General features: G+C 43.9%; 2 protein-coding genes across 4 annotated transcripts in view; one reads left to right on the top strand and one right to left on the bottom strand.

Moving 5' to 3' along the window:
• The first annotated feature begins 20,250 nt into the window (after nt 1-20,250).
• nr1d2b (nuclear receptor subfamily 1, group D, member 2b) lies at nt 20,251-49,427 on the top strand. Its single transcript, XM_084312562.1, has 8 exons — nt 20,251-20,515; nt 35,455-35,685; nt 35,910-35,998; nt 38,829-38,973; nt 44,402-45,138; nt 45,388-45,573; nt 46,157-46,367; nt 46,634-49,427. The coding sequence occupies exons 1-8, from the start codon at nt 20,497-20,499 to the stop codon at nt 46,828-46,830; spliced, it is 1,815 nt and encodes a 604-aa protein (XP_084168688.1). The 5' UTR covers nt 20,251-20,496; the 3' UTR covers nt 46,831-49,427.
• Nucleotides 49,428-67,234: 17,807 nt separating this feature from the next.
• Nucleotides 67,235-72,089, bottom strand: part of thrb (thyroid hormone receptor beta) — a 132,318-nt gene continuing 127,463 nt past the window's right edge. For all 3 annotated transcript variants that reach the window (XM_084312564.1, XM_084312563.1, XM_084312565.1), the window contains one exon: nt 67,235-67,495. In XM_084312564.1, the coding sequence (XP_084168690.1) occupies nt 67,254-67,495 (242 nt within the window). In that variant the 3' untranslated portion in view covers nt 67,235-67,253. The remainder of the gene's footprint in view (nt 67,496-72,089) is intronic.

The raw sequence follows: 72,089 nt of genomic DNA, 5'->3' as shown, positions 1-72,089 counted from the left end.
AACGTCCTCGCGAACACAGGGAATGCAAAGAATTAGCGTTAGACACATTGAATAATAGTCAGTCATTTTCAGGTGTCTACAAGTGGTACTGTGTGTCTTTTGTGTCTGTGTGTCCTAGCTTAACACAAATGAATGAGATAAGATAAGATAAGATAAGATATTCCTTTATTGATCCCCTTGGGGAAATTCAAGTGTCATAGCAGCATGGGGGAGAGAAGGTACAGGTACAGGCAGGGTAATAGTAGAAGACATAAATATAGGCAATACAACTATAGTAAAGATAAAAAAATAAGCAGTGTAAACAATATAATTAACTCTGAATATGAGCAAGTAAACAGTGTAGATTCTGTAGAAGAAATAGAAGCGGATACGGAACACTAGCGTAGCTTAAAACTCTTCTTTTTTTTGTTGGTCCACTTTTCCTCCTTATTTTTAAATTTTTTCTCCCATCCCATTTTCGCTGTTACCAATTCTCCCCTCCCCTGTCTTGAATGTTGCTCGCATATGCCCCCCACAGGTCGTCGTAGGGAGGATAGAAGCCTTGCATGACGTGTTCCCTCCAGTACAAAAGGAGGCAGCCTGTCACATCTTTTCACCTGCCAGTGCGGACTCTCATTGGCGAGGTGTAACGTGTGGGAGGCTCACACTACCCCCGCTATTTCCTGTCTCTGCTGTGCAGGCGTCACCCAACCGACCTGTAGGAGTCGCTGTCCACAACGTCCAGATGACCACCCATCGACTTCCACCCGCTGACTCTGCCAATTGAGCCAGTATGACGGCCGGCCCAAGCCGGAGGCAACGCCGACAGCCGGATTTGAACCCGGTGTCTCTTGCGCTGCGCCACCCAGCCAGCTTTCTCTAACTTTCATAACTCAAAACACTGATACATTTTTAGCTGTTTCAGTTTCAGTTTCAGTTTATTTAAAAAAGGACAGTACACATTAATCAACATTTCTCTAAATGTGTCAGTTTTAGCCAGTTTACAAGCGTTACAAATGTAAAGCAAACAAACTGCATGAGAAACTTGGGTTTAGTTGGCTCACACAGTCTATTCTTACAATTAAAAATAAACTCTCCTATCCCATGGTTTGGTTTCCATTTTCTTCCCATTTAAATTACAGATTGCACCTTTAAATTGAAAAGATTGCACTGTTCCCGTATTTCCCCAAGGGGATCAATAAAGGAATATCTTATCTTATCTTGTCTTAAAGGAAGGCTCAACCCCAAATAAGCACAAGACACATTATATAATAGTTCTATTGGTTTTGCTGATGTACCCTGTAGCAACTTCTATCTAGGCCAGTGGTTCTCAAACTTTTTACACCAAGTACCACCTGAGAACGTAGATAAGATAACTCTCCAAGTACCACCATATAACCGGCGTTAAAATACAGTCTATTCAGCTATGCACAGTTCACGCAGGAGCCAGGCAAATGTATTCCTAATACCATTATTTATTGTTAACTTTTATCAGACACAGCCACAATGTACAAAGGGTTAGCACTAGAACTAGCAAACGCTTCCACACAACTCATACAATGCAAGGGGCATTGAGAACATAATAACTAACATTCTCACATAGCAAGTGAGAAAATTAAGAACAACTGTATTTCAGCAAATGTACTTAATTCTCTCTCTCTCTATCTCTCTCTCTCTCTCTCTCTCACACACAGCAAGCAATTGTCCGTCATTCTCTTTCTCTCACACTCACACTTTACCCTTTAAATGCCAGTGTTTGTGATGGGCATCACAAATTATTGTAAAAAAGAAAAGAAAACACATATTCAATACATTTTTGAATGTTTACCCTTTAAATGCCAGTTTGTGTGATGGCATCACAAATTATTGTTAAAAAAACACACAAAAAGTAAAATATTTTCAATATATCAAATGCAAAGTACATTTTTCTGGGGGAGATTATTACAGGCTAGGCATGTGTCAATGATTAGCAGCAACACAGATTTTGATGGATTTTTTGTAATGTCAGATTCAACACCAACTCTTTTCAGAAAAGTGGGAGTATTTCATTTTTTATCTGACATTACAAAAAAAATAAAAAAAAATTGTTATGATCAGGGCTGAAGTTGAATTAAAGATTTATGACTGTTTAGACTGCATTACGCTCTGTCACAGTGATCTCCTGGTTGTTCCCCACTTAGGTTATCTAACTATCGTGCCGCCGCAACCAGAAACACTGGCCTGGCCTGCTTCTAAGTTCAGTGGCCTGACTGCAAATTTTTTTTTTTTTTTTTTTTTTTTGTAAATGTTTTCAAGTACCACCAGCAGTACCACCAAGTACCACTAATAGAGAGCAGGTAGAAGTGAACTGCTGCGGTCAGGCAAGCGATACCGGAGTCTCAGGGCAAGCACAGAGAGACTCAGAAGGAGCTTCTATCCCCAGGCCATCAGGATGCTCAATGACAATAACACTATGTAACAAACCATCAAATACACTCACAGCACACACATCCACACGCACACACTCACTTTAAATAAACAACTCACTGCAGCACCCACTTTACCCACTTTAGACACTTTAACACACTTTATATTTATTGGTAAAGAGATTTGCACTACAACTCATACCTCATTACACCTTACCCTAAATTGTACCTCATCCCATTTCTGCATTGTACTGTATATTGTATTGTAACTCAGTTACTTTTTCTACTCGGCATTGTATATTGTATATATGTATATTGAACACTTTTGTTTACGTACTTTTGACTTCTATTTTATACTTATTTTATACTTATCTATTTGTATCTAGCACACTCTCAGGAGCAAAACAGAAAGAAGCATTTCATATAAAAGTATTCTGTATTTTTGTATGACAACTAATAAAGAAACTTGAAACTTGAGTACAGAAAAACAAAACCCTTGAGAGCTACAGCCTGTTCTCTCAGCAGAACCGTGGCAATAAGCCAGAACAATGAGAACTATCTTTTTTATTTTATTGTACCATAATGTGTACACTGCCCTTCATACAACAATGTGACACAATCTAATATGTTATATTCCATTTTATATGGGTCATTGGGCCTTCATGTGGTACAACCTTAGAATAGAATATAATATTATTAACTAGTTAGGAGCAGTGGACGGCCACTGTGCAGTGCCCAGTTGTAATGCCAAAGCCCTGGTCTAAGGGCAGAGGTGGAAGAAGTAAACAGTTCCTTTACTTAAGTAAAAGTAGAAATACCCAGATAAAATAGTACTCTGGTAAAAGTAAAGGTCCTCCATTAAAAATGCTACTTAAGTAAAAGTAGAGAAGTATTTGATATCGAATGTACTTCAGTATCAAAAGTAAAGGTACACATTCTACATGATGTTTGTGTATTCCAGTGCTTGGGGGCGTTATTACCTCGCACCATTGACCTCTAAAGGTCATGTTAATGTGTCCAGTTATGCTGCTCTGGTTACATCCTCTTTGATGTTGTCAGGCTTCAAATTTAAAAAAAACATTATCCTCGTACATCTTTGCCATGTTTTCTATGCTAAACCTTTTTCTTCAAAGTAACTAGTAACTGATGGATTCAGATGAATGTAGTGGAGTAAAAAGTACAATATATCCTTTGAAATGTAGTGGAGTAAAAGTACAACATTCCCTAAAATGAAAATATACAAGTACCTCTAAATTGTACTTAAGTACAGGACTTAAATACTTTCAGTGCAGAAATACTTTGTTTACTTTCCACCACTGTTCGAAAGGGCTAAGACTGTACTAGTCGGCACAATCTACAGACCACCAGAACAGAGTGGCTTTTATGATACACTGGATGGGTGTTTAGCTGGGGTTGACGATGTAGAAACAATTGTGATTGGGGACTGGAACACTGATATGCGACAAAAAGAAGCACCCGTTTCCAAGTCCTTCAGCAGGTTTTGTGATCTGCACTGTGTCAGCCAGCTAATCACAAACTACCATTGATCTCATTCTGACTTCTGACAAGTCCAGGATCTCCAATAAAGGGGTTATAGCATGCAGGCCTCTTAACAGGCGCCTCCAAAATTGGCCATTTTCGTTTTCGTTTTTGAGGACTGCATACTTCTTTTGCAAACCAAAACAACATACTTTATACGTATAGCACATGCATGAGCCTGGTCTCTTTTGAAAGATGACATTCTGAAGTTTCTGATTCCAGAAAAAAGATTCACTTTTAGTGCTAACGTAATAGAGTACCATAGGTCTGAAAAACTGTTGTTACTAAAGTTTTTCTGTAGTAGTTAGTAGTCCAGAGGTAGTATTTCCCCAGAAGGTGGTATGGCTTACAAATCCAGACGGAGCCATAGCCCGAAGCCTTATGTAGTACATATCCAAATTTCATAAAGATCCATTCAGAAATGAGTGATTAGGAGTGATTTTGGTAAACTGTGTACAAAAAAAACTCAGTTTTCTCATAGACTTCAATTCATTCGGCTGTTTTGCGCTTTTTCGTGTTTTTTGTTTTTTTTATGTAGATCCCCATGTGGGGTATCATTGGAAAGCCGCACTCATTGGCTACAACGATCCACAATCATTTTCGAGATCGGATCTAGATTGACGGAACTACTGCAGCCTGAGTCGGGAGTGGTATTTTGCGCAATACCGTGTACTTTGCACAAGCCTCAAATACCGGCATGTAACTCGAGAACCGCTGAACGGATTTTGTCGGATTTTGTCGCTATCGACAGGCAACAAATAAGCCTTCAATTCGATATATATATTGTTTTTTTTCTCCACTTTTTCTCCCCATTTTCTATTTTTCTCCCATCCCAATTTCGTATTTCCAATTCTTCCCTCCCCTGTCTTGAACGTTGCTAGACTATGCCTCCCACTGGTCGGCTGTAGTGAGGATAGAAGCCCACAGTCCCCTCCGGTACACGAGGAGGCAGCCTGTCGCATCTTTTCACCGCAGCAGCTCAAACTCTCAGTGGCGAGGAGTAATGCGTGGGAGGCTCACGCTGCCCCCGATACTTCCTGTTTTCCGCCGCACTGGCGTCACCCAACCGACCTGTAGGAGTCGCTGTCCACAACGTCCAATCCCCACCCACCGGCTTTCCCACCCTCTAACACTGCCAATTGTGTTAGTATGACGGCCAGCCAAGCCGGTAGCAATGCAGAGAGCTGGGCTCGATACCAGCATCTCCTGCGTTCGTGGCAAGCGCCTTGCCCACTGCGCCACTCAGCCGCCCTCGATATATATATTGTATTACAAAATATGCACACTCGAGCCACTAGGGGTCGCCAAAGTGCCGGTTGCAAAAAGTCCGAAAAACGTCCCATATGAGGTACGTTGCAGCTTAAAAGGTGCCATCATTATATGATATTCTGTACTCGCAAAAAGCTAAAACAAAAGGCCGGCTGTCACAAAACAGTCACATCTAGGGACCTCAAAACCTACTCTAGTGAGGCCTTTAACCAAGAACTGGAGAGCCTAGACTGGTCCGATGAGCTCAGTGGTACTAGTTGAAGAAACATGGCTTGGATTCCAAACCAAATTCTCAACAATACTAAACAACATGGCCCCCCTAAGAACCACCAGGGTTAAAAACCGCACTGAGCCATGGATGCACTCAGAGATACTGACCGCTATGAAAACCAGAGACAAGAAAATGCTCTGAAAGCTTGCCAAAAGCTCAAACAGTGACCTCCAAGCCCACGTGGTTGAACTCAAACAACAAAGGAACAGGCTAAGAAACGATGTAAACACCATGATCAAATCGGCAAAAAAATTATTCATTAATGATAAAACTGAGGAAAACAAAAACAAACCCTGTGAACTTTGGAAATTACTCAACAACCAACTAGGCTGCAGTAAAAAACTAAAAAACAGATATTCAAATATCAGACAGAAAACACCCTCAAGTTTCAAGTTTCTTTAATAGTTGTCATACAGAAGTACAGAATACTTTCATACAAAATGCTTCTTACTGTTACGCTCCAGAGACTGTGCTAGACAAGATAGTATCAAATAACATAGTATAGCATGTAATTTAGAAGAAGAAAATGAGGTCACAGTGTTCGGTATAGACATATGTACAATGTTCTGAGTTACCATATAATATACAATACTATGCAGTGTACTAATGTACAGTACTATATAGTGCAAAGCAGAAATGGGATGAGGTACAATTTAGGTACAATTTACAGTAAGGTGTACGAGTTGTAGTGCAATCCTTCATCAATAAATATAAAGTGTGGGGAGTGGGTGCTACAGTGTGTTTGTTTAAAGTGGGTGTGTGCTATAAAGTGTGTGGAGTGGGTGCTACAGTGTGTTTGTTTAAAGTGAGTGTGTGCGTGTGGATGTGTGTGCTATGTGCGTTTGGTGGTTGTTGTTGTGTAGTGTTCATTGTTCGTTTAGCAGCCTGATGGCCTGGGGATAGAAGCTTCTTCTGAGTCTTTCTGTGCTCGCCTTGAGACTCCGGTATCGCTTGCCTGACCGCAGCAGTTCAAAGAGGCAGTTGTTCGGGTGACTGGAGTCTTTAATGATTATCTTAGCCTTGCCCTTGCAACGCTTGTTGTAAATGTTCTGGAGGGTGGGGAGCCCCCCTCCAATTGTGCGTTCGGCTGAACGTGTCACTCTTTGTAGTCTGCTTCGGTCTTGTGCAGTGCTATTCCCAAACCAGGAGGTGATGTTGCCAGTCAAGATGCTCTCTATTGTACATGAGTAGAAGTTCTTAAGGATCTTCTGACTGACTTGGAACTTCCTTAGGCGCCTGAGGAAGTAGAGGCGTTGTCGTGCCTTCTTCACAACACTGTCAATGTGTGTGGTCCATGTCAAGTCCTCGGATATGTAGGCTCCGAGGTACTTAAAGCTGTTGACTCTCTCAACCGGTGCCCCGTCGATGCTGAGGGGGCTGTAGTCCTTGACCCCCGACCTCCTGAAGTCCACAATCATCTCCTTTGTTTTGCTGACGTTCAGGGAGAGGCTGTTTTCCTGGCACCATCCCGCCAGGACCTTGACCTCTTCCAGGTAGGCCCTCTCGTCGTTGGCAGAGATCAGGCCCACCACCACTGTGTCGTCAGCTAATTTGATGATTGTATTGCTACTCCGCTGAGCCACACAGTCGTGTGTGTACAGGGAGTAGAGGAGGGGACTCAGAACACAGCCCTGGGGGGCCCCTATGTTGAGGGTGATGGATGAGGAGGTGCAGTTGCCTGCTCTCACCACCTGGGGTCTGCCAGTCAGGAAGTCCAAGACCCACTGGCAGAGGTCATAGTTCAAGCCCAGGTCCCTGAGCTTGGCTATGAGTATGGAGGGGACTATGGTATTGAATGCCGAGCTGTAGTCGATGAATAGCATTCTCACATAGTTCCCCTGCCTCTTGTCCAGGTGTGATGCTGCTGTGTGCAGCACATGGGCTATGGCGTCCTCCGTGGACCTGTTGGGGCGGTATGCAAATTGCAGGGGGTCCATGTTGATGGGGAGGGAGGAGCAGATGTAGCCCTTTACTAGCTTCTCAAAGCACTTCATGGCTATGGAGGTGAGAGCTACAGGGCGGTAGTCGTTGCAAGGTAGTCATAGGGCTGAGCCCAAACGTTTGAACGTTCGGACCTTCGTTCGTTACGTTAACATTTGAATTTTTTATTTTTAATACTTTTTTTTTATTAAATTTGTTTTATGTGTCTATTCATTCTGTTTAAACCAATGGGGTTTTTCTTCACAGTTGCAGATAAAGATTAGGCTACACTAATATTATAGTATTAAAAAAAACTGTTATATTCCACCCCACGGGGACGGTACCGACCCCTTTTGACATTATTATCATATATTAATATTTTTATGAGTGATGCAATAAATTAACGTTTTTAAAATCAAACGTTTTCAAGTATTATTATCACTACTATGTCACAAATACATGTAGAATGTAAAACGTTAGGTTGGCAATAGTTTAGCAATAGGTTAAAATTTTCCACTCGTGTTTTGACCCGGAAGCGGAAATGGAAATGTTGAACCATGGGAATTGGAATCTTTTTGCGGCCATTTTGAAGAGGAGATCGCTGGCTATCGTGCGTCTCTACAAATAGTAGCTCTAGTTCTGCAGACCCCTCTCTGATTGGTTGAGCTCCATTTCTGCAGACCTCTCTCTGATTGGCCGAGCGCGCGCATGCGCATGAGCCGCGACAAGCTCCTCTAGCCAGGAGTCGAAACTCCGTTAAAGTGGAAATGAAGCAGTGCGATAAATACATATTCATAGCATCACATTAGTATTTAGATAAGCCACAGAAGAAGTCACGTTATAAAAATAAGCAGTTTCTAAGAAAAAACGATTTGTTGTGTACATTTCTGAAGCATTTAGCATTATGGGCGCGGCCATTTTGTTGCTGACGTCATACCGGGGGTTGGGTGTATACACTCTGGTTAGCTGCCTATATTGAATGGGTCAGTCAGCAAATAAAATGTTGCCTACAAAACAACGGGACCGCGGTGGTTCTGTTTGTATTGCTCCTGGCTGTTCAAACTAATTTTACCATGTGAGAGAGAGGAAAGTTGGTTAATTTCCACAAACTACCAGTGAAAAAAACAGTGTTGTTGACATGTTGGCTCGGGCTGCCTGCACCCAGACGGCGCGACCAGCCTGTTGGACAGGGAAGGAGGATCTGCAGCGAACACTTCATTGCCTCGGATTATGTTGTTGGGGTGGGATGTTTGTCCAGAAGACCACTAATCAGCTGAAGCCGGACGCGGTTCCCTCGGTCTTCGACAGACAGACCGGCGTTAGCTCTCGGGAGCGATCGCTAGCTAGTTGGCACCAGCCGGGGCCCGGCGTTAGCTCTCGCTAGCTAGCGTTAGCAACCGGAGCGTCGCGGAGCATTCAGCCTGCTGGCTACACAGCTTGTGTAGCCAGCAGGCTGAATGCTCCGCGACGCTGGTTGAAGTGGGTCTAGGTAGCCAGCAGGCTGAATGCTCCGCGACGCTGGTTGAAGTGGGTCTAGGTAGCCAGCAGGCTGAATGCTCCGCGACGCTCCGGTTGCTAACGCTAGCTAGCGAGAGCTAACGCCGGGCCCCGGCTGGTGCCAACTAGCTAGCGATCGCTCCCGAGAGCTAACGCCGGTCTGTCTGTCGAAGACCGAGGGAACCGCGTCCGGCTTCAGCTGATTAGTGGTCTTCTGGACAAACATCCCACCCCAACAACATAATCCGAGGCAATGAAGTGTTCGCTGCAGATCCTCCTTCCCTGTCCAACAGGCTGGTCGCGCCGTCTGGGTGCAGGCAGCCCGAGCCAACATGTCAACAACACTGTTTTTTTCACTGGTAGTTTGTGGAAATTAACCAACTTTCCTCTCTCTCACATGGTAAAATTAGTTTGAACAGCCAGGAGCAATACAAACAGAACCACCGCGGTCCCGTTGTTTTGTAGGCAACATTTTATTTGCTGACTGACCCATTCAATATAGGCAGCTAACCAGAGTGTATACACCCAACCCCCGGTATGACGTCAGCCATGACGTCAGCAACAAAATGGCGGCGCCCATGTTGAAAACAGGGATATTATATTATATTTTTCAGACAAATAAGATAGATTTCACATTTGATTATAGAACCCTGTCTTACACAAGGTACACAACAAACAAACTAGGATCACATTGCTCACTGCTTCATCTCCACTTTAAGCTCCAGAGAGAGAGGCTGAAAACCCACAGTTGTTGCCCGCCGGATGGGAGCCGAATCTCGGATCCGAGTTTTCTGATGAATAGCCCCAAAACATGGAGGTTGCGAACGCAATTTATACGCATGGAAGTATTGATTACGCCATAACGAATCATTAAAAAAATAAACCGTTAACTGGAATATGTTGTGTGTGCCTTTACACATATGTTGGATAGGATTATGTACTTGGTTTGTCATTAAAAACCAATAATAATTGCTCGCCGGCTTCGCTGACCAGAAACAAGTAAACAGAGTAGGGCATATCGGTATATGTACATAAGTTATTGTACATTGTAACGTTATGTTATTTCGCGGCCTGCCCATTTGATGTTCCCAAATCATATTCAGAAAGTATCACAGAGACTTCTATTGACCAAGGAATTAGTTATTATTAGTAAGACACAACATTTCCGTAGCAATTGACCACCAGACTCTTTCTCTTAAGGCATTAACTGGGTTAATTAATATAAATGTTATATTGTAACTGTCTAGTTACACATTGGTTCCGAAACATGTATGTTCCAGCCAGGCTGCAATTAAAACTTTGAATCTGAGAGAGCTCTTGTCAGCGAAGCCGGCGAGCAATTATTATTGGTTTTTAATGACAAACCAAGTACATAATCCTATCCAACATATGTGTAAAGGCACACACAACATATTCCAGTTAACGGTATATTTTTTTAATGATTCGTTATGGCGTAATCAATACTTCCATGCGTATAAATTGCGTTTTCGACCTCCATGTTTTGGGGCTATTCATCAGAAAACTCGGATCCGAGATTCGGCTCCCATCCGGCGGGCAACAACTGTGGGTTTTCAGCCTCTCTCTCTGGAGGAGCTTGTCGCGGCTCATGCGCATGCGCGCGCTCGGCCAATCAGAGAGAGGTCTGCAGAAATGGAGCTCAACCAATCAGAGAGGGGTCTGCAGAACTGGAGCTACTATTTGTAGAGACGCGGCTAGCGTTCAGTGTCAGAATTTCTCCGTTCTACACTTCCTGTGGTCCAATATGGTGTTTCAAAGTTCAGCGTTCTGAATGAATCATATCAATAATTGTTATGATTCGCGATAATAAGCTACAAAAGGTAACGTTTTTGACAAATATTGAAACGCAGTCAGTTTCTCCACACTATTGTAATCATGTAGGAATAATTAGATCTGAAATTAGTTACAAAATGATTACACTGTGGGAGAAATAAAAAAGTACAGTCGATTACATTAAATATCAGTATATGTTATTATGCACGCCTGGTGATACTATATCCAAATTGAACTCGGCCATTTGAAAGATACTATATGTATATATATATAAATGTGCGAATTGGCTATAATAAGGTAATGTATAAGTATATATTCTATATTCTATAATAATATTTCAAATTGCATTGGTCCGGATGGGAGAATTCAGTACTGTATATACAAAACCTTCAATTTGATCATCTTCCCTTTATTAATTTCCTTATATCTTTTGTACACATGATCTCAAGAGGGTACTGAATGAGCTCAGTGGCAGTTTTTTAAGTTTGGTCATTATTATCATGGTTTTATTCACTGTCAAAGATGAAAAGAAAAATCATAATTCATATTTTCCTTTGTTTCATCAGAATTTAAGCAAGCCTAGTAATAGACACAATATTTCTGACACTGAGAATACATTCATTGAGGTCCATAGATGTTCCTAGATACCAAGAATATGCAAATAGCCCTTGTAGAAGTGGAGCAATATTCCATTTACCTAGGTATACATTTTATGCAGATTTTCACCTGGGGTGGAACAGGTTAAAGAAGGTTGATTTAATAAAAAATTATAAAAAATATTTAATCAGATTCACACAGATCACTTTATTCAAATTGGGGATTTAGTTTGAGGAAACTTTATTTAGAAAACATTTTTTAAATTATTTTTTAAGGTTCGAACGTCCGTTTGAAAAACCCTGACGAAGTTCGAATCCCAAAAACAGGCTTCGGGGACAGTCTTTTCACAGACAAGCTGGAGGTGGCCAATTAGTTAAACATTTTCTTTACAAACATAGCCACAACACTGGTTAATAAACTACCCTCCCACTCAGGGCATTTTAATGTAGAACACATCCTAGCCTTCTACAAAAACCTAGGGGTCCGCAAAGACGACTTCAAACTCAAAATGGTAACAACACATGAGGTGCTAAAAAAACTGACCACCCTTCAACCTAACAAGGGCACTGGCCATGACAATATCCCCTCCAAATTCCTCAGAGACTCAGCAGCCGCCATCACCCCAGTCTTCACCCACATAATAAACCTCTCCATAAAACAGGGATACGTCCCCAAAGACTTCAAAATTGCGAGAGTGACCCCCCCCCCCCCCCCCCCCCCCCCCTGCACAAAAAAGGCAGCAAATTAGACCCAGGCAACTACCGCCCTGTTTCTATTCTTACCTCCATCTTGAAAGTCATGGAAAAAATTGTCTACAAACAGGTCGAAAAGTACCTAGCGGAAAAAAGCTAATCTACGAATTCCAATCTGGCTTCAGAACATCCCACTCCACTGACACATGCCTTCTCTATTTGAATGACTACATCAAACAAGAGGTGGATGCGGGTATGGTCATGGTGGACCTCCAAAAGACTTTCGACACTGTCAATCACTCCATTCTGATTGACAAGCTAAAAGCAATTGGTTTTGATAGTTCCTCAGTGAGCTGGATGCAATCCTACCTGGAGGGGAGAGACCAGATGGTGGAGGTAAACGGTACACTATCCCCCCCTTCTCAGTGAGCTGCGGTGTTCCACAAGGAAGCATACTAGGACCGTTACTGTTCCTAATTTATGTAAATGACATGTCATCAGCTTGTGACTGCAACTTGTTCCTGTTTGCGGACGACTCAGCCCTGCTGGTCTCTGACAGGGACAAGTTGCAGGTTGAAAAAGCCCTCAGCTCTGAACTCGGCAGAATCTGCACCTGGCTCGCTGATAACAAACTATCATTACACCTGGGTAAAACAGAGTCCATTCTCTTTGGATCAAATAACAAGCTCAGCAAGGCCAACGGCTTCTCTGTTACAGTGGGTGGCAATATTGTCACAAGGAAAGATGAAATATACCTGGGCTCCATCCTAGAGGCAAATCTTTCCTGTGACAAAATGGCAACCAATGTAATAAAAAAAGTCAACCAACGAACAAGATTCTTGTACCGGATCTCCTTTCTGGTAAACAAGAATACCCTGAAGACTCCATCTCTTCTCTCATCGGGGCGACCGCCAGCCTGATTTCCTCCAATATTACCCGATGAAAGGAATCAAACAGCTCCGCCTGCGCTTTCTTTTGTGCCTCAGCGAAGCGTTCCTCAAAGCCCTCATGGAGTTTGGTCACGACCGAGAGAATTTCACTAATTTCTGGCGACAGCGTGGACGGGCCCGATGTCATTTTGCCGGCTGGGGTACTCGAGGCTCTGGTACTCATTGTCATCGTGAAAATTGAAAAAAGGTCGACGAAAGTAGTGGATACTCGACCACTCAACAAAAGGACCAATAAAAAATAAAAATAAAATAAAGACTAGTGGGGTGACAAGTGTATTTCGCACAATAATAGGGAGCTCCCGTGAAAACGTGACCTACTCCATGAACGCCTGGCTCCGCCCCGAGAACATGCTAACTCTAAGAACATGCTAACTCCACACAGAACATGCTAACTTCGCACAGAACATGCTAACTCCACAAGAAAGCCCCCCCCCCCCTGGCTGGGGTTCCATCCCCTCCTTGCTGTGTGGCAACAATAATAACCACTGCACCACTGTGTCACACTATAAAATAGAGTACACCTTGGCGGTTGATTGCTCGCGTAGAAATTGACTGTTGTAAAAATGTGATTGCCTTAATGAGAACATTATGTTTTATTATCGAATGTAATCTTAAAAAAATAATAATAAAGGAATGCAATAACAACCTAGTGGCCTCAGTCTTTTTACCCTGTCCATATTTTCAACACATCGGTATGAACTGTAGCCTACTACCCTCTTATGATGTGTATGTAAGTAGCTCTTATGATGTGTACTTTGCTATTTTAGCCAACATGGTGCCAACATTGTAATTTTTATAAGTAGATTGACCGTCTTTATAATACACATTACCACCCATCCCAGGCAATTGATTGGTAACACTTTACACATACAATTTAGCTAGCAATCTAGCTATTTGCATATCGCTGCTGTCGGGACAAAACCTCATAACTCCAAAAACCCAACTTTTCAGCAGATGAAAAAAACTAACAAAGATTTGAGGGTGAATAGAGTTAGGAGGTTTAGACAGATGATCGGTTTAATGCTTTCCCATTGTTTAAACTTTGTAAAACCCACACACACATATGGAGGATGATCTACGGAGTTGATTTATATAATAAAAAAAAATTCAAAAAATGGAGTTATGAGGTTTTGTCCCGACAGCAGCGATATGCAATATTCATCACCTTGCCCCCACAGAGAGTCTATTCAAGACATTATTTAATTAAAGAATTTGGACATTGCATTGTCAGAGACATAAACAGAAATGGCTTCAGTTACAATAATGAGTAAACCAGAGAATAATAAACAAGAGTGCTTTTGGAATAGAGCCATTACGTACCTCTATCAAGGCAGTATAGGAGCAATTTAGCTATATTCAGATCTGGAGTCACACCTTTAGCTATTGAAACTGGTAGGTATACTAATGTAATGGTTGTCATATCGTCACCTTAAACTTCGATGCCCTGAGGGAGATTCGAACCCGTGGTCTGCTGCACCATGGGTCTGAATGAATGAAAACTTTATTTAACAGATTGCAGAATGGGTACAATACAGTATGGCTCAATACACACAATTTTTAAGGGGCTGCAGACCAGAGAAAGACATTCGTCTTGTTTACATCAGGGTCCCCCATTTTCAATTCATAGTGACATATATGACATACATGACATACAGGCAGACAGTACTGCTACATCTAGACATTTATGACATACCAGATCTACAAATATACAGTACTGTGTGTTTGAGTACAAAAATAGTCTAAAAAGAGAGTATATACATTTGAGGGGGAAGAAACTGTACATTGGAGGAGGTTGGGTAGGTGGGGTGGGGGGTTGGGTAGGCGGGGTGGGGTGGGGGAAACTGTACATTAGAGGGGGTTGGGTTTGGACATTTACAGGGGCCAGTTTCGAATTACAGTCTCCCGTAGGTGCTCTTTGAGAGTGGTTTTGAAATGATTGATTGATTGATTGATTGAAAATTGTATTAACAGATTGCAGAATGGGTAGTACAGCTCAATACACGTTAGCTTTAGAGATAAATGGCTATGATCACGGAGCAATAGTGTTAGGTGAAACAGAGACTAGCTCCTCGGCTAGCCTAGTAGTAACAAGAAGTCTTTGCTTCTGCCACTACCTGCCTGTATTCTCAGCGCCCCCTGCTGCCCTGTACCTTGTGTGACGTCATCATTAAGATGACACACGTGGGGGAGCTCCAGTAGCTCACCGCATATCTCTGCGCTATTTCTGCGTCGGGGAAAACCGTGCTGCGTCACGGATCTGGGGGACTCGAGTTCGATTCCCGGACCCGCCGTCATTTCCCAGAATGTCTTCCCCTGATCTATATCCCGTTTCACCCTATATCTGTCGGTCATGCTTGACCAGAAAAGCGATAAACGCTAAAAAATAAAGTAAAAAAAAAAAAAAAAGATGACACGCGTGTACGTTATTCTCGAAGACACTCTGATGTCACGAGACCGCCGCCATCTTGGTATAGGGGGACCATACGGATTTCTACCATCAAATGCATGCGTTGAGGTCCGTTTTTATTACATGTTTTATCACATTCTTGTTCATTTCATAACATTTTCATACGATTTGTTTTGAAAATATTGAGGCCAACATGGCATTTCACTATTTCGAAAGCCTTTCTGGTGATTCTAAGGCGAGATATGAGTCAAAGATCTCCCCCTGATTGACTTGACATAATGTCCATACAAAACACATACAGACATGGCCAACTCTTGAATACCCAAATTGAAGCTGCTGTGTTACGTTTTGTACTAATAACAAACACAGAAATCCAAATCGCAAGTTTTATATAATACCAGCTGATGCATCACGGAGGAAAAAGTGGCTGGTGGCTAACGTTCGGCTAACTCGCTCTGTGTTGTGGTCATGGTAGCTACATGCTAAGCTAACGTTAATTACATAATATCGAACCGATAGGAGCTTATCTTATCTAATCTTACGTGGTGGTACCACGTGTGCCACTACCCGATCAAACATCCACGTAAGATTAGATAAGATAAGCTCCTATCGGTTCGATATTATGTAATTAACGTTAGCTTAGCATGTAGCTACCACAACCACAACAGCAGAGCGAGTTAGCCGAAAGTTAGCCACCAGCCACTTTTTCCTCCTTGATGGTATAAAACTTGCGATTTGGATTTCTGTTTTTGTCATTAGTACAACGCGTAACACAGCAGCTCTTTGGCATTGTGAAGGACTGAAGAAGATTCCGCTTGATAGTCTTTAATTTGACGCTTTAACACTTTGATTGCCTAAGGTTAAATTCATGATATACCATCCCTTGCCAGCTCTATTTGTCTATGGAGAAGTTCCCCTTCTTTGCAGGGCTATAACTTTTTAAATTCTATTGCTAAATTGCCATTATTAGGGCCCATTCAATGTCCTATATGTATTGTTCAGGGTGTATGAACGTTAAACTTTTTCATTCACATATTCATACTAAAATATGATCTAAAGTATAAGTATGTTTTCATCTCTTTCTGCAGCTTTCTCCAGAACGTGATTTATAGCCCCAAATGCATTATATTGATGATCAAATACAGTTTGATAGCAATCGGCGCGATATAAAAAAATCCATCTGGAAGTTACTACACGTCATCTGATGTTGACCGGATGGGCGAGGGGGCGTTTATAATTCCGTGGGCAGCGTTATACTATTCATCTAATGTGGGTCAAATGTTCATCATAGCAGTTAGTGTCGAACACGGTAATATTACACGCTAAAACTCACCCCAGTCTCCGCGGGCCGTTGGGCGATCAGCGTGGGGTAGACAGTTTTCCATTATGGGATGTCGAAATACCCGGTCCATTTCCAGGTTGTATAATACTATATACGTCCAAATCATGTTGTTTATCGAGTTATTTGCAACCGATCGATGTCCAGTGTATCAAGATGGAGTCCCGGGACCTATAGGGAGTGCCCGGAAGTAATATGGGTGATCAGCACTTCATCCACATAACTTCCTGTTTGGCGCTTCTGCCGATCGGCCACCAGATGGCGCTCTTGAACCGCTAGAGGATTGAGAGGAGCTCAGAACTGTGTGTGAAGGCTGCGGATGGAAAATATGATTCCGATCACAGATTTTTGAAATATTGATATTAAAGACGAGTTACGGCGTCCTCTGCAACTTGAGCATGGCGGGGAAGGACGCCTAAACACGTTTTCGGCACTTAAAGTGTTAACGATCCGTTTCTGCACTAAATGAACCGTACACAATGTACCAGGCGGGGCAGTTTCCCCCCATGCTGCAGTTGCCTAGCAACAACAGACAGGAAGTTGACTTCGAGAATGAACCATGGATTAAAATATCCACGTGCATGGTGGTTGTGAGGACAAAATGTTTGATAAAAACGCTAAAACTGGGTCAATTTCGATAATCCCCCCCCCCTCTTCATGAAAGTCACCGTTGGCCTAGTCACATTGTTTATTGAACAAAAATACAACATGCAAGTGGGCCTTTAGGGGATGCAGACCAGAGAAAGACTTTCGTCTTGTTTACATCAGGGTCCCCCATTTTCAATTCATCATAACATGACATACAGGTAGAGTAGACAGTACTGTTACATTTAGACATTTATGACATACCAGAGTCTAAAAAGAGAGCACAGGTCGACAGCACAGACCGCTATACCAAGAAGAGAACTCACTTCTTTGCAACGTGTCTATCTGTCTTTTGAGGATGAGAGTGAGTGAGTTTAACCCATATGAGCACCGCTACTCACGGAGATAAAACTGAGAACGAGGTTACATTGACACTAATGTTCAATAGGGGATATCTGCAGAGCCGCAATCCCAACGTCTGGGCGGGGCTTCGTGGCTTGTACTCGGTTTGACTGTGCATTCGGGCTTGTACTCTGTTTGACTGTGCAGTAGTCAGTTTGTGCTGTTTATTTTTACAAGCAGTGAGGACTCGACAGCATTTGCATTTCTGTGTTCCGTGTTGCAGGTTAGGGTTAGGGTTAGGGTTAAGGTTACGGTTAGGGTTAGGGTTAGGGTTTTGCTGCACAAAAAGGGCAGCAAATTAGACCCAGGCAACTACCGCCCTGTTTCTATTCTCACCTCCATCTCGAAAGTCATGGAAAAAATAGTCTACGAACAGGTCGAAAAGTACCTAGCGGAAAAAAATCTAATCTACGAATTCCAATCTGGCTTCAGAACATCCCACTCCACTGACACATGCCTTCTCTATTTGAATGACCACATCAAACAAGAGGTGGACGCAGGCAAATACTGCGGCATGGTCATGCTGGACCTACAAAAGGCCTTTGACACGGTCAATCACTCCATTCTGATTGACAAGCTAAAAGCAATTGGTTTTGATAGTCTATCAGTGAGCTGGATGCAATCCTACCTTGAGGGGAGGGAACAGATGGTGGAGGTAAACGGTACCCTATCCCCCCCCCTCACAGTGAGCTGTGGTGTTCCACAAGGAAGCATACTAGGACCGCTACTGTTCCTAATTTATGCAAATGACATGTCGTCAGCTTGTGACTGCAACTTGTTCCTGTTTGCGGACGACTCAGCCCTGCTGGTCTCTGACAAGAACAAGTTACAGGTTGAAAAAACCCTCAGCTCGGAACTAGGCAGAATCTGCATATGGCTCGCTGATAACAAACTATCATTACACATGGGCAAAACAGAGTCCATTCTCTTCGGTTCAAATAACAAACTCAGCAAGACCGACGGCTTCTCAGTTACAGTGGGTGACAATATTGTCACAAGGAAAGATGAAATTACCTACCTGGGGTCCATCCTAGAGGCTAATCTCTCCTGTGACAAAATGGCATCCAATGTAATAAAAAAAGTCAACCAACGAACTCGATTCTTGTACCGGATCTCCTCTCTGGTAAACAAGAACACCCTGAAGACTCTGGCAGGAGCACTCATTCAGGGGTACTACGACTATGCTTGCACCTCATGGTACCAAAGCACCTCAAAGGCGCTAAAAACAAAATTACAAACATCTCAAAACAAACTGGTCAGACTACTGCTTGACCTTACTCCTAGAACCCACCTCACCCCTGCCCACTTCGACAACCTAGGATGGCTTAGAGTAGACGACAGAGTACAACAACTTGCAATGGGCCTGGTCTACAAGATACACTACACGACCAAGGTACCCATGTACATGTCAAAATACTTCCCAAAGGTCAGTGAATACCACGATCACAACACCAGAGGGAGCTCCACAAATCATGTCAAACCCAGATTCGGCTCAAATAAGGGACTAAACACGTTTCGCAATTATGCCACATCAATGTGGAACGCCCTACCCAAAGCTGTAAAGGAATGTGGATCACTACCCACTTTCAAAACCTCTCTCAAGGGACACCTACGGGAGACTGCAATTCAACACTGGCCCCTGTAAATATCCTAACCCAATCATTCCAACCCCCTCCAATGTACAGTCATTTACCTAGTATGGTTTTGTCAATAGTTCAATGTACAATTGTGTTTGTTTGTACAGTGTCTCCTCCCCCCCCCCCTCAATGTACAGTGTTACTTGTTTATACAGTATGCCCCCCGCCCCCCCCCCCCCCCCCCCAACCACCTCCAATGTAAATTACCCAGTATGGTTGTCAATATCCCAATGTACCCAACCCCCCCCACCCAACCTCCAATGTACAGTTTCTACGTCAAATGTATATACTCCCTTCTCTTGACTCCTTCTGTATCACAAACAGTACTGTATTTGCAAATCTGGTATGTCATAAATGTATAGATGTAGCAGTACTGACTATCTGTATGTCATGTATGTCATATATGTCTATATGAATTGAAAATGGGGGACCCTGATGGAAACAAGACAAACGTCTTTCTCAGGTCTGCATCCCCTTAACAATTGTATGTATTGAGCCGTACTGTATTGTACCCATTCTGCAATCTGTTAAATAAAGTTTTCATTCATTCATTCAAGGTTAGGGTTAAGGTTAGGGTTAGGGTTAAGGTTAGGGTTCAATATAAACAGCACAAACTGACTACTTCCGTGTTTTACAGGAAACAAAACAAGGTACAAGCCACGACGCCCCGCCCACGCACAGTCAAACCGAGTACAAGCCCCGAAGATCCGCTTCAAACCGAGTACAAGCCACGAAGCCCCGCCCAGACGTTGGGCTTGCGGCTCTGCAGATATACCCTACTCCTAATGTTGGCTGTAGGAGAGGAGGAGGAGCCGCGTGATTACGAGGTGGGTCAAAACCACTCTCCCGACACGACAGTACGGTCGAGCTTCTTTTTACCTTTGGAATCGACCAAGGCTAGATTATTGTAGAAATATAGAGATTGCATGTTCGAGGAGCACATAGACCAAGCTACTGAAAGCACGCAAGCTTGGTTGCAATTCGTTGAAATGTCTATTTCTGATATAGTCTTTTATTCTCGTTGATCTTCTTTGTAGTAGCTCACGTTCAGCTAGTATTTTTTTCCCTGCTGCCAAGCAATAATAACGTTAGTATTCACTAGATGTTGATATAGCCCAAGACAAATCAATCGGCGACTTATTAGTTGTTGATCACCAAAATAGAAAAACGGCTCCAGAATTCACGTAACGAGAAGGAAAACCCCAGAAGGCACAGGATGGACTCGACGAAAGCCGGTAAGAGGTCTTAACACGGGCACAATTTATTAGGCGACTCTATTCCAGAGGTCCATATTCCAGTGTTTCTTTGTCAACAGTAAGTAACACTGTTATTTCATGTAAGCTTGTAAAATTGGAAAATGCTTTGACAGTAGCGAGTGTAATATTATTGCGCGTGAATTCACTCGGCCAACCTTATCATTGCGGCTATCATGCCTACGAAATATTGTGTTTTCCATATTGTAATAGGTGGAAATACCGCGATATAAAACTTAGAATGTTCAGAGTTTGGCCAAATAACAGTGTTGTTTAATTAAACTGGGTTATCAGCCACCTACTCTGTTGATATTACCGAACCAAGTTGGCTCCATTTGTCACAATGTGGTTGGACATTAATTCCTCACAAGACCGGTTACCCTAGCCATGTGCGCCTTTGTTTACGCTCCGCGTGCGTGTCCTGTGATTGGCCGAGGTACGCGCTGACGTGTACTTGCATAATTGTCTGCGTGTGGTTTGGGCGCGGGTACACGTGAGGAACTCCTGCAGCAACGCGCGGTGACCCACTTTCCCGCTAGAGTTCTCGGACGAAAAACATGTCCGGTGTTGTCCACGTGGGGGCGTGGCGTGTTCAGAAAACAAAATCGATTCCAGTACTGGCAGTAGCCTATTTGACATGTTTCTTGATTGGTAGACGGTCAGACCCTATACTGGTGTTGTCTGAAACATGTCTCTTATTCAATGTAGGGCGTTATTATTATTAATAATGAATTAGTGTAATTGTTTCTTTCTTTTTTTTTTATTTTTTATTTTTTTTTTTGGTCTTTTCCCCCCTCCATTTTCCTCCGATTTTCTCCCATCCCAATGTTAGTCGTATGCCAATTCCCAGTCCCTTCCTGGTCGCTGCGCTTTACCCCCCACAGTCAGATCATTTGGGAGAGTGGAGGCTACCACGTGCTTCCTCCGACACACGTCCAGCCAATCACCGCTTCTTTTCACCTGGCAGCGCGGATTCTCATTGAGAGGGCGTAGCGTGTGGGAGGACCACACTATCCCCCTCACGTCCAATCCGCGCTTAGCAGGCGCCCCGACCGAACTGTAGGAGTCGCTGTTTACAACGACCCGGACCCACCCCGCCAGCTTCCCCCACCCTCTGATACAGCCAATTGTATCAGTGCAGACGGCCAGCCAAGCTGGTGACAACCCCGGAGCTGTGAGCTGGATTCGAACAGGCGAACCAAGCTCACAGCTCCGGGGCTGGTGACGAACGCAATCTCCGCTCGACCACCTAACCGCCCTGTAATTGTTTCTTTCTAATAATAATGTATACGTGCTTTCTTTTACTTGGCCATGCTCTCGGATGCACATGCTATATGATATGATGTATCCAGTCAGTGAACTCTGTCAAACCACAACCTTTATTTTGCACCCTGCTCAGTTTAAATTGTGATTTTCAGGATATTTGGCATTGTTTATCAATGTTGCTCTATCTATCTATATCTCTTGCTCTATTTATTAACCACCTACATCTGATCTCCTTTTCTCCATCAGTCCATTTACCATCTATTCTACAGTATCTCTCTCTCTCTCTCTCTCTCTCTCTCTCTCTCTCTCTCTCTCTCTCTCTCTCTCTCTCTCTCTCTCTCTCTCTCTCTCTATATATATAATTATTTGTTTAACATTAGGTTATTGAGATACCAAATAGACATTTACTCAAATCGCTCTACTCCAGCAAAGCATTTCAAGTCTATATTACATAAATGATCATGAATGCCCATTCATTGAAAACTGACCACAAAATTATAAAATGATGTGGCAATATTTTATAATATGGTTTAAGTGTGAGATGAAATATGATCATTGGTTACTGTGCTGAAGGGTCTGCAATTAGGTAAAATTAGACCTAAGATTATCCCCCTTTTAAGTTCACCAACCTGTTTAATATGTGGGAGTTAAGTTATTATTTACCACATAATGTTACACTGTCTGCCTATTGATGGCATCTCAGGTTATATGACGGTGCTGCCATCTAGTGGGCCAGAGGTGGTAGTGTTCCCTCGTAAGTGCGTCACTTCCTCTAGGATACGTGTTGTTGACTAGAACTTGGCCGGACTTGTTTAGAGAACAAACGTACATCCAGCGTTGCTCGTAACGTTATAGTTTTACGGTGACCAAGGATGTAAAGTTGCTTACCAAGCGGACATTATACCACCAAGAGAGAGTGAGTTTTAGTACCCAGCTAATTCGATGTTTAGTAAACGTCTGGGATTAGCACATTACAGCGGACTATAGTATTCCCCATTTATTGTTAACAGTTAGCCGAAGCTAGCTAGCTCGGTGCTAATACCTAAAGTAGCTTCGGCTCATGCTTCGATAGCTGCTCTATACTGGACATATCAGTCGATATATAACACAGACCAGAGAACATTTAGATAGGGTCTGTGTCGAAGGGACGCTGTAAGAGGACACAACTAGTCCTATGTAGTAGCCATAGCAGTAGCCTGTGGTACAGAGGGGACCAGCGTGTCTGCAGCAGCTGTTGGCGTGCGCCGAGCAGCACCACGGAGCGGAGCGAGACACTCGGATCCACCACAGCGGAGCATCTGGTCTGCAGGAGCAGACTGGTGGCGCCTATCGGACCGGGCAGCGTCTTCCCGCCCTCATCACCACGCAGCGGTCTACTACTCCTCGTCACAGAACCCATCCGGGTCCTTTGACTCCTTTCTCACCCCCAGGATTATTAACTCTCTCCACCTCTCTCATACTGCAGAAGGAATTGTTCCTCTGACACAGTGGTAACCGCAGCAATGTTTGGCCAGAACACTTTAATAGAACTATTTGGGCGCCCATCTAAATTTAATGATAGTATTTAATTAGGCATTGTGTAACGTGATAACAATATTTGTATGCATCTTTTTTCCCCTTTTTTGCTTATATAAAGGCATTATGATTCAAACAGTTTCCTCGCTCTTTCTAGTTTAGGTGACTCCATTTTAAGTTATTCACTCAGTTGTGTATTTGGTACAATTAGTTTAAGAGTTAAGGCATCCTACCACACCCCCTAAGGTGACAATTATATACAGTCCTCTAAGCTCCCGCACAATTTGGTCCTTCGAACCGGAGTTAAACCAGATAGGATGTCACGAAAGAGCGAGGTAGGTTCAAAGGGTCCCCCCTTCCCTGAAGGGAAGACTCGTGCTCCTAGGGAGCGTAGATTACCCTCCCGACTAGATGACTGTGTCCTGGGTACACCCAGTAGCCCTAGTTCGGAGAGCAATCAGCATGTGCTAAACACATCAGCTGACCGGACAGTAGGGGACTTTACAACCCAGACGGCAGGCACACCCCAGCTAGTAGAGGGTGCTGCTGCCACACCACAGTTAGATCAGACGGCAGGCACACCCCAGCTAGTAGAGGGTGCTGCTGCCACACCGCAGTTAGATCAGACTCTGAGAACAGAGTCAGACCCGACTGACACCCCCCAGCGGCCTGAAGAGAAGAAGAGACACCAGGTGGCAGTCCCGTGTAGTAAAGACATAACTACCTTCTCGCCACTGAATACCGCCAACCAAGATGAGTTGAGCAAGATGAGCCTGAAGAAGAAGAGGAGTGTGACTCCGCTGAAAACGACTCGCAACCTGGAGAGGATATCAATCCCCCAGACAGAGTGGAGCCACGCGGCAGGCAGGACTTCAATAACTTCAATCACCAACCGGGAGAGTTCTTCCTAGACACTCGCAGAACTGGTAGGCCCCCCAGCAGAGGGAGCGTTACAAGCCAAACAGAATTCATATTCCAATGCATGCAACAACAACGCGAAGATGCGCTCGCAAGAGAGGCTCAACGACGCCAAGATGCGCTCGACAGAGAGAGAAGAGCCGCGGAAGCACTGGAGCGGGAGCGCGATAGAGCGGCAGCCCAGGCCTCGGAGTACACCCGGCTCGCTACCGCCCAACTGCAATCGGCCTCTGCCTCCAGGCAATCATCAAGAGCATCCACTAGGAATAACTCACCCCAGCGCCGCCAGCCTGAAAGGGAGGAGCACCCGGCTACGTATCCCCGACCCTGAAGAGGGGACAAGGCCGACTCCGAAGACGTGGAAAGGCGACTGGCTCGTCTGCAGGAGGAATATACGGCACCAGGAGAGGTGCCACCCCGCTCTCAATGTGAGCGGCTACCCGCCACACACAGAGCAACCTCCAGATCCCATCAACATTGGCCCGCAACTACACCGGCCCCTAGGTACGATCCGCTCCCACAGCGCCCACCAGGGAGCGCCATCCCATTCTTCAAAGACAATTCTAGAAGCCAGTACCATGACATGAGGATGTGTCTGGAGTTCCTCCTGGGCGCCGCCAACCACAGCGAGCAACAGAAGTTCATCGAGCTGTCTATGCACTGTAGGCTGCCTGCGGCCAAGCTCATATGCACTGCCAACGCATACTCCCCCACCCCCTATACTTCGTCTATCCAGGCCCTGGACGAGCGCTGGGGACGCCCGTGGGACCACATATTGGATGAGATCCACGAGCTGGGAGAAATGGCAGACATAAAGGACGACCACGCCCTGGACGCATACTCCTTGATGGTACAGGCTCTGGTGAGCCTCCTGACGTTTCAAGGAGCCGCCGGCCGCACTGAGCTCTATGCAGGCTCCAACGTAGAATGCTTCGTCAGGAAGCTTCCAAAGGAAAGGGAAGAGAGGTTCCGACGGGAATACGAGCGTCTCCACCCTCAACAGCCACTGTCTACCCTGATGGAGCTCTCAGAGTTCCTGAAGTCGGAGATGAGGCACATCCGCCTCCCCAAGCGGGAAGAGCCGAGAGGCAATGGACGCAGTGGACGAGACAAGTCCGACCGAACGGGGCGGCCCGTTAGGGTGCTGACCACCGTACATGAAACCACATCAAAGGAGCACCAAGGGCCCCCGAAAGGCCAACGAGGCTTCTCCTCCCAGAAGAAAGGAGAGAAGAAGACTCCGCCGCCATGCCAGTGCTGCACAGAGGTCCACTGGCTAGACAACTGTCCCGTGTTCAAGGAGAAGACTACAGAGGAAAAGAAACAGTGGATAATAGAGAATAAGCGGTGCTGGAAGTGCGCCCGTGAGCACAGAGCAAAGGACTGCACCCTCAAGGGACCCTGCAGACAGAGCGGGTGCGGGAAGATCCACCTCACGGCCCTCCACGACCTCAACAATAGAGACGACAAGGCTAAGCCTTATGTGGCGGAAGTCCGTGATGAGCCCTCTAGAGAGCTACGCAACTACTACGTGGGCCCCGTGAGGGGCAGCACTCCCCGCGTGCTGTTGAAGATTGTGCCGGTGGTCCTGCGGAACCGCGACAAGACTCTGGAGACCTACGCGGTTATTGACGATGGCTCGGAGTGCACGCTGCTGATGCGTGAGGCTGCCATCGCCCTTGGACTCGTGGGCGACGCAGAGGAGCTGGATCTCCTCACCATCCAACCAGGGCGCACCACTATTCAAGGAGAAAGTGTGGCCCTCACCCTCACACCGGCCGGACGGCCGAAGGAAGTCTTCAAGGTGAGCCGCGTATTCACAGCTGCCGGGTTGTGCCTCTCCAGTTACGGCTACCCGATGGAGTCCCTCATGAAGAGGTACCCACATCTCCGTAATCTGGGGATCAACGCTGCAATGGAGGTGAAGCCCACCCTCCTGCTCGGCTCCGATAATGTGAACCTCACTTTACCCAAGCACATCATCCCGGGTCCACCCGGATGTCCCGTCGCCCTGGAGACTCCGCTAGGCTGGACCCTGCAGGGCCCCATCAGTCTAAGAAATCTGAACGCCCGTCAGACCCACTGCCTCTTCATTGGAGCGGGGCACGAAGACGAGGCACTGCTGGAGAATGTTCAGAGGTTATGGCAGCTGGACATTGCTCCATACAAAACCGAGAAGATACACACTCGCTCCAAAGAAGATAAGGCGGCGATGGATCTTCTCCAAGCCAAGACCAAGCGTGTCTGCGTGCGCGGTGTCCTCAGATACGCCACACCGCTCTTGAGAAGAGAGCCCATGCTGACCTTCAAGGTTCCCCCAGGAGTAGCGAAGCCGTGTCTGCTTAGCACTGAAAGAAGACTCAGCAGAGACCCCGAGACGGCTGCCGCCTACGCCACAGAAATGAGCAAGCTCATAGAGTCTGGACTCGTCAGGAGGCTGAAGCCTGAGGAGGCGGAAAGGAGTACAGAGTCATGGTACCTTCCACACCATAACGTTAAGCACAACGGAAAGAACAGAGTGGTCTTTAATTGCAGCTTTCAAGTGCGCCAGCAGAACCTCAACCGCTATCTCCTGCCCGGTCCGACTCTGACCCCTCCTCTCCTCGGAGTCATGGTGCGCTTCCGACGACAGAAGACCGCCATCAGTGGCGACATCAAACGCATGTTCCATCAGGTGTGTTTGCTCGACGAAGATAAGCCACTCATGAGGTTCTTGTGGAGAGAAAACCCAGACGACCCGGAACCGTCCATCTATCAGTGGGAGGTGCTGCCCTTCGGGACGACCTGCAGCCCGTGTTGCGCCACCTACGCCCTGCAGCTTCATGTCGACGATGGCGCCGCACCCCCCGGAGTCTCCGATGCTGTCCACCACAGTTTCTATGTGGACAACTGCCTCCACAGCGTGGAGACCGCGGAAGAGGCCTACAAGCTGGTGCATGACATACGCACCTTCCTGGCCACCGCTGGCTTTGAGGTCCGCCAGTGGGCCACCAACGACCCTGAGGTCGTCCGAGACCTCCCAGACGAAGCGAAGGCTGACAGCAGCGAGACCTGGCTCTCCCAGTCAAGTGAGGACGCCCAGGAAATGACTCTGGGTCTCCTCTGGCGTTTCAAGTCTGACACCCTGTGTTACCGGCAAAAGAAAATCGAAACTCGCCATTACGTAACCAGGAGGTCGATCTACAGTACAATATGACCCGTTGGGTTACATCAACCCCTACACGACTCGTGCCAAGGCTCTGGTCAGCGAGCTGTGGACTGAGGCGAAGGGATGGGATGACCCCCTACCAGAGACACTCGGGGCGAAGTGGAAGAAGTGGGAAGAAGAGCTCCCCACCCTCCAACAGATCGAGTTTCCCAGGAGCTACTTTCCCTCGAGCGTCAGTCTGACCGGCAGCCAGCTCTCCCTTCATGTATTCTGTGACGCGTCTGAGAAGGCATATGGTGCAGTAGCGTACCTGCGCGCGGTGGAGCCCGACGACACAGTCCATGTCTCCTTCATTCTTGCACGCTCAAGAGTTGCACCCAAGAAGCAGCAATCCATATTCCCCGGCTGGAGCTCTGCGCAGCTCTAAGTGGAGCCCAGTTGGGAAAGATGCTGAAGGATAAGATAAGATATTCCTTTATTGATCCCCTTGGGGAAATTCAGGCATCATAGCAGCATGGGGGGGAGGGGGGGAGGGGTACAGGTAGTAAAACAACACAGTATACAGGTAGTAAAAGACAACACAGGCAGTGTAAACAATTTGATCAATATGGTCAATATAATTTACTATCTGACTAGCTGAGGAATATTCACATTATTCACAGTGTCACATGAGGTGCAGTATGCAAGAGGTAGTGTTATAATTTACTATCTACTGAGTGTACATTAATCAAAGTACCAGGGTAGTCTACTTTGTCCCCCTTGGGTTCCTATAAGTCCCAGGTCAATGTCTGGTAGCAGTCGCTGTCGCTGCCCCCTGTTGTGGGGCCTGGAGGCTGCTAGTCGCTGCCCACTGTTGTGGAGCCTGATGGCCGCTGGTATGAAGGACTGTCCGAGGCGGTTAGAGTGTCGGGGGGGGATGAGTCTGTGGCTGAACGAGCTTCTCATCTTGACTAGCTCGTCGTAGAGGGGGTGGTAGGGGTTCTCCATGATGGCATCCAGCTTCCTTATCATCCCCCTCTCTCCCATCACCTCAAGTCTAGGTAGCTCGACTCCCACCACGGAGCTAGCCTTCCTCACCAGCTTGTTGAGCTTGTTGGTGTCCCTTGAGTTGATGTAGCCTCCCCAGCATGCCACAGCATAGAAGAGGATGCTGGCCACAACAGACTGGTAAAAAGACTGCAGCAGTTTGTTGCACACATTGAAGGACCTGAGTCTCCTCAGGAAGAACAGCCTGCTCTGTCCCTTCCTGTAGAGGGCCTCTGTGTTGTCCGACCAGTCCAGTTTATTGTTCAGGTGTACCCCAAGGAACTTGTATGAGTCCACCATCTCCACATCCACCCCTCGGATGGAGATGGGAATCGGGGGGGGCCTCTTCTTGCCCCTCCGGAAGTCCACCACCAGCTCCTTGGTCTTACTGGTGTTGAGTTGGAGGTGGTTGCTGTCGCTCCACCCCACGAAGCTCTCCACCAGGGCTCTGTACTCCTCCTCATCATCGTCGGTGATGTAGCTTACGATGGAGGAGTCGTCTGAGAACTTCTGCAGGTGGCACCCGCTGGAGTTGCGGCAGAAGTCTGAGGTGTAGAGGGTGAAGAGGAAGGGTGACAGCACAGTTCCCTGGGGGGCGCCGGTGTTGCTCACCAGTACGTCAGACTGACTGTCCTTTAGTCTGACGTACTGTGGCCTCTCAGTGAGGTAGTCCTTGATCCAGGCCACCAAGCCGTGCTCCAGCTGCATCGCTGACTCCTTCATGCGGTGTCGATGTGGTCTGACTCCACAACAGTCATCCAGTGGATCCAGTCGACTTCGTGCAGATATAAAGTATTCGTGGGAACAAGGGTGACAGAGATCCAAGAGCTTGTGGGGATCAGCTGCTGGCGATACGTTTCGACAGATGTCAACCCGGCGGACGTGATCACCAGAGGTGCGACCCTCGAGGAATTGGCACGTCCCAACCTCTACCACCGTGGACCCGACTACCTACGCAAGCCAGAAGAAGAGTGGCCTTCTCCTCCGAACTTGGAGAACGCAGAGGTGGAGGTGGAACTTAAGAAGTCCATCTTCTGCGGCCTCACCGGACTCCAAGACCCTTCAAACACCGACGGTCCCAAGGTTGAGGATTGCCAGACCCAAGAAGAGCTCCAAGTACGTACCTTCCACCACCGGAACCCCGGTCCCGGAGACCCGACCCCCCCCCCCCTCAGCGCCGACGACTACGCCGCAGCTGAGATCATGTTGCTGCAGAGGGTGCAGCGGGAGGTCTTCCAGATCGAGATGGCGTGTTTGGGACGGAAGATGGAGCTACCAAAAGACAGCAAGCTGAGGCTACTGGCCCCTGAACTGGACGAGAAAGACCTCGTACGTGTCGGAGGCCGCCTACGACGGGCTCAGGGCCTCACCGAGGACAGCAAACACCCCATCCTACTCCCCTCAAAGCATCCGGTGACTAACTTGGTGATTCGTCACTATGACACCAAATTGTATCACCCTGGAGCGGAGCGGCTCTTCGCGGAGCTCAGGAGAAGGTTCTGGATACTTCGCGGCCGGGAGGCTGTGCGGCGTTACCAACGGTCATGCACAGACTGCCAGAAGCTCAGAGCCCAACCCATCATGACACGAATGGCTGACCTCCCGTCCTGCCGCCTCCGTCTCCAAGAAGCGCCCTTCCACAACACAGGCATGGACTGCTTCGGGCCCTTCACCATCAAGGCGGAGATGGGGAATCATCTTCAAGTGCCTCACCACGAGAGCCGTCCATCTCGAGGTGCTGGCTAAAATGACAACAGACAGCTTCCTCCAGTCATTCCGTCGATTTACTGGAAGGAGAGGGCGACCCCATACCTTATGGTCTGATCACGGGACGAACTTCAAGGGAGGAGAAGCTGAACTCATCAAGAGTTACCACCAGATGAGTGAGGAGTTGAGGGACGAGCTGGCCTCCCAACAGGTCACCTTCTCCTACAACCCTCCAAATGCACCCCACTTCGGTGGAACGTGGGAGAGAGAGGTCAAGTCAGTAAAGGCTGCTCTAGCAGCCGCGCTCAGAGGACAGGTTCCGAAGGCAGAGGTCTTCAACACCGTGCTGGTGGAGATTGAAGCCATTCTGAATTCCAAGCCACTGGGGTACGTCAGTAGCGACGCGGCCGATCTCGACCCCATAACACCCAACAGCCTTTTGATGGGGCGGCGAGACGCGGCCCTTCCCTTTGCGGTCTACGCCTCCACCGAGATCATCGGCTGAAGACAATGGAGGTATAGTCAGGCTTTAGCCGACCAATTCTGGAAGAGGTTCACCACCGAATATCTCCCATCGCTGCAAGGCCGCCACAAGTGGATCACTGAAAGAGGCAACCTAGAACCAGGAACCCCAGTCATGATCGTGGATCAGGCGCTCCCCCGAGCCCGCTGGCTCAGCCGGAGGGGTGAAGAGTGTGGTAAAAGGGCAAGACGGAAGAGTCCGCTCGGCTATCGTGGATGTCGGAGGCAGTGGCGCCGCCCCCCCTTCAGGCCCTGCCTGGTTATATGAGAGTAGAACAAGAAAAGGTATCTTTTTGTTTTTTGTTTTATAGCCCTATAAATAATATAAACATGTTTAAAATGAATAATATTTACTCATTTTAAGTGTTTGTATTTCCAATGCACAATATAACGTTATTATCGCAATTAAAAAACACTCGTTTTCCAGAGCAGGAAGTGACATCACGTTTTTTTAATTTTAATTTTTTCGTATTTCTCGGCCCGGGCTATACGCGATAGCGCTCTGAGTGCGCGTCACAGTTTGATCGCTGTATCCGTCACAGCCAATCAGTGCCTAACGCGTTGTGCGTTGAAATATGACTATGTTGGAATCCGGGCGCGATTTGAAGCGGTCTAGCCAGTAGCGTCAAGAATATCTGTAGCCGCATTTCGCGGAGACGCTCTCTGATTGGCCGACGCCAGTATTTTTTTCCGTGGCAGAATTTCACAGAGACGATCTCTGATTGGCCGAATTCAATTTCTAATGTTCCAATTCTAGCTTCTAGCTTCCTAGGTTTAGGTTGGTTCCTAGGTTGGTCTAGGTTGTTTGTCTTAGAGCGTGCCGTGACTGCAAGTTCTTTAGACTGTTAAGCTTAGGCACTCTTTCAAAGTTGGTTAAGGTTAGAGTTTGCCTTAGAGCATGGCGATAGAACGCCAGGTAGTTTGCAGTCTGTTCGAGCGGAAATGGACAAAGGAATGTACTTGTTGAGTGTTGTGCTAACGAGCTAACACTTGGCTATATGGCGGATTATACACGTTTATCAAGCTCTCCTGCCCTGGACGTTTCAACTAAACAGTGAGTCTCTCTCTCTCTCTCTCTCTCTCTCTCTCTCTCTCTGTGCTTAACGTTAACGTTTGTAAATAGTTTTTTTTAGGAGCAGTACTGTTTAGTACAGCAGGCTACTGCTGGCCATTCATGAAGCGAGACATTGCTGATTGTTTATTTATTTTATAACACAAGACTATGACTACCAACTGCCTAGCCAGCCGTGTATCAATCTTGGATGCAATAATAACGTTACTTACCACTAGGCCTGCCGCGATAAGCAATAAATCGATTAATTGCCGCGATAATTTAAATGAATGCAATGATTTTGACGGACGCGATTAATTGCTATTTGCGCGTTTGTTTTAATGAGGCGGAACCAGTGCCCCTTGTCAGTCACTGTCCGTGTTGGGAGGCGGGCCGCTGGCTTTACTACAGCACAGCACAGGAGCTCCGTGGGGCAACACCACATAGCTTAACTACATTTCTCAATAGTGTTGCTCCTTTTAACCAAGTAGCGTTATTTGTAGTGTAACGTTAGAATAACACAGAATAACGTTAATACAATTACATGCATCATTGTTTACAATGAACGGGTGGGGCTAGTCAAAGGACTGGAGACGGGGACAAGTTAAACATGAATTAATTTATTATAACAGGTCGTTTTCAAGTCGTGCTGCAGTGCCTACGCACCACAGCTATTCTATTAAAATACTGCTTTGACGCTTCCTCCTCATCGTTGATTGCCTGTAGTAGCTGCATCTAACGTTAGTAGCTAACGTTAAAACTAAAAAACATAACCGGACGAGACAAGTTGTCGGCTAGGATAATCACAACAATACTTCCGGTCCGGTCGGTGGGCTTCAAAATAAAAGTCTTAAACACCGGAAAAGACGGAGCGGTGGGCTTCAAAATAAAAGTTTTGGGAAATAAATTTCTCAAAAAAATTCTCTAACCGGTCGCAATAATATCGCTTATCGCGATATTTTCGGGGGCAATTAATCGCCCAGCAAAATGTGTTATCGTGGCAGGCCTACTTACCACACTGACTATGTCGATGGCTCATTGATTTAACTACTGCAGCTCTCTCGGATTGAAAATACGTGGATTATGGCTTGTTCAATATCGTCTATGTTTGAATGAATGAATGAATGAGAACTTTATTAACAGATTGCAGAATGGGTACAATACAGTACGGCTCAATACACACAATTGTTAAGGGGATGCAGACCAGAGAAAGACGTTTGTCTTGTTTACATCAGGGTCCCAGATTTTCGATTCATATCGATAGTTTAATAGCTAGCCTTGGCTCGTTTAACAATATGCAAAATATGTGTACAGCCCTGTACTAATACTGAAGTTATTCTTGGTATATAATAGGTCTGATTGTGTAACGAATCGATTCCACGTCGCGCTGTGTGTGAGAGAGAGAAGGAGAGAGGGAGAGATCTGCCTGTGTTTGGAGACGGGCAAGTTTTGTTTCTAACTTTTCTATTTATATTGTGTTTCAAGTTGTGAATTAGAGTCTAGACTATACTTTATTTGACTGGTTGTGTGTTGTTGTAGTAACAGCTGAGCGACTCGTTCATAAGAGCCGATTCATTGCCGTGAGCGTGAGTCGAATCGCTCACGTCTTGCCATGAGTCTTGCGTGGTACAGTACTGTACTGTACATGTTTGCAAAATATTTGGTATAGCGCCCCTAGTGGCGAAGTACCCAGCGGCCGCCACTGGTCGGAGGAAGAACATACCACAGACCAGTGGCTCGACTGATCCGACTACCCCCGTACTCTGACTCTGACTCTGACCAGCCTGAGTGACTACTAGACATTCAGCAGACCTCAGTACTGATTAGCGCCGCAAATCAGGGGGCGGCTGTGCTGAAGGGTCTGCAATTAGGTAAAATTAGACCTAAGATTATCCCCTTTTAAGTTCACCAACCTGTTTAATATGTGGGAGTTAAGTTATTATTTACCACATAATGTTACACTGTCTGCCTATTGATGGCATCTCAGGTTATATGACGGTGCTGCCATCTAGTGGGCCAGAGGTGGTAGTGTTCCCTCGTAAGTGCGTCACTTCCTCTAGGATACGTGTTGTTGACGTAGAACTTGGCCGGACTTGTTTAGAGAACAAACGTACATCCAGCGTTGCTCGTAACGTTATAGTTTGACGGTGACCAAGGATGTAAAGTTGCTTACCAAGCGGACATTATACCACCAAGAGAGAGTGAGTTTTAGTACCCAGCTAATTCGATGTTTAGTAAACGTCTGGGATTAGCACATTACAGCGGACTATAGTATTCCCCATTTATCGTTAACAGTTAGCCGAAGCTAGCTAGCTCGGTGCTAATACCTAAAGTAGCTTCGGCTCATGCTTCGATAGCTGCTCTATACTGGACATATCAGTCGATATATAACACAGACCAGAGAACATTTAGATAGGGTCTGTGTCGAAGGGACGCTGTAAAAGGACACAACTAGTCCTATGTAGTAGCCATAGCAGTAGCCTGTGGTACAGAGGGGACCAGCGTGTCTGCAGCAGCTGTCGGCGTGCGCCGTGCAGCACCACGGAGCGGAGCGAGACACTCGGATCCACCACAGCGGAGCATCTGGTCTGCAGGAGCAGACTGGTGGCGCCTATCGGACCGGGCAGCGTCTTCCCGCCCTCATCACCACGCAGCGGTCTACTACTCCTCGTCACAGAACCCATCCGGGTCCTTTCTCACCCCCAGGATTATTAACTCTCTCCACCTCTCTCATACTGCAGAAGGAATTGTTCCTCTGACACAGTGGTAACCGCGGCAACGTTTGGCCAGAACACTTTAATAGAACTATTTGGGCGCCCATCTAAATTTAATGATAGTATTTAATTAGGCATTGTGTAACGTGATAACAATATTTGTATGTATCTTTTTTCCCCTTTTTTGCTTATATAAAGGCATTATGATTCAAACAGTTTCCTCGCTCTTTCTAGTTTAGGTGACTCCATTTTAAGTTATTCACTCAGTTGTGTATTTGGTACAATTAGTTTAAGAGTTAAGGGCAGGCATCCTACCACACCCCCTAAGGTGACAATTATATACAGTCCTCTAAGCTCCCGTACAGTTACACTTTTACAATAGGTGTTTAGACTTTGAAACCTTAACTTAGGCTCTTGGATATGCAATAAGCCCTCGGACCTGTTGCGGTGTTGTAGTACTGTATGTGAATGGCTTCAGGGTTTAGGCCAGTCTACTTCCTACACACTCATGCACCCATGTGAAGCTGACAGTGACACATGTCACACATATGTAATCGATGTTACATAATAACCATTTAGAACAGTCAAGGGGGAAAGGGGGTCAGCCAATGTAGACTGAGCAGCAGTCTGTCTGACCCGTCTCTCCCTGGCTAGCCGCCCTATGCTAGACTAGACCTGTTCGCCGACGATGTCATGGCAAATATGCGCACGCAGACCCGAGGCAGAAAGGAGCGTAATTCTGGTCAGAACAATGGGGCAGACTACAATATATTTGCATTTGTTAGCTATGCTAGCGATCTAAACAATCAACCATGCCAAAGCTAGATATGTAAAAGATGAAAGACTTTAGTTTGAAACAACCTTTAGTTAGGGGAGTGCCATGGTTTCTCCATAGAGCCCCATTGTACTCCTTTTGGCGCAGCAGCTCGCGCAGGTCCGGGGTAACTTAGTCACGTGACTCAGTTGGTATTGCTGAACACGGCATGTTTGTAAACGGCGAACAGGTTTATATAACGTCATTCTCATGACCGCTCTTCCTCCTCTCTCCCACCAGGGGGCGTGATAGCCTACATCAGCTCCTCCTGCTCAGCCTCCAGCCCAGAGTCGTGTCACAGCGACTCCTCCAATGGCAGCTACCGGTCCTCGTCGCCGGCCCACAGCGCCGCCTCCTCCGTGGGTCGTCGCCAGGGGCAACCGTCTGACGTGGCGTTCCTCCCCTCCCCGGCCCTCGTCGCCACCCAGAAAACGGGATGCTCCTCATCCGCTGCAAAATGCGGCATCACGAGTGAGTGGATGGACCCCCCTCAAATAACTTTTAAAACGACAGAAATAAAGTCTTAATGTTTAGTTAACTCCGCTTTAGTCACGTGTGTTTGGTTTGATTTATGTCTTCTCTATCAATAGTAGGGCAGGGTGTACTTCACCATATGAATTGAAATTCCGAAAATGAGTTAAGTGGATTGCATCAAATAATATTTTCCTTTTTGTTTGTTTTTTAATCTAATTCAGAACTCAACGGCCTGGTCCTGCTGTGTAAAGTGTGCGGCGACGTGGCGTCCGGGTTCCATTACGGGGTTCATGCCTGCGAGGGCTGCAAGGTGAGACACGATGAAACGACTCAAAAGAGACTTAAAGGAACCATCCTCAGCCGTATGCTCGGTCTATCCCTTCCCCTTAATTGGCTGATATCAATCCCTGTCTCCTGAGCCGTTCAGCCATTGTGTAGTGTGATGTGTGCCGGATACCATTGAGCCTGCGTAGCCCAAGGTTGGGTGCTACCAGTGGTGGTGAAGGAGGCAATTTCCACCCTCCATTGTGGGGAGCGCTCCGAGGGTCTAGAAAAGCACTATACGAATGAATGAATCCTCAGCCGTATGCTCGGCCTGCAGAATGAGAGCCGCAGAACAATGTACAGTCAGTCGTACAAGACTTCGTCTTTCAGGAACACGACAGGTCGTTGTGATGCACTAGCTGTGGGTCCTCTGAACCTCAATCGTGAAATGTTCCTTTTCAAGTATTTGCGGACATGTCGTGTTCCTACAAGATGGAACAAACTTGACACTGGGCGGTCATGGAACTGGGTCATACTGTGAGTGGGGGAGCTTGAAAGTATGTTAATATCTCTGCACGCCGCTGCGTGGCCTAGTTCACTGTGGGGAGCAGTCGGGATGAGCTCATCAGAGTACACACCATAAGGATGCACATATAATCATTAACACACACATAGGGCGTGACATTAAAGGGGAACTATCTTATAAATGACCTTTTCCAGTGTTTAGGGTTATTTTCTAGCTATGTGGACTTATAGTAATAGGATCTATGTCTCTAATTCTCGATTTGGCGCATTCTTCCAATTCTCCTCTCACAATAATGTCCCTCCCTCAAGTGAGTCATCTGAAAATTAGCGTATTCGGGACGTCAGGTGGTGCGTATTTGCATAATAACACCCGCCCCCCTCTAGCTGCCAGCCGAGCCTAGAGCGAGAGAACTGTAAACACTCTCCTTCTCCCTCTCGAGGAAGTCCACCACCGCGCTGCGCCACAGACAGCTCATGCTCCCGAACCGAGAGAGAGAGAACTGTAAACACTCTGCGTGTCCTCCCGGCTCCCTCTCCCTCTCGAGGAAGTCCACCACCGCGCTGCGCCACAGACAGCTCATGCTCCCGAACCGAGAGAGAGAGAACTGTAAACACTCTGCGTGTCCTCCCGGCTCCCTCTCCCTCTCGAGGAAGTCCACCACCGCGCTGCGCCACAGACAGCTCATGCTCCCGAACCGAGAGAGAGAGAACTGTAAACACTCTGCGTGTCCTCCCGGCTCCCTCTCCCTCTCGAGGAAGTCCACCACCGCGCTGCGCCACAGACAGCTCATGCTCCCGAACCAAGAGAGAGAGAACTGTAAACACTCTGCGTGTCCTCCCGGGAGAGGGAGCCGGGAGGACACGCAGAGTGTTTACACTTTTTTTCTCTCTCTCTCTCTCTCTCTCTCTCTCTCTCTCTCTCTCTCTCTCTCTCTCTCTCTCTCTCGACTGACTGTCACTCTCTCTCTCTCGACTGACTGTCACTCTCTCTCTGTGGACTGACTGTCACTCAAAGTGCTTATGGGCGGAGCCAGGCCATAACAGCCTGATTTCTTGAGGCTGAAAAATTATGGATTTGAGTACTTGATTAGAAATATAAACCAATGCATTTTTTTGAAAAAAACCGTACAGATGTCTTCAATAGACTCACAGGAATTGTGTAAAGTTGCCCAAATAGTGCTAGGAATAGTAAAATAGTTCCCCTTTAAGGCTTGTCCTATTTTCCGGGACAAGTACAAAAAATGGTCGGACAAGCATAATACAATTTAACTTGTCCGACTGGACAAGTAAAAAAAACAAATAGTAACGTTATTCCATCTGATCAGAAAGTGCCTGTCTCACAGAAACTCTCAATCTCTAGTCTACGTCAATATTACCGTACTTTTCGGACTATAAGCCGCGGCTTTTTCCCCCATTTTTTGACCCTGCGGCTTATATAACGGTGCGGCTTATATGTGACTCGACGTGACCAAACTCGAAAATGTAAACATCTAAATATTGCTTTTTTGACTGCATTGAAATGTTATTTATCTGTTCCCTTATTTGCTAAACTTAATACAACTTGTAAATGAGTTAATGCTTGTTATTTGTCCGACAGTATTGTGTCCCAAAGCTAATTACATATGGTAATTAAACATTAAAACACCTGCGGCTTATAGTCCAGTGCGGCTTATATATGTACACATCATTCAATTTAGCTGCTGCGGCTTATAGTCAGGTGCGGCTTATAGTGCGAAAAGTACGGTACTTGTCCTGGACAAACGGCAAGCGTCTTCCGAGTGCTCGCTTAGTTGACAGTGGCACGAGACCCGCGAAAATATCAGAATGTTTAATAGAATGTTTAATAAAAGTTGGTTGTTTTGTTGTTACCTGTTGATCTAATGTGCCTATTGTTAAAAGAAATTATTTCAAATAAAAATACAATTATTTATTTGAATGGTGTTATTTATGGCAATAACAACTATACCGTAATAACAACTATAGGCGTAGCCCAGGGTTTAACCCCTGGTCGTCAAGAGAGAGGGGAGATGAGAAAGATGAGCTGGTGCTGATCATAAAGTATATACCCCACACACACAAATGCACACACACTGTGTTTAAGTTATTAAATGATAATAATTGTCCAAATCTTTGTCGGTTTTATACATTTTTTAATAGGCCTTTATTTTTACAAGTAAATTTAGCTTTCGGACAAGTAAAATATCTGAGCCACGCGAGGGAACGCTAGTCCGTCTGGCTCACCCGTCGTCCTCCACTGGAAACGAAACCTGACGAAAACGAGAGCCTTGGAAGATGAGAGCATGGCGTTAAAAAAACTAACATTGAGCATCTCTTGTCTGTTGTTCCTATAGGGTTTCTTCAGACGCAGCATTCAGCAGAACATCCAGTACAAGAAGTGCCTTAAGAACGAGAGCTGCCCCATCATGAGGATCAACCGCAACCGCTGCCAGCAGTGTCGCTTCAAGAAGTGTCTCCTGGTTGGCATGTCCCGGGACTGTGAGTATTCCCCTCTCTCATGACCCTTCCTCTCAGTGGGATATCATACATTGTGTGTCAAGTAAGTAAGTATTTATAAAGCACCTTTCATATATGTCATGTAGCTCAAAGTGCTGTACACAAACATAGGCATATATAACGATAAAAGCAATAAAGTCACAGTGATCAGTTAAGATCAATGGTTAAAAAAAATGTTTTTTTAAAGAAAAAATAACGTAAAAAGGAAAACAGTCAAGAATGTTTGGGAGAACAGGTACGCACAAACACGTCCGTTCAGTAGCAACCGGAAGTAGGAAGTGCACTAAACCAATGCACTTGTACTTGTTCAGCAGCAACCGGAAGTAGGAAGTAGGAAGTGCACTAAACAATGCACTTGTACTTGTTTAGCAGCAACCGGAAGTAGGAAGTGCACTAAACCAATGCACTTCTACAGTAGGTAGCAACGTTAGCTCTCATAACGTTAGCCAGTTAGCAGCTCCAGGTACAGCAGGTAGCAACGTTAGCTCTCATAACGTTAGCCAGTTAGCAGCTCCGGGTACTAAAAATAAAGCATCACATTAACACTATGATCGCCGCGGACAAGTTTTCACGTCATTCCGAGCCATGCTCATTCTGCCGAAGACGCCGTAACTCGTCTTTGATGTCAATATTTCAAAAATCTGTCATCGAAATCATATTTCCTTTCCGGAGCCCTGAGACACACTGCTGATCTCCTCTCAACTCTCTAGCGGTTCAAGAGCGCCATCTGGTGGCCGATCGGCAGATCGCCAACCGGATATTAACCTTTGAACCGGTAGTACTCATCCATATGTGGTCCGGCCACTCGCTATAGCTCCCGCGACTCCATCTTGAAACACTGGATAATAGATTGCTCGCCCTAACTCAATAAACAACGTTATTTGGACGTATATACTATTATACAACCTGGAAATGGATCGATTTCTACATCCCATAATAGAAAAAAATCTGTTCCACGCTCATCTGCCAGCGGCGCGAGGAAGCCACGGTAAGATTCAGCGTTATTTTCTAACGTATTCTATACTAACTGATCTGATGAACATATGACCCACTCTGGATGAATCATCTAACGCTGCCCACGGAATTATAAGCGATCCCCCGCCCATCCGGTCAACATCAGATGATGCGTAGAAACTTCTAGAAGTACGTCCAGTTGAAACTTTTTATCTCGCACAGATTCCTACCAAACTGTATTTGATCATCAATATAATGCATTTAGGGCTATAAATCACGTTCTGAAGAAAGCTGCAGAAAACGATAAAAACATACTTATACTTTAGACCATATTTTAGTATGAATATGTGAATGAAAAAGTTTAACGTTGCTACACCCTGAACAATACATATAGGACATTGAATGGGCTATAATAATGGCAATTTAGCAATAGAATTTAAAAAGTTATAGCCCTGCAAAGAAGGGGAACTTCTCCATAGACAAATAGAGCTGGCGAGGGATGGTAAATTATGAATTTAACCCATGGCGATTAAAGTGTTAATAAGACAACAGTAATAAAAGTACGGCAATAGGCAAAGTACAGTAAAATAACATTTCAGTAAAAGATTAATACATAAAAAATTAAAACATAATAATAAAAACATTTCAATAAGATACTCTCTTTCCCTAAGGCATGGTACACTATTTGTAAGCTAGACTGTATAGGTACGTTTTTAATTTTCCTTAAAAAATTTGTATGGAGCTGGCTTTCCTGATGTGTGTTGGTAGTGTGTTGCATAGTTGGCAAATGCCATACTTCCGATCCTCTTTTGGTTTCTGGGTGTGTCTAATAAACCTGTAGTGGATGACCGTAGCGTTCTTGAGGGCAGATAACTAACTAGGGAATTTGCTATGTATTTTGGGCCTTGCTCATTAAGAGCTTTATATGTCAGGAAAAGGACCTTAAAATCAATTCTATGAGTTATTGGAAGCCAGTGCAGAGTGGCTAGATCTGGAGTGATATGTTCTCTTCTCTTTGTACGAGTTAGTAATCAAGCTGCAGAGTTTTGGATAAGCTGAAGCTTCCCAATGGTTGCTTTGGGAAGACCAGTGAACAGTGCATTACAATAGTCAAGCCGGCTTGAGATAAAAGCATGAATCAGTGTCTCGGCATCCTTTTTATTTACGAAAGGTCTTACTTTCGCTATGTTTCTTAGGTGGAAGAATGACGTTTTCATGGCCTTATTAATATGAGACTTAAAGGTCAGGTCTGAGTCCAAGATGACACCTAGGCTTGTAACCTCAGTCTTTACATAGGATGACAGACTCCCCAGGTTTTCACACAGCACTTCCCTTTTCGCTTTTGGGCCGATCAATAGGATTTCGGTCTTGCTTTCGTTTAATTTTAGGAAGTTATTGTTCATCCACTTATTTATTGCTAAAAGACAGTTTGTAATGGACTGTATGGCTGTAGTGTTATTTGGTTCTGCGGAGATATATAGTTGTGTATCATCAGCATAACTATGGAAGCATACATTGTGGTCTCGAATGATGTCCCCGAGGGGCAGCATATATAGCGAGAAGAGTAATGGACCAAGGCAGCTTCCTTGTGCAACTCCAAAGTTGCTGTCATGTTTCTCGGATACATTGTCTCCAAGCTTAACATAGAACTTTCTCCCCTTAACACTTTGGATGCCACGCCATGTTTTCCTTTTTACCCCCTTGATGCCCAAACCCACTCCAATGTTAACTTAATATCGCCTAATCTATGTTTTAAATTATGGCTATGTGTCTAATCTGCCCGTCGCTTATCAAAGACTCATTTTCCAGTCAACATTGTCAAGGCAGATTGTTTTTTTATCGCTTCATTTCCGTTTGATAGCATTTTGAAAATCACTGTTTCTCGGAAAAAACAACTCTATGATGATAATCGTCTTTTACTGGAATATTCCAGAACGTTGTCATTTGTCGGCCTATTTATGAATAGTTTTCAAATAAACGCTAGATGATCGATATGTGTGCACACGCACGCTCGTGCCGCGCGCTGATAATCGCTGCTCTTATTTCCTGATGGCTTTTACAGTGAAACAGCAATATCGCATATAGTGGAAACGCTTATATCTCCGTGAAAACGAGTCTGATTATCCTAAGACTGATAACATAGATTCCTTACCGGACATCAGATGGTATCCAAATGGTATATTCCAATTCCTGATCACCATTCGGAAAAAATCGATAATTGTATTGATCCAGCGTGTGTACAGTATAACACATATTCGCCGTGGCACCAAGGTTCCAGAATGAACTCTGGTAGACCCCGGTTACATCAGTGAGAAGTAAAATGTGGAGTCAGAAATCCGTTCTCCCATTCAAGAAGCAAAGCTACTAGGTATAACATTGGACAGTCATCTGAACTGGTCAACGCATATAAATAACATAACAAAAAAGATGGGGAGAGGGCTGGCTTTAATTAGAAGATGTGCAGAATTCCTAACTCCGGAGTCGGTGATCCATGTTATCCAGGCTCTGATCCTTTCACATCTGGATTACTGTCCGGGGATCTGGGGAAGTGCTGGAAGAGAAAAACTGGGAAAACTACAAATGACACAGAACAAAGCAGCGCGCCTTGCTCTGAATTGTAGGAAAAGGTCAAACATAGTAAGCATGCATGAAAAACTGTCATGGTTAATGGTAGAACAAAGACTAAATGTAAATATCATAATGTTTTTTAGAAATATATATAAGAACAAAAAACCTGCTTGTCTATATGATGAGATACAATTCACAATCAACAGACACAGTTACTCCACCAGGCATGTGTCAATGGAAAGATGTACTGTAAAGATGCCAAGAACAAATGCAATGAAAAGGACTGTGATGTATAGAGCCATGACTGCATGGAATTCCTTACCACCTGCACTAACTAGGGTTGAAGACAAACAGACATTTAAAAAACACCTTAAAAATCATATAAGAAAGAGTGGTACTGTCAGTTAAGTAAACATAGTGGGTGATTGAGAAGATGGGTATGTGTGATTGTTGAACTTAGATTTTTAATATATTTGTATATTGTATTGAGATGTATTGTTATGCTTTAAGTGAACATATATGCCTTGAAACATGATTGAGTAGATGGGTATGTGTGATTGGTGAACTTAGATATTTTATTATATAATATTTTAGGTGTTATTGAGGTGTATTGTATTGTTTTATTGTATTGTATTGTATTAATTGTATTGTATTGATTTTATTGTATTGTATTGATTTGTGTGGACCCCAGTAATAGTAGCCTATGCCTGTGGCAATGGCTAATGGGGATCCGAATAAACTAAACTTTAATTGAGTCCACTCCAAAAGGGTGATTTACCATCTGGGAGACGATAGGGGGCGCTTTTTTCACATCTGAGCGCCGGCGGTGCCTGGATATCCAACGGTAGGCTCGCTTGATGCAATATGATTTCAGATCGCTAATAATAAAAAAAAAAAAAAAAAAAAAAAAAAAGAGAGAGAAATCTTGTGATGGGCATTCAACGGTCGGGGCGTAAACCAGAGATATCTCGGGCGTGGCATCCAAAGTGTTAATGTATGTTATGAGCCAATTTAGTACATGGCCGGAAAAACCAACCAGTCTTTCAAGACGACTGATCAGGATATTATGGTCAATCGTATCGAACGCTGCACTAAGGTCCAATAGGACAAGAATTGAGACTTTGCCAGCATCAGAGTTTAGCCTGAGGTCGCTAACTATTTTAGTAAGGGCAGTTTCAGTGCTGTGATTTGTTCTGAAACCTGATTGTAATTCCTCCATGATGTTATTATCTTTGAGAAAGGAGTTTATTTGTACTGAGACTATCTTTTCTAATATCTTGCTGATAAATGGAAGGTTCGATATTGACCTATAGCTTTTTAGTTCGTTTACATCTAAGTTTGTTTTCTTTAGTAGTGGTTTTACTACAGCCGTTTTGAATGCATCTGGAAAAGTGCCTGTTTGAAGCGACATATTTATGATTTCAAGGACATGATTTGAGACACTATCGAACACCCGCTTGAGAAATGCTGTTGGTATAGGATCAAGGCAGGAGGTGGCGACTACTTAAAAAGTGTAGGACTCTCGGCTTGGAATTGGCGGTTTAAAGAGTGGCGTCGTTGCACACTTTTTAACTGAAATGTAAACCACCACTACTATCTTTTTTAAGTGTGAATGCTCTCAACAGTTCCAACACACTCAGTCCTTCAGATAATGACATTTGGAAACATCACTCATCTTAAAAACGTTAATGGACACACTCAGTCCTTCAGATAATGACATTTGGAAACATCACTCATCTTAAACTTTAATGGACTTGTACATTTTTGACAAGAAACCTTTCAACCATGTTGAACTTGAAGGATTTAATGGTTTATCCATAGTTGCTTTTGGTAATCAGGTTGACCATACCAATGCCCCCCCCCCCCCCCCCCCCCCCCCCCCCCCCAGCTGTGCGCTTCGGCCGCATCCCGAAGCGAGAGAAGCAGCGCATGTTGTTGGAGATGCAGAGTGCCATGAACAACATGATGAACAGCAGTCAGCTCCACAATCAGCTCCACGGCACTCTGCCCCTGGCCAGCCCCCTGCCCCTGGCCAGCCCGCTGCCCGCCTGCCCTGTGGAGCCCAGCCCCGCCGACTCATCCCGATCACCCTCCTCATCGCCTCGCTCCGGGCAATCCGTCTCCGCCTCCGACCCGGAGCCTGCCGTCGCCATGGACACCCGCCACCGCTTGGCCTCGTCGGACAGCGGCGAGGAGGAGGTGATCGGCACGGTGACCAGCGCCCACCAAGAGAACTTCATGTACAACCAGGAGCAGGCCGCCCCCCCGGCGGAGGTCCAGGATGCCCCCAGCATGCAGGGCGACGGGACGGCCACCGCAGACACCGACACCAACACTGCCAGCAGCAGGAGAGAGGAGAGGCTGGAGGCTTGGAACCACCACAACAACGTGGCCACCATCGCAGCCCAGGAGCGGCCATCCAATGCTGGCCCTCAAGGTCTCGAGATCCTCCACCAAGAGGACGGCACCCCCAGCCACTGTCCTTACAGACTGCCCAACAGCGCCCCCAGCGGCCACTGTCTGGCCTACGCACACGGCTTGCAGAGAGGTCACCATACCATGGTGGCTCCGACCACCGGGGGCTTCACCACGCCACTGTGGAAAGGAGGCAACAGGATGCATCTGGTGAGCATTCAGATCTGTTGTAGTTATAGCCCAACTAGTGGTCAAAAACGTTTAGCCCTTATTCAGCTCAACCTCAAAGCTATTGGGTCTAGTCGTCAGGTTCTACCTTATCAGTCGACAGTGTCTTTTTTTGTTTTTTGTTACTATTTCTTGATAAATTACAAAATCAGCGAATACAGTGTTTATTTACCAGTGAGGTTTCTCACGTCGACTATTGCTTCCTGTACCCTCCCCCACCCCCTCCTTCAGCTGTGTCCCATGAACACGGCCCCCCACGTAGACCCCCACAAGTCTGGCCACGGCGTCTGGGAGGAGTTCTCTCAGAGCTTCACCCCTGCCGTCCGGGAGGTAGTGGAGTTCGCCAAGAAGATCCCCGGCTTCAGGGACCTCTCTCAGCACGACCAGGTCAGCCTGCTGAAGGCTGGCACCTTTGAGGTACATCCACATGTTCGTTCGCCCCCCATCGTTTTTAAAGATATTCCTTTATTGATCCCATTGGGGAAATAAAAGTCTTTGACTTTTACCTTCCTCAGTGCTCTTATTCCCTGCTCACTATGTTCGTTTGAGGATGCAGTTTTCACAGAAATGGAGTGATGGCTGCTGACAAAATTGTTGAAAGACCCAAGGTCTTAAGATTACTCATAACTTAAAGCTACAATGTGTATGATTTTCGTTTTTTTGTTTTTCATTTAGCTCAAACACATCTATACATGGACACGGTGAGTGACAGGTTCATTGACCAGTGCAGCAGCAGTGCAGAGACATTCCAATTTCCATCTAAAGGAGGCTCCTCCTGCCGTGAGCAATCACAGAACCGCAAAGGGATAATTCAACCCAAAAAGGTTTTCATCGAAAATCATACACATTGTAGCTCTGAACAGGATTCCATAAAGAAAATGGTAGCAGTCATTAACAACATATGAAAATGTTTGCGTAGGACGAATAGCTCATGTAGCGTGAAAACAAAAAAAGGCAAAACGCACTGACTGACACAGAATGGTGGTACTGTTTTGGCCAGGTATTAGTGGTGCGCTTCGCCTCGCTGTTTGACATGAGGGATCGCACGGTCACCTTCCTGGGCGGCAAGAAGTACAGCGTGGATGTGCTCCGTGCCATGGGCACCGGCGACCTCCTCAACTCCATGTTCGACTTCAGTGAGAAGCTGACCAACCTTGGCCTCAGCGAGGAGGAGATGAGCTTGTTTACCGCCGTGGTTCTGGTTTCTGCAGGTGTGAGACACGTTTTGTCTTTTTTTGGGGCGGGTCTCTCTCTTGACTTAAAGGGTTTTTAGCGTGAGGGGGACCGCTAACGCTTCAGGGTAGTCCTTGCTATTTCTATTAGTTTGGGAATTAGGGAAGTTTGCTTCAGTTTATTCAGTGAGCATGGGAACTCAACTGGCCACTCCCAAGCTTTTCCTCATTCAAAGAGAACCTTCCTCTCTTAATCCGGCCCGCCGTGTTTAAACCCCTCGTCCTTCTCCTCCCTCTCCTCGCAGATCGCTCCGGGATAGAGAACGTGAACTCTGTGGAGGCGCTGCAGGACTCGCTGATCCGAGCCCTGCGCTGCCTCATCACCAAGAACCACCCTAACGAGTCGGCCGTCTTCACCAAGCTGCTGCTGAAGCTGCCCGACCTGCGCTCCCTCAACAACATGCACTCGGAGCAGCTGCTGGCTTTCAAGGTCCACCCCTGAAGATGACTCGCCTGGAACCTGAGCCCCGTAATGGGGGCCTTCGCTGGGACCTAAAACCTAAAACCTATGTAGGAGTGCGGTCGGGGGTCGAGACTGGGTGGGGAGGCATCGAGTCGGGCAGCTGCCACCACCATGGAGCATTGAACCACCGGCACTCTTCACTTCCACACCCACTATCCCCCCGCACGCCCCGCCCCCCCGCATTAACCCCTACTCACTCAAGATGTCTTGACCTCCAGAGAAACGTTCTTGTCCCACTGCACTGATATCGTTCCTTCTGCAAATAAGTGTTGAACTAATGGGGTGAATAAATATTGTAGGAAAAGAGGGGTGGGGTGCATTAAAAAAAAAACGTTATTGTTAGGGGTGGGAATCACCAGTTTCATCACGATACGATACGATATCGATTCTTTGGACAACGATACGATATTTGCCGATATCACAAAGTCTGCCACGATACGATTCGATTCGATTCAGGTGCCTGCGATCGATATGAGACGATATTATGTGCCCATTTAACACAATCAGTCACATTTAGATCAACAAAAAAAGGCTACGGAAATATCAATTGACGTTTTTATTTTTGAGCTCTTCCAGACATTTAAATGAAAAACAATCTATTGTTTTTAATACAAATAGACCTCCTGTTCACTGTAAAGTGCCACGTTTTTAATATATTGAGCTTTAAACTTTAAGTAAAATGTTTTGGAACTCACAACACGCAAGCTAAAACCCCTTCCTCTACCAAACCGTTCCTACAATTGTTTTATGTTGCATGATGATCATGTTTAAATATCAACATTATCTGTCCATCCTCTGTAAATAATATCAATATAATAATACTCCTGACTTCATCTGGTATTTTCACACACACACACACACACACAGAGACAGAATGCCCCCGCCCCTCCTCCTCCTCCTCCTCTCCTCTCTCCGTTTCTCTCTCTCTTAGCTTAGTTAGCTTAAGCAGCTAATGTAACGTTAATTTATAAAAGAATGGCGACGATGCAAAGCATGTTAGATGCATTTGACCCGTTGCGGGGAAAAAACTGCACAGACTTATCGGGTCTCAAAATAGACGCTCCCTAGCGCTGCTCTGCTGTACAGAGCTAAACGGAGTTTCACAACACTGGGCGGATATGACGTCGCCGGATTTTCAAAATAAGAGTATCGCAATATGAATATCTTTTTACGTTGCATCAATCATATTTGATTATTGATAATAGATCGATATATCGATCTGGATCGATGTATCGTCCCACCCCTAGTTATTGTACTGTAGGGCTCTATGCCTCTATTTCTGTGGTAAAAGCATAATGCAGACACAAGGTGATTAATGTAGGTGTTTCTCGTGTTTTGTTTGTAGCAAGAGAAAAAAGAAAGCCAGTTTGCGACTGTACAAATGTTAGCACCGTTTTGTATAGTGTGTGTGTGTAGACTTGTAGTATTTTGCATCGATTATGTGACTGCGATTGACTTAATTTAGTTGTATAGATTCTTCTTCACCTGTGAGTATACTGTTTGTTGTTGAGGTTGCAGCACACGTTAATTGGGTCAGACGTTGGGTGCCTAGGAGGTCAGGGGTTGCTGTAAACCCCTGACCATGAGTGATGATGGAGTTCTGAGACTCCTATTTAAAAAAAAAAAAAAAAAAAAAAAAAAAAAAAAAAAAGTGGAAGCTATCAGGTGTGTACATGTGGTCGCCTTTGGAAACTGCCAAGAATGTCTTAATAGATGATGCCACGATTTAATACATTTGCAAATGAAGGCAATCTGTTATTTCAATCTTTTGATGCATTTATGTTGTTGTTGGGGGCGGGATGTCTTTTTTTTGTTTAGTTGTAAATGCATTTTTGACAAATCCTGAGTTCATCCATAGCAACCTTCGCTGTACCTGCTGATATTTATGAACCTAATGAGTCTGGACGACATCAGGACGAACATGTCGAACACAGGAATGTACATCCCCACGGTTCCCCAGGAGTTGCCAACTAAAACCTCTGGACCTTTTTTCATCTTTGATTTTCTTAACCTTTTTAGTTTTTCCTCTGAAAAGAGATGATTTGTCTGATGTTGTCTTACCTGGGTCCAAGAAGAGTTCTCTCTTTATGAACGAAGCAGCTTATTTATCATGCGTATGAAGATACACTGGGCAGTTTCACTGATATGAAGAAAGCCTAGTGCTAGGATTTCCCCCTGGAGAAACTCTGGTCATGTCTTGAAGTAAAAAACCCTCTCCCCCACACACCTCTCATAGGAAGCTATATATATATATATATATATATATATATATATAAAAAGGACCTTTAATCTTGAATAATTTCCATTTGTATTTTTTACTTGATGTACTGTACATAGTACTAAGTAAATAGATAGTACTATGTGCAGTTTGATTGATTGTAATATTTCCCACAACAATTGATTGTAACACAAGGATCACAAGAAGCTGAGGCTGACATCGTGGCCAAGGTGCTGGGCGATGGGTATTTCAACACCATCATTTTACTTTTGTCGTATTTTGATGTTTCTCTGGATAATCAAGAGCTTCTGTCCTTGTGTGCTTCTGTTTTCCTCTTGTCAAAAGGATTGCATAGTATACCAAGATTTATATAGTATACATAATACGATTGATACATAACTGGATAAATTCTGTATAAATAAATAGTTAACCATACGAATCCCTGCTCTGCAGTGACTTCTTTTTGTGTCTGGTTTCATTCTCGTTCACTGAAATACTTCAGTATCTTCAATATCAGAACAATAGACTAAAATGTATAATGGCTATTCTGTTGGTTCAGCTCCAAGCACACATAGGCTTCTAGCCAACAGCAGCCTGTCACGGGGGGTAAACGGATGAGTTTGTTTCAAGGGACAAAGCATAAGCGGTGCTTATGATACAACTCTTCCAAGGAACATTTTGACCCCCGAGTGCTTTTAAATGCACACAGAGAGGAAATTGGTATCTATCTTCTTGTCTGACTGAAGAAGACAGAAAACGCATTTCCCATAATATAATCGTGCCCGTTTAACTGTAAAAGCTTTATCATGCAAATGCAAGCCAAGGCAATTGCTAAACCTTTGTAATCGCTTCGCTTGTGTTGATTCTTGAGACATATGCAAAAATTTCAGAGTGTGCAAGATCTGGCTGAAATAACACACTTATTGTATTTTTTACCACAATGAGTCAATAGAACCATAACATGTCTTTATATTACACTATCACCACATTGTTGGTATTGATGGTACAAATCTAATTTCTATTTGGAAGGACTTCCATATCACTTTTATTCTGAGCTTGCTTGTTTTATTATTATATATATTTCTTATTATTTTGGGAACAGCTGCTTTGATTTGATTTTTATTTATGTGTAAAAATACATAATACAAATACAATACAATATTTATTAGGTGGATGTGCAGGTGAGGTAAGAAACCCGTCAGGGCTCATGTTAAAATCACCACAATTTAAACATTTAAATAAGAAAATAAATTAAAATAATTTTACAAAAGTAAAGAAAAAAACACTTACAATAATCAAATAAAGAAAACGACAACACAATATATGAAGTGGACAAAATGCAATGATTTAAATGGACCAATCTGCCAGAAATACAAAAGTAAATAAAGTGAAAACAAACACAATTAGTCTACCCTGTTTCCTATATGGTGGTTATTAAAGCCGCTTAGTTTTATTTTCAGAACATAGCCGTCTGTGTGTAGGTTGGCGTTCCACAGTTGTACACCTCTATATGTAATTGAATACTGCCCCTTGTTGGTATGATAGAAAGGAAGATGTAGATTGATTGAGTGTGAACATGAACACCTGCTTCACATTCACACTTCCATGCACTCACACCTGGGAGCTGCAGACACAGCAGCCCCACTGTCTGACACTGTTGACCACAGAGCAGCTCCACTGGAGCTGTTTGATGGTCAAGTGCTTTGCTCCCACCAGTAGCTGTTGAGAGAGGGGAGAAGGTCACTCAGTAATGCCCACTATCCTGATTTTACAGCTTATGGGGATTTTAACCCACAGCTGTTCGGCCACAAGCCTCAGTCTCTAACCTGCTGTCCAGATTCCATGTTTCTCTCTGCATAAATAGCTACAAGAAGCTGTTCCGGCACAAACAATAAAAAAATCATATAATTTACGTCTGTGTAAATGCAGCTTATATCCTCTCTCTTTACCTGCACACTGAGCAATCTCAGAAAATGTTGTTAAACATCATCGATCCAGATTAAATGAAAGCCGATTTGTTCCCCTACAAACTCCCTTTAGAGCAGCAGTCAATCAAACCAATAGGCAGCTCTTAGGATTTGGGGGAGAAAATAACCCAATATGCGGAATGACGGAGGAGCCCCAGAACTGCAGAATGACAGGAGAACGGAGACGGTGGTGCAGAATGACAGGAGAAAACGTGGTGTTCTATTTATTTTAGAACCAAGAGAGCAAATGTAAATGACAAGTACCAAAACAAAAGCAGAGGCACAGCCGAGCTGACCAAAAACAAAAGCAAAAGGCACAGCCGAGCTGGCACTAGAGAGACACGCGAACTGATGCACGAAAAAACAAAGAGCATAAAAACGGAATACTAATATAACACTTACTAAACTCAATACAGACAGCAGGACAAGGAAGACGACAGCAGACATGACAGGTACAGGAACACGGAGGTATGACACCACAAAGGAGTGAGGACAGACCCACACTTAAATACACAACTAATTATAATTGACAACACCTGGCACAGCCAGTCCAAAACACAGAAACCATTAAACACCAAACTAGACACAAGAGCAATATCACAACAACCAAGCAATAACACAAACAACACCAGACAGGAGGATGACAATTAAACAAGGGAAGAAAAAGCCCAGGACAACATACATGAAGAAATTAACTGAATTACTTGAGTAGGGTTGAGCTGCAGCCTCGGAGCCTCGGTCCAGATTGGAACTTCCGCCCTGCCACAGGATTATTACTCCTGTGACAGGGCAATGCGCTGATTGGCGGAAAGTACGGAAGTATCTCGAAGTACGTCTGACGTATCTCGAATTACGTCTGACGTTTCTCTACGTTAGCGAACGTTAAACGTTGTATTCATAAAATAATATAAATTCAGCAGCATGGGGAGGGCCGGGGGGAGGGGAGGTACAGGTAGTAGAAGACATAGAGGTACAGGTCACATAATTATAGTATGAAGTAAAAATAGAATAAAACACAGGTTACAACACAGGAGCAGAGTATAAACAACAGTACAGTACTGTTTCTCATTCCTGTACTGTTGTTTATACTCTGCTCCTGTGTTGTAACCCAACCCCCTCCAATGTACAGTAAATGACCAAGTATGGTTGTCAATATTCCAATGTACAGTTTTGCTTGTACAGTTGTACAGTGTCCCCCACCCATCCACCCCTCCTACCCGACCCCCCCCCCCAAGGCGAAAGTCTTTCTCTGGTCTGCATCCCCTTAACAATTGTGTGTATTGAGCTGTACTGTACTGTACCCATTCTGCAATCTGTTAATAAAATGTTCAATCAAGAATGGAGTGATTGACAGTGTCAAAGGCCTTTTGTAAGTCCAGCATGATCTGTTAATACAATTTTCAATCAATCAATCAAGACCCTCGTCGCGGGCACTGCATTCCGTTCTCAGAATGGATTTGACTCGAGAGAGATCATCAGCAGGCTATATATGATATTCAGACTCTAGATCTATTTGCAGAGCCAGATGAGATGAGGCAACCTGTGCGATTGGCTCTTGACAACTAATTTTGCACGTACTGTATAGGCTACAGACAGTATGTGTGTATGCGCGCACTGCAGGAGGTGGCCAGAAGCGCGCAACTAGCCAACTACTATTATTACTACTATATTAATACAGTTTGATCCATCGCAAAGCGCTCCAGCGCTTGAATACGGCCGGGGGATCCGCTCTATACAATGCAGACCCACAGCTCTCGTATTATAATGAGCCCGCGAGGCGTGTTATTATTAGAGTTAATAATATTGTATATTGTTTACACTGCCTTTTTATTCTATTTTTACTTCTCCACTGTACTATAATTATGTGACCTGTATCTCTATGTCTTCTACTACCTGTACCTCCCCTCCCCCCGGCCCTCCCCATGCTGCTGAATTTATATTATTTTATGAATACAACGTTTAACGTTCGCTAACGTAGAGAAACGTCAGACGTAATTCGAGATACGTCAGACGTACTTCGAGATACTTCCGTACTTTCCGCCAATCAGCGCATTGCCCTGTCACAGGAGTAATAATCCTGTGGCAGGGCGGAAGTTCCAATCTGGACCGAGGCTCCGAGTCTGCAGCTGGACCCTATTGAATTACTTTTAAGAAACACAAAATGGTGGCCTGCACCATCTGGCGGTGTCCGCTAGATGGCGCCATTAGACCACTGGTGGGAGGTAGGAGACCACTGTTCACTTTGTGACCAAAGTTAACATTGTCCTCCCTGGAACCGTTCACAGGCAGCACCAACGAAACAATGCTGATTTATTTTACACACAATCTCCCAAAACTGTAAACAGTCTCAATCTCACACACATCCCAAAATTGTAAACCATCTTTTGTATTTAATTTATTATATATATTGTGACGAGCCTTGTGGTGTTCAGGCTCGACACGGACCAAAACAAACAATTCCACACAAGCACAATTTCAATAAACAAATTATATTTATTGATCAGCAGTACAAGTCCAATGGGCAATAGAGTAGTCATGTTACAGTCCAGGGTCAAAACACGTTCCAGGCTCTCGTACAAAAAGGGAATGTTCAATACTCAGGGTTTGTCGTCAGGTCCAGGGTCAGTTTCACAAGGGGGTATCTCAGCCAGTCCAGGGTCCAGTAACACGAACACCTTCTCGCTCTAACCTCTCCTTCAAACTACCTCTCACCTCACAAACTCAGTATCTCACACTCTCTCCACAAACTCTGCTCTTTCCACACCTCCACTCACCTCTCCTCTGTCTCTCCTATGGTTTTATGCTATGTGTGTCTTGTGTGTGGGATGTGGGTGATCACGTGGTGCACAGGTGTATTCCATCAGTCCTAATCAACTCCTCCTTGTTTAAAATAAAATCCCTGTCCACACCACAGTGAGTTAAAAAAAAAACTCCATCCAGACACAAACACATAAACGCATATGAATTGCTCCAACAAGCAGGTGGCGATAAGCGATGTACGAGCAGTGGCGAATCCTTATGGAAGCCAACGGAAGCCATGCCTCCCTAATATTAAAATATGAATTAATATCAAATATGAAATATGAAAAAAAAAAAAAAAATCATATAGTTTACATTCTTTTTCATCTGTGTTATAATTTTTTTTTTTTTTTTTAAATGTCTCCCTCTTCTCCTTCTCACTCCCTCTAACACACTGTCAGCCTCACTATGCTCACTGCAGCAGGAGAGGAGGCAGATGGTAGGTCTCTTTCTCCAGGCTTCCAGCATTATAGAGTCCAAATCCGATCCTAGCCAATCAGATTCGAGCTGACTGCCACACCCTAAAAGTTTAAAACGGGGCTGTGAGAAGAATCATGAGTGTGGAATCCCCTCTGCACACCTCCCCTCTGCACTCTGAACATTGTATTAACCCGTAACTGTTCCCACGGGCCGAATATTGCCCCGATCCTCGCGAGATTAAATCCACGGGGACCTCTCGGCGTGCCGAAGCTTTTCCTAAATCACTTCCATCATCGAAAACGAGGGGAAAAGGTCGGCTCGCGACCCTGAAAATGTCGCGTGATTTTAAAAACGCTGTATTAAGTGAGCCTATTATGGGATCCACGCGAGCTTTCTATCGTGGAAACATCTGGGCGTCCCGCAACTTTTACTGATTCACATGTAGCCCCTAAAATGCTTAGAAAAGGAAAACAGAAAGCGTGGAATAAACTCGCCGAAACGGAAAAGTGTCCCACGGGCGCGCCGTGATTCCGATCCGCGTGAAAATATTCACGGCCATAGAGGAGACCGTGGGACACCTTTTTGCAACCGAATATGTGTCTCGAATTTGCTCCCACGCGGCGCACAAAATCGCGCAAGGAAAAATTGGACCAAAAATTAACCAATGCTCCAGCAGTATTAATGACCCTGATGTAAACAAGACAAACGTCTTTCTCTGGTCTGCACTGTACCCATTCTGCAATCTGTTAAATAAATAAAAAGAACGTTTGACTGGCCGCCGAGCCATACTGTAGTGTACATGGTGACTGCTTGACTTTAAAAAAAAAAGAAAAAAAAAATTATTAATAAAAATATTTAATAATTTTTTTTTTAATAATTTTTTTTGGCTTCCCCTGTTATTTTACCCACGCGACGCCACTGTGTACGAGTGGTCAGGACGACTGAGTGAATGAATGAATGAATGAAAACTTTATTTAACAGATTGCAGAATGGGTACAATACAGTACGGCTCAATACATACAATTGTTAAGGGGATGCAGACCTGAGAAAGACGTTTGTCTTGTTTCCATCAGGGTCCCCCATTTTCAATTCATATAGAATACGATAGGAATTGTCCATTGGTTCACCCAGCCCACTTGACCATTCCTAGCATTTCCATTGGCTATATTGACATACAAGATGATAAATAGATAGATATAGCGGAGGATTATGCAGTCCAGAGGAAACAACCAATCTAGATATGTCACGATTCAATGCTTTACTTCTGCGTACTGGGCGACGGAGAGATACAATGTCAATGTTGAGATCACAATCCGAACCGTTCGTTATACAAGTATCACAGAGATGTTTCAAAGGTACTCACAGTTGCACGAGGGTTTCGGACAGACAGACGGGATGGTTTGAAATCTCGGCGTTGCTAATAAACATTTTAAATATTCTTTATAAACTGCTCAAAACGGCATTATTTCCGGCATTGGGTGCATGATGCGCATGCGCTGTGATCACACCAGGCAGCCAATGCCGGAAATAATGCCGTTTTGAGCAGTTTATAAAAAATATTTAAAATGTTTATTAGCAACGCCAAGCTTTCAAAACCATCCTGTATCTCTGTTCGAAACCCTCGTGCAACTCTGAGTACCTTTGACATTTCTCTGTGATACTTGTATAACGAACGGTTCGGTTAGAACCAGTCCTTCAGGGTAAATCTAGGTTGATTTCCTATTGAGGAGCAAGTGACTGTGGATTCACTCGGTGCATCACAGTCACGAAAGGGGCTAACAATCTCCGGATTCTGAAACTAAATGGCGAGTCCTTATCACAAAGCAAACTATATATATACTAATTACAACAAGACATTCATTAATTGCATTGTACTGTTCACGTGTGGTGCCGTCGTCGCATAAGTAAGGATAGTTTGAATGACATTTCAGCACCAAGTCCACCGAAGTTATTATTACTTCAAAGCGCTACTGCCTATATGGATAAAACAAGGTGTAATAAGGATGTTTTAGGTGGTGGTAGTTTCTCTGTAAGGACATTATAGCTGAAATATATAGCCTAGCTAGTCTATAGTCGGTCTGATATATATTAGAGAAATAGTAAAGTAATATTCGCCAAACAATCTGACGGGCCAGATATTATTAAGGCCCGCCACAGTCTGAGCATGCGTAGTGAGCTGTGGCGTCATCGTTTATCTAGAGTAGACTATGCGTTTACAGTGGCTGCACGGATCCACTGAACGGATATTTTGGAAGATCTTCACTTTAAAATGCATTTGAGAAAATCTCCGTTTATGTCTCTGAAAACACCCTTTACGTGTGGATGAAAGGCCCAATCGTGGAATAAAATGTGCGTTTGGCAAAAGATCCAGATACGTGGGGACATGGCCTCACTCTCCTCTGCCCGTGGCAGTAGTATCTCCCTTCCTTCACATAGCCATGTGACGGGGGATGATATCTGCCACAATATATATATATATATATATATATATATATATATATATATATATATATATATATATATATATATATATATATATATATATACAGTACACACACATACACAAAAAGTCCTCTCACTTTTTTTTTTATTTTTTTTAAATAGATGATACATACATCACAGAGGTAAGGGAAATAATTAATAAAACAAAGCGGGGCTCGCAACTCACTTTTGATGCTCCAAGGTGTTTTAATTGTGACAAATAATAGCAGCAGATACAACGTTTCGACCCTTCCGGTCTTTTTCATGAACACAAGACAAAATTACATCTTTTTATACATGAAATGAAATAGATTAGCTTAGTAAGACAACACATGCTTTAAGAACACGTATTGCTGAACACAGGAGCACGATACGGAATGGGGATGAAAAAAGCCCAGTAGCTTTACATTTCAAAAAGGCACACCACAATGTCTCATCATTAAGATACCTTGGAATAGAGAGTGTATCTTCCAAGACGAGGGGGAGATTTAGATAATCTCCTACTGAGGAGAGAAGTATGGTGGATCCATTATCTTAAAACTATGGCACCAACAGGACTCAATGAGGACTTTGACATTACACCTTATTTGTAAATTTAACTAATAGAGGGAGACAGTCAATAGATGGAGACTTTGTTTTTTCCTTTTTGTTTTTGTTTTCAGTGGCTAGGACCTGGACCGGGTCCAAAGAAGGTACCTTACACACTGCTGCCTATCTTTAAATGATGTCTAATACTGTGTTTAATATGTAATATATATATATTTCTCAAAAAAATCTCCTTCTAAAAAATGTCAAATGGAAAAGATAAATTGTTACAAATCATGTATAAAAAAATCATGCAAGTCTTGGGACCGCCCCTGATCACCAGGTGGGGCTGATAGCTAATCTATTTCATTTCCTGTATAAAAAAATGTAATTTTGTGTTGTGTTCATACTTGAAAAAGACCGGAAGGGTCGAAATCTTGTATCTACTGCTATTATTTGTCACAATTAAAACACATTGGAGCATCAAAAGTGGTTTGCAAGCCCCGCTTTGTTTTATGTACTACTGTTTTTACAGTTTGGCTCAGCACCAAGGAACGGAAGGGAAATAATTAAAACACACCTCAAACAAACAGCCAAATATAATTATAGGGTATATAATACATGAAGCAGAGCTAAAAGGCTGGGTGATAGTTGCAGGTGACAGTTGCAGATGTGTGTGTAAACAACTCTGCGATAGAGGTAGTGAGGTATTTTCAAAATCTTTTGCATCTCGTTCCAACTGCTGGGAGCTGCTTAATCTCACACATATCCCGAAACCATAAACAGTCTCAATCTCACACACATATCCCGAAACCATAAACAGTCTCAATCTCACACACATATCCCGAAACCATAAACAGTTTCAATCTCACACACATATCCTGAAACCATAAACAGTCTCAATCTCACACACATATCCTGAAACCATAAACAGTCTCAATCTCACACACATATCACAAACCTTTAAACAGTCTCAATCTCACACACATATCCTGAAACCATAAACAGTCTCAATCTCACACACATATCACAAACCTTTAAACAGTCTCAATCTCACACACATATCACAAAACTTTAAACAGTCTTGCACAAATTAATTTGGCTTGCAAGATATTGACAGTTAATGAGTTTGAATTTGTCCTGATGCAGATCATACGAGGATGCTGAATCATCGACTTGTGTGTTAAATGCAGTTCAATTAAATTATGCAGATTAAATAATAATAGCGTAGCCTGGAGGGATAACGTTATGAAATGTATAGTATAGTTTTCATACTATAAATTGTTTTATAATACTACAGTGAATAGGGCTTTTTAGGAAACCAAATCTAAACAAGACATATCTATCTAGTAAACTAAAGACCACTGCAATAATCTATCTTGGAAAATCAACTACAATGATGACTGGGAAATGCCCCTTTAATAGCATCACTGTGTGCAGTGCCATAATCCATCGCCAGATGGGACTGTTGCAGTCTTGTCAACATCCACTTTCTGACAGTCTCTAAAACGGTGGCTCCCAAAGAGGGGTCCTTCCTGGGACCATAAATGGGTCCTTGAGGAGGTACCAGGAGGTCCCCAGCTAAATGAGTAGTAGTTTCAATTCACGATTATTTCATTTAGAAGTTACCACCTGTTGTCAGCAGTGCAATTCTACACTAAATCATATAACAATGAAACCCTCATCAAATGTGAGTCCATGTATGTATAGAATATGAATATATACAGAGGTCCTTGGCATAAAATAAAATAATTACGAAGCTTAGCTCTGAAACAGCCCGGAACAGCCTCTTTCAGGTGTAAATGTTTGTGGAATGTAATGTTGTGTTGCAAAATCTGGGCAGAGAGGTGAATGAATAACGCTCTCCGTGCCCTCAATACCCACCGCTGAAGTGCCCCTGAGCAAGGCACTTAACCCCCCAACTGCTCCAGTGGGGCTGCTCAGTGGTCAACAGTGTCAGACTGCAGTTGTACTGGGCTGCTCCCAGGTGTGAATGCATGGAACTGTATTGAGCATCTATGAACCTACCCCTAGATAAATCAAGGTTTAATTAATTATTCATTAATTAATTAAATACATTTTAATATGAATATTAATTAGCAACATCAAGGAGATGATTCACACACTGACTTGGAACAAAGAAAAGAAAACACAAAACCAAAATATTTCTCAAAACCATCTTTATTCACATTAAGTGCAAACATCATCAATCTTGAGCATCAAAATATCATATATCTCTTATATATCTCTTATATATATATATTCTCTTATTTTTAAGTGCAACTTTTCTTGTCTGTCAAGGGTCAAAGCACTATCATTTCTTTCCCAGGCCATGTTTTGTACAAAGGTCAAGTGCAAGACAGCAATTTTTTTTTAAACAAAAACCAAGTAAAAAAATAAAAATAAAGAAAGAAAATTCTCATACATTTTTTTGCCACAGATACACTCTTTATTCACACACACGTTCCATGTCTCACTCCCTTTCTCATCCGGCAAATCCGGTGCCGGTTGAAACTATCTGTTGGAACAAGATAAGACACTTAAAAGACACAGGGAATCCCGTGCTTACTTGTTGGTTTTTCGTTTTGACTTGCATGGTTTTATTTCTTCATGTCTCCCTTTTGTATAGCTGTACTGTACTGCTGCTGTACTGGGAACTACATCTTATACAACTGGGTGGTTTATAATAATGTCCTGCTCTGAATTCATCTTTTGTGGTGGTGGTTGTAATAGTTGTAATATAGGCACACACCCTGCTACAGCCTCTTCACTTTCAAGTTCAAAGTTGAGACCTTCTGCCCATTACTCAAATCTTATCTACGATTTAGTCATTTACAGCGTTTTAGTAAATTTCTGCCTGTTCTTTTATTTATTCTTTTCTACCAGGCTGTGTTTTGTTATACCACATACAAATTACATATAGTTGGAAAGCTTATTTTCTGGCTTAACAGTTTATGCTAATATAAGCTGTCTGAGTTTTTGTTGATAGCTAACACAGGAGTACAAAGTGTGTCTGCTCTCCATGGGACGGCTGGAACAGTTACCCGGGTCAGTTGGGACAGCATTGTGACTTGAAAACTACTCACGATTGAAGGCCAATCAACTATTGTTTGAGTTACATAAAGATATTATGAAATAATAATAATAATAATAATAATAATAATAATAATAATAATAATAATAATAATAATAATAATAATAATAATAATAATATATATATATATTTGTATGGAATATGTCAACAAGTTATATTATAGATATAATGTGTTCAAATCTATATTTCAACAGCTGTGGAGCTCAGAACAAGAACTTGTATTATTTAACTAAATTGTGCCTTTCACATTTGAGTTTGGCTCTAAAAAACATAATAGATTATTAGCAGACACCTGTATTTGTTCAGGGATCAAATACTTTTCATTCCTGTTTTAGTAGCCTGAGTAATGGAAGGTTATTTTGCGTGAAAATGTACAAAAGTGTCCCAACCGACCCCGCTTTCCCCAAGTATAGCACAGATGGGGGACTCGAGTTGCATGACAAATGTGAGGACTTGGGACTTGCTAGACTAACGTTGATAAAAGACTTGAGTTTGACTTGGTGTTTATGACTTGAGACTTGACTTTGACTCGAGGCAGATGACCCGAAAGGACCTTTTTATTAAGCCTATTTAGTCCCTCACTAGGTCAAAGTCAGTATAACTCAAACCATAGCAGAATGGTCTCACTCCCTCTCTCTCTAATCAACTGTGTGACAAATGCAATCCTACGAGCTCAGGCAAACAAGATGGTATTTCTCCTTGATGAGGATTAACATTACAGTGTTCTAAACATATAGATGTATTAATCTACACAATCCACAGCAGAAAATAGTCATCACCAGATAGAATACTATGTTTTGAACAATTACCTATACAATAGGTACTCACATGTGCCGCGTAAATAAATACAAAGCGGGAAACTGTTGTGGGTAGATAATAATCTATCTCGGCATTCAAAAGGTCTGAGATAAAGATAAAAAAACTGCCATGATCATCCAGACATGTTAAGTCACCCTCCACACCATGAGATCAGTCATTTCAACATTTTAACTTAAAGATGCTATAGATACAAATGTTATGTAGATGAATCATTAACAAAAATGCATGTATCCCCTCCCTACTTCTCATTTCCCCACGTGGAATGCACTTGTTTGGATAGACGCGCTGCTAGTTAAGAGGTCCCCGTTTCTCAGTTGCGGCTTGCTCTCTTTTTCAACCTAAAGTTTAACCTAAAATATGTTTCTGACAACATTTTATGTGAAGAATAGGGTATTTGCAGGATCTTGATTCATATTTGATCTGCAACGCCTAGTTTGACAGTTGATATGTAATCTTACGTAAGAACACCATTGTTTTGGTCTGACATGTTGGTGCTCTAGTATGACATCTAGTGGCTGAATGTTATCTATAGCACTTTTTTTTAATTCTTTTTTTAGCATTTTTACAGCTTTATTGGTCACGCAGGACCGACAGAGGAGAGGGCGAACGGGAGGAGAGGAGGGGAAGACATGCGACAAATAACGACGGGAGCTGGGATCGAACCCGGGTCGGCCACGTAGGTGCGCGAGGCACTATGGTATGCGCCACGAGGGCGCCCCATCTATAGCACCTTTTAAAGGAAGAATTACAAAATTCTTAGATGAAATAAGATACCAATGCTATTTTATGTCTGTTTTAAACGTGCTATAGACAACATTCAGCCACTAGATGTCACACTAGAGCACCAGCATGTCAAAACAATGGTGTGCAATGGTTACATAGGATTTACACAGGGTCTGATAATTATCTGGTATGCTGGTCTGGTCTCAAGAACAAGTTACAGGTTGAAAAAACCCTCAGCTCGGAACTCGGCAGAATCTGCACCTGGCTCGCTGATAACAAACTATCATTACACCTGGGTAAACAGAGTCCATTCTCTTCGGTTCAAATAACAAACTCAGCAAGACCGACGGCTTCTCAGTTACAGTGGGTGACAATAGTGTCACAAGGAAAGATGAAATTACATACCTAGGTTCCATCCAATCTTTCCTGTGACAAAATGGCATCCAATGTAATAAAAAAAGTCAACCAACGAACTCGATTCTTGTACCGGATCTCCTCTCTGGTAAACAAGAATACCCTGAAGACTCTGGCAGGAGCACTCATTCAAGGGTACTACGACTATGCTTGCACCTCATGGTACCAAAGCACCTCAAAAGGGCTAAATTCTTTTTTACAAACATCACAAAACAAACTGGTCAGACTACTGCTTGACCTTACTCCTAGAACCCACCTCACCCCTGCCCACTTTGACAACCTAGGATGGCTTAGAGTAGACGACAGAGTACAGCAACTTGCAATGGGCCTGGTCTACAAGATACACTACACAACTAAGGTACCCATGTCAAATTACTTCCCAAAGGTCAGTGAATACCACAACCACAACACCAGAGGGAGCTCCACAAATCATGTGAAACCCAGATTCGGCTCAAACAAGGGACAAAACACGTTTCGCAATTATGCCACATCAATGTGGAATGCCCTACCCACAGCTGTAAAGGAATATGAATCACTACCCACTTTCAAAACCACTCTCAAAGAGCACCTACGGGAGACTGCAATTCGAAACTGGCCCCTGTAAATGTCCTAACCCAACCCCCTCCAATGTACAGTAAATGTCCTAACCCAATAATACACAAGACCCTCTTCTTGGGACCAAGTAAGGCTTCGTGGATAATCCAATGTACAGTTACCCCACACCACCTACCCAGCCCCCCCCCCCCACCTCCAATGTACAGTTTCCCCACCCCACCTACCCAACCCCCCTCTCCACCCCACCTACTCAACCTCCTCCAATGTACAGTTTCTTCGTCAAATGTATATACTCTCTTTTTTAGACTCTTTTTGTATCACAAACAGTACTGTATTTGTAAATCTGGTATGTCATAAATGTATAGATGTAGCAGTACTGTCTATCTGTATGTCATGTATGTCATATATGTTATGATTAATTGAAAATGGGGGACCCTGATGTAAACTGGTCTGCATCCCCTTAACAATTGTGTGTATTGAGCTGTACTGTATTGTACCCATTCTGCAATCTGTTAATACAATTTTCAATCAATCAATCAATCTGTCAAACTAGGCATTGGAGATCAAATATGAATCAAGATACTGCAAATGTATACACTATTTCTTGCGTAAAATGTTGCCAGAAACATATTTTAGGTTCAACTTTAGGTTGAAAAAGAGAAAGTTGACGATAGCAGCATGTTTATCCAATTAGGTGCATTCCACATGGGGAAGTAGGAAGGGGATACATGCAACATACACATAACATGCATATAACAACATTCCTTTCAGACCCGTACAATTCTTTCTTTTAAATGATAAATTCATAATCAATCTTTTTTTTGGAAAAGCAATACTTTTATTCCGCACTTTTCTAAAAGCTCTGTGGATGTATTATTAATTTAATTTATTTATTATTATTGTTTCCTTTTTTATAAATGATTTGTCTACATAAACATTTGATCTATAGCACCTTTAATGTAATAAGTGATGCATGACGTAGTGGCCGTCTAGTGTAACCTGATGCAGCCTATATTTTTAGGAAGGAGTTTGAAAAACACAACTGCAGCTCACAAAGGTAGCAATAACTGGTGAATGGTGGACACACTATATTATCATATTCCATATTGGTATTGGTATTGATAAAACCCTAACGATACCTATCCCTGGTTGTAGAGACTAACTCATTAACTTGCTTCAGACAGTAACTTGGGACTCGCTTAAGACTTGAAGGTTAAGACTTGAAACTTGCTTGTGACTTGCATGTGTGTGACTTACTCCCATATCTGAGTAGTATAGCAGTGGATTTCTTTTTTTCTTTTTGACATTTTGAGAGAAATACATCTTTTAATGTTAAGCAAAAACACCCCCCCCCCCCCAAAAAACTAAAACAAAAACAAAAAATAATAAAATGTCCATAATATGCTAACAATATCCGTAAAAAAAATCTGCAGTCTGAAAATATACATCCTTTGTGCCTCTGTACTTGTAAAATAGTTTATTTTACTCTATGGTGCAACTTCTTTTTTTTGAGAGATAACACCGCACTGACACTTTAAGATGTTTGTTGAGGAATAGGGGACTTTTTCTTTTTTGTAAAATCAAAAATCACACTGGAGCAAAGAGCACACTGGCTCAGGGGTCTGCTGTACCCACACGTTGTGTGAGTGAGTGACCCGGGGTGGTTTTGGACCCTGTGCCTATTTCTCCTGCCCCCCCCTCTTCTCTCTCTCTCTCTCTCTCTCTCTCTCTCTCTCTCTCTCTCTCTCTCTCTCTCTCTCTCCCCCTCTCTCTCTCTCTCTTGATTGTCTGTGCATTAAACCTTTTCTTTAGTTTTGAGTCTGTACAGTTTTGTGAGGTGTGTGTGTGTGTGAGGTCCTGGTAAGTCTATTGCTCTGATGAAAGGCATCACTTTAAAGAAAAAAAAGAGAAGAAAAACATAACAAAGTATTTTTTTTTGTGTTTCATTTTGAGGAGCAGTAGTACTGTAGTAGTAGTGTGAAGCTTGGATATAGCAGGATATTATTATACAAAGCATTTTTTTTGTTTGTCATGGTTGCAAACAACAATACCATATAGAGGTGTTTTTTTTTTTAGAAAAGAAAAGAAAAAGCATACAAACTAAAAACAGAGAAAAGGAAAGAGAAACTTTTGCTAGTTTACTTTTATTTAATATATTTTTTTTAAATGTTTACAGTCCCACCGTTAGCAGTACCTTGCTGTTTGACCTCGCTGGTGTACAATCGCTTCTGTGAATTAATTCCAGGCCGGTTCAATGTCAACTTTGTCTTAAAAAGAATAAATAAAAATAAAATCCCAGCTACCTGTCACAGCAGTGGGATCCTGCCCCATGTTATCTAGGCACAAGAATATGTATAGAGGGGTGAGGGTGTGACTTTCGTATATGTATGTGTGTGTGTATGTGTATATGTATGTGTCTATATGTATGTTTGTGTATATGTATGTTTCTATATGTATGTTTGTGTATATGTATATGTGTGTGTATATGTATGTTTGTGTATATGTATGTTTGTGTATATGTATGTTTGTGTATACTGTATGTACTGTATGTTTGTGTATATGTGTATATGTATGCATGTATGTATATGTATGTTTGTGTATGTATGTGTGTGTGTGTATATGTATGTTTGTGTATACTGTATGTGTATATGTATGTGTGTGTACGTGATAGAGAGGGGGGGGGGGGGGGCGTTGTTGTGTGTGTGCAATGCTAAAGGAACGATTTCCCATCATTCCGTGTATGATATAGATAGAACGCAAGACAGTCGAGTTGGAGCTCTACGAGCACCATAGCACCATTGGCATCACTGTTTCGTCACATACAGTAACCTTCTCAAGAACACGACACATGACATTATATTATTTTTCCCCTCTATTGCTATTCATTATTATTCTTTGTACTACAGGGGATTACTGAGGTGAGGCGGCCACAGGAGGAAGAGCCTATAACTGATCCTGGTTCTGTTGTACTACAAGCAGCTTCCAGGGAGAGACAGGGGTTTTGTGTGAGAGGCATGCACTAATAAGGACAGAAAACCGGTCACAACCAAATATCAGTCTTTAGACATTAACCCCCCCCCCCCCGCCTGAAGACGATCGACTCGGCCTGGAGTTTGTTTATTTGTTCCCCTGATTTTTTGGCACATCATGTGGTATCGATTGTTGGAGACTTAAAAATAAAGATTGATTGTCTTCTCCTGACATCAGTGTCGTTATGTGCTTTTTAGTTAGTTCTTCTGTCTTGAGGTTTGATAAAATGAGTGACGTCTCAAACATGGTCGCAAGCTTTACTCGTAGCGAGGTGTCGTTGAGGCGCCCGGGAAGAAGAAACGTAAGAGGTCCGTAAGAATCACAGACGATAAAAGTCTTGTGTGTCAAAGCGGTGTTTCCCGCTGATCCAAAGACTCAAATGCTCTACGTGTCCACAGTTAAGAGAGAGTTTGTGCACTTTCACGTAATATAGAATGGCCACAAATCTCTATTGGACCAACTGCAACTGTGAGCATGTTCGTTGTTGAAAAGACAAAAAATAAATCAAAGCAGACTATACGTTTCTTCATCCAAAAAGAGCCTTGGTTGTGACGCATGTTTTTACGAGGTTCATCGTGAGGTCGTACCTACATACGCAACATCGTGCACAATGTCACGGTCAGGTGGACAGAATGTCACGGTCAGGTGGACAGAATGGCAGTACTGAAGAAGAGGTCGGACAGTCACCCGAGGACGCACAATGGATACCACGTTCACAGAGCGATAGCGGCTCAGATGAAAAGTCAGGGAAGGGGTGCTTGGGCGCCGGAGGAGACGGATGTTACTGTAGAGGTCGGTGGTGATTTTGAAAACGTTTGCTTTTGAATGTAAAAAGGTGGAGAGAGAGAAAATAAACACTACGCTTGCATGGTTCGCTCGTGGCCGAACGAGAAGTGTCAACGAAATCACACAACGATACACCGTCTGTACAATCATTAACACGTAAAAAAGAAAACCTAGAGTCAAATCAGATGTGAAAATTTACATCAACAACAACGATGACGTCAACAACAACGGCAACATCAACAACAACAACAATAACAACAACAACAACAACAACAACAACAACAAAAAAGAAAATGTTATTCACATGTACCCGCATTTTAAGGAATGGTTCCATCGAAGAAAAATAATTGGCGAAAAACAACCCCCCAAAAGCTACTCCTACGTTCTGGAATGAAGTGACACTCAGTAGTGGTAATAAAGAGGTCCATTTTTAACGGGGTCCCCCCCACCCCCCACCCCGCCTCCTGAGACCACCAGGGTACCCAGGCACAGACGTGTATGCTCACACACACACATGCATACACTCGCACACACACACACATACATACGCACATACACGGCTATTGGTCGGTCAGTCCTCGAACACCTCCAGGAAGAGAGGGGGGAACAGCTCTGTGGGACACTCCACCTTCATGTGTAGGAAGCGGCTGGCGTGGCACGCGCCGATCATCCGGAGGTCCGTCACCTTCATCAGCAGCTTGGGCCAGAAGTGGGCCAGCTTGTGTTTCCGGTACTTGACGTAATGTTCGAACGCCAGGAGGAACTCCTCCTGACAGCGCTCAATGCGCTCCACGCTACTCAGGCCTGGGCGGTCTGAGAGAGAGAGAGAGAAACTATGAGATTTACAAGATTCCACTTGTGCTTACAAGACTTTAGTGTGTTAAAAGGGGCAGAATTATTTTGCACATAATCTCACACACACATCCAAAAACCTGAAACAGTTTTATTACACATTCATTTAGTTTGACAGTAAATTTGTTAGATTATGGCCACCAGTGATTGGGGATCCTTGTGTTTTGTTAATTACAGCTCAATGACATTATAAGGTAGCGGCCCCTATAAGACAGGGTATCGCTATTTCTTTGATCTACAGAATTTCATGGAGCTGTAATTAACAAAACACAAGGATTCAATGTCCCAGATGACATCACTGGTTGTCATATTCAAAATAATTTACCCTCTGTAACTGTCAAATTAAATGAATGTGTGCAAAACCGATTGGAGTTTCTTGGCCTGTGTGAGATTATGTGCAACATAAATTGTCCCCCTTTCATTTTCATGGTATCACATTTAAATGGTAAATGGCTGCATTTATATAGTGATTTTATCCAAAGCTTTACAATTTGTTCCTCACATTTTACCCATTCACATACCGATGGCAGAGGCAACCATGCAAGGTGCCGAACTGCTCGTCAGGAGTAATTAGGGGGTAAGTGTCTTGCTCAAGGACACTTCGACACACTGCTAGGGAGGAGCGGGAATCGAACTGGGAACCTCTGGATTACCAGACGACTGCTCTACCTCCCGAGCCACTGTCACCCCCGAAGCTTAGCTGTACTTTCTTAGCTGTCCTTTCACACATCATCCCATATCATCACACATGACCACAGTATCTTAACGCAAGCTACTGTTAAAGGTAGGTTTCACCGGTGATCAGGGCTGAGCAATTGATGAAAATGTTATCGAAATCCCAATAACAATATCCAAAATCACAGTGTTCTGAAAAACACACGAAAAACGTGTGACATGTGTGACAAATGTGACAACACCTCTAGCTCGACAGGCATTCCGATGTACGGGCCGGGCAGAGGACATGGTGTTTTTTCCTGCAGATGTTTGGAGCACGATGGTCAAAGCGCAGTGTTTCCCAGATGTTTGGAGCACGATGGTCGAAACCCAGATGTTTCTCAGACATTAGGCTGACAGGTGGGTATCGTCTAGTGTCCATAGAGAATGGTCCCTTATTTGATTATATACCATATGTCTGCAAAAAACCATTGACTACACGACCCAGCCACCCAAACCACAAACTGATTGAGCTCATGCCTTCTGGCAGACGGTACTGCAGTCTCAGGTCCACATCCAAAAGAACACTGAACAGTTACTTCCACCAGGCAAACAGATTACTGACGCAAACACTCTAAATCATCACATGAGCATAGACACAACAGCACCTTAAGTGACTTAGACACCACACAAGCACACTTATTACACACACACTGTATTTTATTCACTGTTACCTTGTATTGTATAGATCGTTGTGTATTGTTGTCTACCAAACTACTACGGTTGAGGTCAGGACCCGGGAAAAACAAGTTTTTTCTCACGTTTTTCTGAATGTATGTACATTTAAAAGATCTGTGACAATAAAAACAATCTGAATGTGAATCTGACTGTATCACACTGTACTCGTTCAGGAGAGGGGCAAGTCAGGCGTTCTTGGACCGCCATGTGCAGTGCATACAGTACAGAATAATATTGACCTTGGCTTAAGAGCCTCGTATCACACAGGGAAACTGTACGGTAGCCAAGACAAGCAACAAGCTGGACAAAGCTTGTCAGACAAAGCACTTTGATTACAGGATTAAGCGTGTTGTACATGAACAATTATTACAACGAACAGATTGAATCATAACTCGGGCAACGACTCGGTGACAAAAAGTCGATACATGCAATCTGTGCATAGCAACATAGATCAATTCTTTCCAAAAGAAAAGTGTGGGGCCTTTGAGAAGGCCAGAATACGTAATACATTCGGGGGGGGGGGGGTATTGATTCACACAGCTGTGAGAACAACAGTGGGACCAAGATTTTCTTTTATATATGCCCCTTCACTGCCCTCAATAAATCTCTATAGTCCCAAATTAAACAACAGGATTAATGGCCTTTAAACAGGCCATTGGTGGAAGTGATTAGCCGTAGTAACTGGCAGCGGTTACACTCTGCAGCCACATGGGAACATGGCTACCATGTCTGTGGTACCATAAAGATACTGATACCACAGAGAAATTGCTGCATCACCAGAAACCAGTTTTTTTTCAATAAATAATACTAATTATTAATATAAAAACTAATCGTAAGTCGCCCCTGTGCTCTATGTCTGTAATGTCCAAATGAATGGTGGTGGTAGAAGGTTGATAGTCCACCTCTAGATTCGCTGACTCATCACAACCTGAACGTCAAGTCAAACACTGAGGGGCGAATTCATGCTATGCCTGACGCTATGCCAAAACAAACCTTGCTATTCACAAAGCACACGCAAAGGGTGAAATACAGTGCTAACTGCGTTGCCATCATCATCATTGAGTCTCTGTGCGTCCGCGCTATTTGCAGGTATTTAAATGATGTGATATGGGTGGGAAATGTGCCCCTTTCTATGCAAATGAGCCTCATTGCAAAAACACTCCAAGTCACAAAGATCGGCGCTAATTGCCACACACAGTTTTAAAGTGAAGTTATTTACCTAGAGAGTTGGTGGTAACTAAGCACATTTATAAGGGGTGTCATGGCCAGCGTCTCTGGTGATCATGGCAGCAGTGATTGTAGTCAGGCAATAATAATCCTAATAGGTGATAATCACAATAAAGAGAATAGAACCCGCACACTCATATGCTCCAGAATAAACTTAAAATGTATAACGTTCCGTCGGGTCTACGCTAGAAACACGGTCAATGAAAAGTTTATTCTGGAGTATATGAGAATGCAGGTTCTATTCTCTTAACTAAACATTAAATACAACTTCATTTCTCACTCAAAAAATATTCCTAAATCTGAAAATATTTTCACTAGCACAGTGCCTAACTTCAGCCTAAAGATTCAGCACCATGGACACAGGTCTGCTCAAACAAATTTATTTGGGGATGACAAACAAAATGCAATGACAAAAGATAGTGACAAAAACAAAGGATGCAATTGTGTCATGAAAATACAAATTAAGAAAGCTCTATACATTACGAAATAAGCTAAATACAAATGGTGAAGAATACTGTTATGTCTATCTGTTATAGAAATGAGGAGCTATTGATTCCCTCTCCCTTATTTTGGGTCCATCAGGACTTCCAATTCACAAAGCTTTCGTTTTCTGTCTGCCATTGTCCTAGATTCCTAGAACATGCACACTGTTGTATGGGCAGTATTTATACTATTTTACCATATCAGGCGCAAATTGCACTCAGCTGCTCCGCGAGCCAACTGCATGTGCTGCCAGATATCAGGAGCAAATTGCACTCAGCTGCAACACTGAATGGACGTGTTTGAGCTAGTATATCATTCACGCAATATCTTTAGTGAATAGGTCCTTAAGACGGAGCACATAGCGGGCGCAAATCACACGCAGTTAATCGTACTATTAACGGCACAAAGTACCAGACTGCCAGGCAACGTCTGATGTCTAAATTAAACTTTTGACAGTTTGGCTTGTAAGATGAGATGCAAAAATGTGGATGATTCATTTGTTGTTGGAAAAAAGTTATAGTTTAATTCATTATGGACAAGAAAACGACTAGAAATGTGCAGAACTTTTGTTTGCCACTGTGATTTTCAGCTCGTAGTTTGAGTTTACGGATTCTTGCATTAACACAAAGTCACTTAACCCTTTCCACACATTTATTTTGGAATGTTTTCTCCTGGAATTCTAGGACTCCATAGGTTTCAATCGATGGCGGCCGGTATGAAAGTCACTTGGGTGTTCGCAATCATCTGACCAAGCTGACCAAGCGAATACGGACTCATAACGTTACCAACATTAAGTCGAGTTAATTGATGCATACTACATTAGTACACGTATGATCATCAAATCAATAATGAACACATATATAGTCATTTTAAACAAGTTACCATTCATTCATTCAGCAATTAACACGCTGTGTTGAGAGAGCGAGAGAGAGAGAGAGCGAGAGAGCGAGAGAGCGAGAGAGCGAGAGAGAGAGAGAGAGAGAGAGAGAGAGAGAGAGATATCGCAATTCTACCTTATTGTTAAGTTGGCAGCAGGGCTGAGCAGGCAGAAGGGCTTGATAAAGTATATTCACTCCACTGTCCAGACTGTGTTGATGTCCATTGTCCATGCATGTCCGGTACACTGCATCCATGCTTGTTGTTAGCCAACAAGAGTGTGAGTGAAGAGCTGTGTCCCTTTGTCCATTTCCGCGTCAAACAGCCTGCAAACTACCTGGTGTTCTATCGCCATGCTCTAAGACAAACTCTAACCTTAACCAACTTTGAAAGAGTGCCTAAGCTTAACCGTCGAAAGAACTTGCCGTCACGCTCTAAGACAAACTCTAACGTTACCTCCTTAACCTACTTCGAAAGCTTAACCAGTGTAGAAACTGGCGTCGGCCAATCAGAGAGCGTCTCCGTGAAATGTGGCTACGGGAAAAAAAACTGTCGTCGGCCAATCAGAGAGCGTCTC

This window comes from Notolepis coatsorum (assembly GCF_963971535.1).
Source record: "Notolepis coatsorum genome assembly, chromosome: 4".
In the NCBI taxonomy this organism is placed as follows: Eukaryota; Metazoa; Chordata; class Actinopteri; order Aulopiformes; family Paralepididae; genus Notolepis; species Notolepis coatsorum.
Note: the sequence above shows the minus strand (reverse complement) of the source record. Positions and strands in the feature narration are given on the sequence as shown.

Bases quoted from the DNA above. Each gene is read 5' to 3' on its own strand.
- nr1d2b (XM_084312562.1), top strand. The intron at 38,974-44,401 runs GTGAGTATTCCC...CCCCCCCCCCAG, and splicing joins GGTTGGCATGTCCCGGGACT to CTGTGCGCTTCGGCCGCATC. The intron at 45,139-45,387 runs GTGAGCATTCAG...CCCCTCCTTCAG, and splicing joins GAGGCAACAGGATGCATCTG to CTGTGTCCCATGAACACGGC.